The 61103-nt window shown below is 43.8% G+C and overlaps 2 protein-coding genes and 1 non-coding gene across 3 annotated transcripts; 2 read left to right on the top strand and 1 right to left on the bottom strand.

Moving 5' to 3' along the window:
* The first annotated feature begins 14608 nt into the window (after positions 1 to 14608).
* On the top strand, positions 14609 to 29589 carry LCA5 (lebercilin LCA5). Its single transcript, XM_040554003.1, has 7 exons — positions 14609 to 15002; positions 17448 to 17977; positions 19461 to 19598; positions 20409 to 20505; positions 21615 to 21760; positions 23562 to 23700; positions 25531 to 29589. Exons 1-7 carry the CDS (start codon positions 14804 to 14806, stop codon positions 26328 to 26330), a joined length of 2049 nt encoding a protein of 682 aa, XP_040409937.1. The 5' UTR covers positions 14609 to 14803; the 3' UTR covers positions 26331 to 29589.
* Positions 27921 to 27993, top strand: TRNAK-CUU. Its single transcript has one exon. It is a non-coding gene; the product is annotated as a tRNA-Lys (tRNA).
* A 3883-nt stretch (positions 29590 to 33472) lies between the features above and the next one.
* Positions 33473 to 34724, bottom strand: LOC121067021. The gene is made up of 2 exons (XM_040550970.1): positions 34358 to 34724; positions 33473 to 34045 (listed from the first exon to the last, which is right to left on the bottom strand). The coding sequence occupies exons 1-2, from the start codon at positions 34580 to 34582 to the stop codon at positions 33473 to 33475; spliced, it is 798 nt and encodes a 265-aa protein (XP_040406904.1). The 5' UTR covers positions 34583 to 34724.
* Between the last annotated feature and the right edge of the window lie 26379 nt (positions 34725 to 61103).

Raw genomic sequence — 61103 nt, 5'->3', positions numbered from 1 at the left:
AACATCAGACTTTTCATAGAAAAAGTTAATGCTGAACCCGTATTTTAATACAATAAATGTAATTGTTTGGGTAGCTACAGGCAGCTTTAGCTAGCAAGTGATGTCAAGCAAACTAATAAAATTGCTGATATGGGATACTAATGAAAGAATTAACGGCTTATGGATTTATTAGTATCAGTTGACATGGTTTCCCAGGAACTCAGACTGTCAAAAAAATTTGATACTGTTTCAATCAGATTAAGCATTAAACTGATAATAATGAAGATTGTTGTTCAAATAGTGCTTTTACCAAACATATGATATAATCTTTAGTTAAAAAAAATCTAAACAAAAATGTTAACATATTTCATTATTGTTTAAAATTGATCAAATACCAGGTCATAATAATATTCTATAACTGAAGTATTTTAATTCCAAGGGCTGCATATTTTGTGAGCTCCTAGAGGGATCTGTTTTAGCATGAATCTTCTCAGTATTTTTACCAGTGACCTTGATGAAAATATAGTATTACTGCACACAAGATTTGCATTATGACACATATTGATAATGTGAAAAATAACAAAGGCAACGTTTTTATTACCCAAACTGATCAGTCATTAGTTGAGATTTTTAAAAAAATGTCCAGTTTTGTTAAAACAAATGTTAACCCAAATACAAGCTTATGCATCTAAGAAAAAAAAAAAAAAATCTAATTTCTAGATATGGGGCTGAGTGCTTAAATGCAGTAAGACATGGAGAAAGAATACCATCAGAAGAAATCCCAACAGGTTAATCAACAGCACTTGGGTGCTGATGCCACAGGGAAATGTCCTAATCAAAACATTGCATACATAAGAATTTCAGCTATGAAGAATCTTATTAGATCCACTGTCTTCAAAGATTGCTTCTCTCCTATGCAAGCACCTCACCCTATCACCCACAAACAAGGCTAACTATGACCCCCAGATTTCTTTTACAAAATATTGTCAGTTGCTGACTAACCTGTATCACTGGAAGGAATCATCATCCAGCAATGTAAATTGTCAGCCCCAGCACCCCTCGCATGTCATATACGTCCTGGTGTCACAGAATACACGGCATGGCTGAGGTAGGAAGGCACCTCAGGACATCAACCCCTCTGCCCAAGCAGGCTCAGCCAGAGCAAGTTGTGCAGGACCACGTCCAGTTAGGTTTTGAGCATCTTCAGGAATGGAGACTCCACAGCTTCCCCAGGCAAACTTCCTGTGTTTGACCGCCTGCGCAGTAAAATGCATTTTCTTAGTTTTAAATGCAACTTCCTGTATTTCAAAGAGTGCCCATTGCTTCTTGTCCTGTCACTGGGTGCTACTGAGAAGAGCCTGGTTCCATTTCTTTTATTTCCTCCATCAGCAAGCTACAGACATGGATGAGATCCCCCTGAGCCTCCTCTTCTCCAGGCTGAGCAGTCCCAGCCCTCAGCCTCTCCTCACAGCAGAGGTGCTCCAGTCCCTTCATTACCTTGGTGGCCCTTCACTGGATTCTATCCAGTCTGTTCGTGTCTCTCTCATACTGGGGGTCCCAGACCTGGCCCCAGCACTCCAATGTGTGTCTCAGCAGTGCTGAGCAGAGGGGGGAGGATCACCTCCCTCAGCCTGCATCCGTCATTCCCCCTCCCACAGCCCTGGATACCATGGCTGCCTTTGCCACAGTGGTGCACTGCTGGCTCATATTAATGCTTGTATATCATGCATGGTATACCCTACCATGAATTTTGTTATACATTATGTTCAGCCAGTAAGTACCTAATTATCATCCTGGTATAGGTATATGACTATCTTTGACACACAGAGGCTAGTCAGGACTGGAAATGACCTTTGAGCTAACATCCAGTTAAAATCTCAAGGTTATCTAGTTTCAGCATCCTGTTTTTGAGATCTACTCTAGCTTGTTTCATCATTATTATTTCACCAAGTAACACTTAGTGTCACCAAGTCAACTAGGACTTAGAGATTGCCCTTACAGTGTTCTGACAACACATCCTCCCATTTCTGGCAAATAGTACTGTAGTGATTTAGCATGTTACCTTTCCCTCTTCCTCAGAACAGCAGCTTCCATCAGCAGTGCACATGAGCCTGACTTGCTCTGACGTACCTCAGATACAGCCCCACACCTCCTTCTCTAGGCTCCCTGGAGAGCAGTAACCAGCAGCAGCTGGGCAGAGCAGACAGCTGGGGGCAGTCACGACTTACAGCTCCGCACCTCTTCTGCTCACTTCGTCTGGGTAAAAGCACTTCCCAGTTAAAAATGTGCACTTTCTTACTTTGAATTAGTTCCAGCTTCTAACCACTAAGTTCCATTACGCCTTTTTACTGCTAGACTGAAAGCCATCTGCCATCAGAAACACCGTAACTCACTATCCAATGACCTCTCAACCTTTCTTTTGTATTGAATCCTCTCGAAGGTGCTGTTCCCTGTAGCGTGGAGTTTTATAGACCCCCAGTGGTTCTTGAAATGTGTTTGTGAAGCCTTTTTAGTTTTTCAACACCTTTCTTCAAGTGCAGACACCTGAAATGTATACATGGCATTTGAGTTCATGGGTACCACCTGTGGCACAGAAAGATGTGATGCCACTTTCCTCTCCAGATGGATATTTCCTGGTAGTAGCCAGGGAATAAACTAAACCAAATCCCCAATGAGCAATACTTTCTTCTTATTATTATTACTTTAACTAAAATGGACTTAAAGCCCTGGTTACAAATTCGCCCTTTCCCCAGCCCTAAAGCTGCTGTAATATCATGACCCTGGAAGGTGCAGGAGAGAAGGAAAGGAAGAGAAACTGCTCTGTGGGACAGGGGAATCCTGCAGCCCTTTTCTTTAGCATCTTTTCTTCAGGAAGCATTCCCCACCACCCCCTCACCATCCTATGATAGCCAGCTCATCACATTTAAGATGGTGCCTCCAGCAGGCAGACAGTTCATGTCGCTGTGTTGGGCTGCTGAAAGGTTCCTTAAGTGGTCAACAGAAAGAGAGAAAGCAAATGAGCCAAAACCTACTTCACATGCTCTGTCTGGACTGGTCTCTCCCCCTTTTTGTTGGTATGGGTTCTCTAGAGGACTAGCCCCCTGAGCCTAACATTAGCCTTCGTAAGCATCCTGCACACAATTCTAAAATGTGTCTGAGCAGGCCCCGGATTTTGCTTTAACTATATGAGATATCCCTTCCCTGTTTGCTCAGCTGCATTCCAGTGTCAGCTCAGGCACTGTCCTTGCTTTTACTTCAACTCCACACTGATTGATCTCATTATTTACTAGGTCTTAAGAGAGGACTGACAATTTCAGTTAGAAAAATGGAAAGGGAAAATACATCCACAAAGCTGTCTTCATCAATCAAAGCATCCTTGAAACACAATATGGAGGCACAATATGAATAACAGAATATTCCTGCTCTTATTACTTCCCCCCCAAAAAACTAAGTTACTCCAAATCCTGAAGAGACAAAAAGAATGTTGGTTTAATGGTATTTAATCCCACTAAAGAGAATTCAACTAAGCTGATGCATACATTGCAAGACACTATTTATTTCAAGCTGTAAAAGCTCAGATTTACCCTAAAGAGGATTTTAACAAATGCAGGTAATTAAGTTAAGGGTGATGCCCCCCAAATTGCTGTCCTAATCCAGTGCTGCCCAGAGTTCCCAAGGCACGTGTTTGCTCAGAAGCAGCTCAGTCTTCGCAGCGATGGGCAGCTTGGGAAGCATCTCACGGATAACTCGCTTCTGTCTGTCTGCACCCCCGTAACAAGCTTGATGTGGGAGGTGCATCCAGAAATCTGAATTTCAACTCCCTTCTCTAACAGTGGGTACAAATCCCCGCCTTTTACTTCCCCAAAGACTGTGGTAGATAATGCCATGGGCTGAGATGTTGGTGCTTCTCCTCCCTCACTGGAAGCATTCCATTTTGCATTAAGAAAATAATACTACTATGATGATATGGTCAGGTGCCTACAAGTGGTGTGAGCTGACAAAAATAATCAGGATGTCTATGTCTTTATATTTGGAGGAGAAAAAAAAAAAAAGATGATGATTCTTAGTCCCAGTAGTATGCCTGTGTAACTGTGACAATACAAATGTTTTCAAAGCAGTCACTTTCAACACTGAGGCCAAATTTATTTTGATACAGCAGCCATTCTCTTTACTGGTAGCAAAGATACATTTGACCTTATTTTTCTGCAACATAATTTATATCACTAAACTCTACAGAGACAGAACAAAATTAATTTGCTATCCTAGCAATAGAAATGAAGTTAAAAGTCAAAAGAGACGGATGTTCAGAAGCAACACACATTGCTTTTGATTAAAGAATGTGTCAAAGTTATTTGGCCACTGAATATTTTTTTTTTGTCAAAGATTAATATGCATATTATGAATACGAAATTTTACGTTGTGCAAAAGCAGCAGAAACAAGTCCACAAATACCACGTTTGTCCTTCAAAAAGAGACTTTCTGCAAAAGCATTACTAGAGCTTACTAAGAACAAATGCAGTGTTTAATACAAAACTACCTGATCCTGAACAACCTGCATGAAATCTTCCTGCCAGTAGCATATGCCTTCTGAAGAAAGATGTCCTTAACTGGAATGTCTCCTTCAAATATTTTTTTCTAATCAAGCATTCAATACTTGTTTCTTCTCCACCTCTCCACAACTTAATGGTGTTTGTTGTTGGTGGTGTTTTTTTTGTTTGTTTGTTTGTTTTGTTACTTAAATTGCTTGTCAAATACTTGCTGCTATCCCATAAGCAAAAATTATTTTGTTTTAATTTGTGACCTATAGCTACAGCACAAACAGTTAACACTTCATACTGTAGAAATGGAGTATCTTATTTTATTATGTGGAAGCGTTCATTCATCAGATTGTAAATTACATTCTCATAATTCACAAACAACCACTTTTGTCTTTCACCTAATATTTCTCAACAAGGCAGTTGTGAGGTGAAAATCAAAGCAGGTATACCAAAACAATAATTTGGACAAATTAGTGAAATCTTTGAAATTAACTAGTGCTGTGAAGTATACAGAAATGTTTCCTTAATTGCACCATATTTTCCCCTTAATATTTCAGTATTTCACGGCCTTGGAAAATTGTATTGTTATAAATAATTCACCATGAACATTGCCAATTGTGCTTCTTTCATACATCCTCAAGTTCAGCTCAGTTCACGGAAGCCCATTCTCGGCTGCCTGTCAGAGCCACAAAAGGGCTGTCAGGAACGCAGCGGTAGCTCCAATGCCATCGTGGGCAGAGAATGCTCAAGAAAACCCCGTCGAAGAGGGTTGCAACCAGTCATAGCAAGAGAACTGACACCAATAGAAACGCTTTAAAAGAATTGTGAAACTAAAGTGTAAAAGGTGAGCGGTCACTTTTCAGCAGATGACTTGGGACCACTTGAGAAAAGAAAGAGTGGAAAGATTTCACATCACTTCAGAGTCCAGGGCATGGGAGACAAGCTTTGAAAGTGATCTCGAGCTTTTCATTTCTCAGGATAGGTGAGCGCACAGTAAGAAAAGCATTTTGACAAGTGCATTAAGAAGTACAAGGAGACCACGATTATTTACAGCATTGAAAGAGACTGCCACTTTAATTTTGAAATATTTTGATGATAGGATTCCAGATAATTGCGAGCAGAGGGAAGTGTGTAGTGACACACAATGTACCTTGCATGCAGGAAAATATTTCAACATATGTTAAAGAACTTCAGCTGGACCCTAACTACATCCATACGCATGCTCTAATAAAGAGATCTTAGTCGAAGTCGACCACCTTCATAGCAGCAGAGAAAGGGAGCAACAGCAGCCTGAACTGGTGCTCTTGGCTACCCAAACTTGAAGAACTGATTTGAGCCAAAATCTCTTAAGTATATGTTCCTGGATTTCGAACAAAGCTCTTCTGTAACAGCGTGGATGCGAGCTAATACATCTGGTGCATATATGTGAGAGAGATGTGTGTAAACGTTTACACATCTGTTTCCAGTGTGCAAGGCAGTATATCATAGCCAATACTGAGGGAAGGAGTCAGAAACTCTGAAGGCTGCAGGAGCCAAAAGGGACCTTCTCTGGCATTTCGTACTCAATCCAATGGTTTTCATTAGCCTTGGATCTTTTGTAGAAATTGGGTGTTTAAGTTTGAATCTCACAGCAAAGATTGACATCGTGCCTAACTCCCAGTTAAGGCAAGCAGCACGTCACTTCAGCTCCCTCATTTATATCATCATGCATTTATTAAGTCCCCACCTCACCACCATGTTACGGTATTCAAAGCACCACCATGAAGATTTTCCCTTTCCAAATTCAAGCACCATCTTTGTTCTCCCTTTTATCTGTCGCATCAGATACAGTCATTATGATAGTTCCCACCCAGTATGCCACAGCCATTTCTACGGTGCAGTGGAAATCAATAGCATTCTTCCATGCATCAGGGATTTCCCATCGATATGTACATGTAACGATTAAATGAGCAAGAGTTCTGCTGATCTGAATAAGCCTGGGGGCTTTACCCCTGTTGGTACCTCTGGGAATATCAAACTGTGTGACACTGTGACCTGATTTAGTTTTTGAAGGTTTCCACCCTTCTGTCAAGAGCAGCCCTCCTCTCACTTAGGCTGTGAGGCGATGCCCGTTGCTTTCAAGCATACGAAAACAGCTTTCTACTTCCCCCTCCAACTCTTGAATGAAATACCCTGGTCCAACAACCTTCCCATCCAAGCAAGCAGTTACAGCATCAGTCTTGCTTTACGGAGACAGAAGAAAACTGCAAAACATTATTTCTTGCTCAGGTGATTCACATAGTTGTCCTGTCCAAGGGAATCTGAAATGTCACACCATTTATCTGTACTGCATCAACTGCTACGTGGAGGACAGTGCCTTAAACACATTATTTGAATGTTTTAGATTAACAGGTTCAAAACTTCCATCGATTAGTCCCTCTGCTGATATTGCACAATATCTGAGTTATCCAGTTCAGCAGCTGATTTAAGCACGTTAACCTTATCCTGGCTGGAGTAGCTGATGGAGAAGTCTGATTAGATTGTTCTGAACAAGAACCCGTACTGAATATATACAATGCCTAAATTCAATTCCTTTATTACTTACATTCAATAACTAATGATTAGTTAGCTGCTAACCAAATGGTTAGTCATGATAATTGGCCTATGAATTAACAACACAACAACAAAAGTCTCTTCCTTATTTCTTAATGTTTCCTATTGTTTTTCAGTTGCTTTCTCTGCTTATAATTTTCTTACTATAATTTTCTTAGCTGGAGTAGGCATGGAGATGGATTATGAATCTCTTTCATCCCATTTGCAGCAGCAACAGCATTTCAGATTCTGGCCTGGCCTGCTGCCAGATACAAGCAATACATTTCCTCCAGTTGCAAGCAATAAAATTATTCTGTCTTTGTTATTCCACATTTCTCTGGATCTTTTTGAAGGACAGCAATGATTCTCCGCCAGCGCTGCTGTGATGAATTATATGCTTTAGCTGTTTAGCACAAGGGTGAGCTATACAAAGCCACAGGAGGCTGAATTTAAAAAATGATCCATGTGAGATTTTATTGTTTTTCAAATCATTTTCATAATAGTAATGCAAATACAGCAAAAATACTAAGAGCAATTAGGGAAACAATAAAAATTAGGAAATTCACAGACTGGTTGTTGTTTTTTGGCATGCCTGTTTTCTGTGATTTTAGAGTCAAAAAATTAAAAGCTCCGTTCAGCTTGGGAGACTCCGTGTCAGCTCTATGCCTCCCAAGTGCTTTGGTGCTTTTGAAAATATGTTTCCATTTCCTCCTCTTCTATGGAGTTTATGCCAACATGTTTACAATTGCATCCTAGCCTATTCATTAAGTTACATTTTCAAGAAACCTAATTATGCATATTCAGAGTTCTTGTACACAATCAATATGAATAAGACAGTTTGGAGGATCTTCTCAATTCTGACTTTCAGAATCATGCTTTTTTTTTTTTTCTTTTTCTATTGAAACGGGTAAAAATTTCTTCTCCTAAAACTTGTATTATGGAGGGATGGTAGTCATTTAATTCCAAGTGCATTGAAGCTGTACTTTGTCACAAATATGATTATATTTTAGTGAATATGTTTGTATGGTTTTGGGGTGGTTTTTGTTTTTTTTTGTTTTCGTTTGGATAGTTGTGGGTTTGTTTTCTTAAAAGGATTATACTTGTTAATAAATCTTATCCCATCTCCTTTTTTTTTTTTTTTTAATTTTCATGTAGTGGTTAACGAGTGCTAATTTTTGAATGTTTTGAACTCCGGAGACAGTGCTGTTTAGTGCAAATATTCAGTCTCCCTCTCCAGAGTATTCCACCTGTGCCTTTCTATGCAAATAGGTTGTAACAACTTTTCTATGAAATGCTCTGTTTTAATTTATTCTACCTGAATTCCTATGCCATTCCATCACCGTCCTATGAGGACATATTCCACTAGGAAGTTAAATGACATGGTAAGTAAGATATTGGTAAGTAATCCTATTAGGTTCTTTTTCCCCTTTCTCTGCCCAGAAAGTAGTCTGCTTGACTACATTCATTATCAAAGATTACCATTAGGAAAAAAAAAAAAAAACAGCAGTATTGTAAAATAGTAACAGTTGATGGTCAGAAGCCTTCTTTGTGCAGTAAAATCCAACAGGGTAGATAAATTAGGTCTGCCCTTGAATTCAAACTTACTTGCTAGGCTTACAGAGCACTTTCACCCTTCTGCCAATATACATGCTTGCTGTGAGCTCCGGGGGTCACATGATCTGATGCCACTTCTTTTTCTTCCTCCTGCTTTAAGGGAGCTTTGCTTTCAAGCTGCATCACACCCATACACCGCACACACGTGTAAATAACCATAACCACATAAAACCTGCCAGACAACCCACTCCAACACTGAAGTGAAAAAACGTTTTATTTCCATTTTTCCTCTTCCCTGACGAGCTGCCCCTTCCCGGCGCAGCCCCGAGCCCCCCTTTCAAACCCCAGACGAGGCCGGCGGAGGCGGCCCGAGGCCTCCCTCGCCCCCCTCTCCCCCGAAGCCGGGCGGCTGCACGGCAGAGCAGGGCAGGGCAGGGCAGCGCAGGGCACAGAGGAGCGGCGTCGCCACCCACCGGCCGCCATCTCCGGCCCCGCTCCCCGCGCCCCGTCCCTCACAAGGGCTGCGCCCCGAAGCCAAAATGGCGGCGCCCCCGTCCCGCGGCCGCCCTACGCCCACCGCCTTCAGCGGCGCCCTCCCGTCCCGCCCCCCGTGCCGCTTCTAAACCAATCAGCACCCGAAGCTTTACCCCCCCTCCAATCGATCTCCAGGAACCTCTAAAATGTCAGCGCGGGCAGCCAATGGCCGAGGGGAAGAGCCCGCCTCCTCCCGCTCCCGGTTGCTGGGGCAGCGGCTGTCAATAGCCCCCGAGCGGCCCCTTTAAGCGTAGCGTGGCAACGGCTCCGCGTCCGCAGGTACCGGCGGCGGGGCCGGGCCTGGGCCTGGGCATGGGGCCGCGGGTGGGCGGTAGGGCCGGGGACCAGGGGCCGGGGGCCGGGGGCCGGGGGCCGGGGCCGGGCAGGGTAGGGTGTCCGGGGCCGCTCTCCTCGGCGGTCGGGTGCGCGGTTCTCCCCGGGAGCGGGGCCGCCATGATCTGATCTTGGTGCGTTGGGCTTCTAAAAGCATGTGTGGAGCTCCTGGTTGTGTTGGTGGGCTTGTCCTGTTCTGTGGTTGTTTTCTATCTATTTATTTATTTACCTATTTATCTATTTATTTATCTATTTATTTTTGGTTTTGTGTAACAGACTAACAACTAACCTATATTTTTTCCCTCCCCCCCCCAAATTATTAAATATACTATGGCAAAACAGGTACCTCGGTGGATTTTCCTCAAGCAAGTTAAACTTCTTTTCTAATCAATCCAGGCTACTTGGTAACAGCTGAAAAGTCAATGAGCCAAAGCATTTCATAGTTAGACAGTCCTCAGGCTAACTGAAGTAAAGCTCGAATATCCCAGTGATTCATCCGCTCTAAAGGCAAACTGTGTTTTTTTATTTTAATAAAATTACATCATAAACCGGTGGAAAACTGAATCTTGCAAGACCCGACAGACTATGGTTTCCTGTTTTGTAGGTAAAAAAATGTGATAATATTACCAATTTACAAAACTGAAAACCATTTGGAGATTCAGGAAATGGTTTTAGAGGTTCCTCAAGGGAGCTTTTATTGGTTCACCTTTCTCAATTTGTTTTCAGTCCTTTGATTTTTCAAAATATTTCCAGAACGCGTCAGAAATTGCTGTTCTTTGCTATCTGTCAAAATGATGCTTAACAAAATATTCTCAAAAGTGGGTAATATCCAGCGCAGAAGTGGATAACTCTAATTCTCCAGTTTTTACATTTTACTTTACAAAATACAATTTGTCTATTTTAAATACTGTTATGAAAAGCAGTCTTCCAAAAGATTATTGCCTTTTCAGTGAGTACTTCTGGGACTATAAAATGACTGATCAGCTTTAAGTTAGTAAGTGAAAACGAGTGTTCTTGTTTTATGTATATAATTAGACATCTTGATAATTGAATTGTAGACACTTACATTTTTGCCTGAATGCAGTCCCACTTGTTTTCATTCACATATGCTTTTTTTCTCCAGAAAAAATCTGTGCATGAAGATTCCTTTCCGTCTTTCAGTATCCTACAGGCAGACAAAAGTAAGGTATATCTTGGCTGCATCCACGCCGTTGGAGTTATTTGCCCCACACAGAAATCACTGCTGCCACACGGGTTAGCCCCACTTAGGTTAACACCTTTAGATGTGGTGCCTCTGCTGCTGGTGTGCCCACCCCAGGAGTCCGGGGCTCCTCTGGATGCCACATGTGCCCCAGTGGCCCAGAGACAGACCAGACTGCTTGAATACCACCAGGTTGTTTTATTCAGCACATTGCTCTCAGCAAAGAGGGGAACACAGATGCAGAGCCAGGAATTGATTGTTAATCTAATTAAAATCTTAATGGTTTAATCAAAGACTTAGTACTAGTCCAGATAATAAATACAGTTCAAGTTATGCACAGTTACAGTGATGCAGTCACAGCCTCCAGTACCAAGCGTGTTTTCTGGTGTTAACTTCAGCCACATCTTGGACCTGAATGGATCTGACTGGCAGGGGGGAGTCTTTACAGCAAGTCACCTCTTCCCATGCCTCCCAGGCTTTGGGATGGTGGATGCTAACAGTTTCTTCTTCCTCACCTTGGGTCCATGTGGGATCATTTTTTATGCTTGTTAACACACTGTACGCATTGCTCTTTCTTTGCTGACTCACGGCTCCATCCGACTTTACTACATGTGGTGTGTTTGTTCTTTGTTCTGTGTGTTACCTGTAAAACTGGTTTTGCCTTTTTCCCAAGATCGCATCCTTCTGATGAGCAGTTACTGACCGCTGGTGAGCTATTACAGCGTGGGGCCCCAGTGTCATCCCGCATTTGTGCTTTCAGGCCCCTGCAATCCTCTCATGGCTGTGCTCCTCTCTGCTCCATTTTTCAAGGGAAATAGATAGTTCACTCCCAGAGCGAGCTACTTGTTGCTATCTGTTAGTTATACATGTAACTATAGGTGCTTGAGCATACGGTTGTACAAAGCTAAGCAAAAAGCAAAAACAAATTAGATATGCCACCTGGCTGTTAGCTAATTTTGCTGCAACTAAATAAACTATAGCAAAGCTCCAGGCATCCAAAATGAGTCCAGACAAAGTCTGACAAGTTGCGTGGCCCATTTTTGTTAGCTGAAAATACAACCTGTGGCTTCTTACAAGCAATGACATCGCCTATATATAGCTTTTGTGGCTATAGCCTACAAACACAATTACAGTTTTCAATGTTTTTTTATTCCAGATGACTGAAATAATGTGAGGTTTGTTACAGCCCTCCAGAGTATTATCTTTATATTTTCAGAAAGATAAAAGATAGAATTAGTTTTATATTAGTTTATATTTTAATGTTAGTTTAAATTTTATTTGATATCTTCTGCATTCCCTGAGATTCTATCTTGTGGAGTCAGAACCGATGCAGCTTTACCTGTGCACCATGTAGAGAGAAGATTGTTCCCAAAACTGCATCTGTGTTTCAGCTTGGGAGCAAGGAGCAAGGTAGCAGAAATTCTGTGCAGATGATTGTGGGACCAGTTAGGCGTGAGTGTTGATCTGCTCGAGGGTAGGAGGGCTCTGCAGAGGGATCTGGATAGGCAGGACTGATGGGACAAGGCCAACTGTATGAGGTTGAACAAGGCCAAGTGATGGGTCCTGCACTTGGGGCACAACAGCTCCATGCAAAACTAGGGGAAAAGTGGCTGGAGAGCTGCCCAGTGGAAAGGGGCCCTTGGGGGGGCTGGTCAATAGCTGGCTGACTGTGAGCCAGCAGTGTGCTCAAGTGGCTAAGATGGCCAACAGCATCCTGGTTTGTGTCAGGAACAGTGTGGCCAGCAGGACTAGGGAGGTGATCGTCCCCCTGTACTCAGCTCTGGTGAGGCCGCACCTTGAGTGCTGTGTTCAGCTTTGGGCCCCTCACTACAAGAAGGACATGGAGGCGCTGGCACATGTCCAGAGAAGGGCTACGAAGCTGGTGAAGGGCCTGGAGCACAAGTCCTGTGAGGAGCGGCTGAGGGAACTGGGATTGTTTAGTCTGGGGAAGAGGAGCTCAGGGGAGACCTTATTGCTCTCTACAGCTACCTGAAAGGAAGGTGTGGGGAGCTGGAGGTCGGCCTCTTCTCGCAGGTAACTAGTGATAGGACTAGAGGGAATGGCCTCAAGTTGCACCAGGGGAGGTTCAGGTTGGAAATGAGGAGAAATTTCTTCAGTGAAGGGGTTGTGTGGCACTGTAACAGGCTGCCCAGGGAAGTGGTTGAGTCACTATCCTTGGAGGTCTTCAAAAAACATGAAGATATGGTGCTTAGTGACATGGTTTAGTGGTGGACTTGTCAGTACTAGGTTAGTGGTTGGACTTGATGATCTTAGAGGTCTTTTCCAACCTGAATGATTCTATGATTCGATAACTTAGGAGTAGAGCTGTTTGGGAGGATGGTTGCACCTTGATAAATTCTAATATTCTTACTTGATCTTAGTCTTGCCCTCATTAATGCATGTGAGGGTCTTTATTGTATTTGGAGGCAAACAAGATAATACGTTTATGGTTAGGTGTATACTTTTGAAATATAGCTCCATTAATTCAGAAGGAAAAAGAATACTCATTGTTGATCATTTGAATGTTCACAATCGCTGAACTCTCCGGCATGTGTTTAGCAATCTCTAGGACAAGTGATCTCAAGCGTAGCTTGTCTTCTTTCTCAGCTTTGTGGTGTAATTTCAGTTCTCATCTTTGATGTAAGTTTTAGGTATCTAATTTATTTGGACTTCATTGAAAATATTTAGGTACTTAACATTATTTTGGAGAGGTACTCCCCAAGTAAAGAAAAACACTCTCTTCCAAATAATTCAGTAACATTTTCCTAGGAGCTTCTTTGTTCAGAAATCTATGGGAATATTTATTCGTCTAATTCCTGCTGTATAGATTATGAGGGCAAATCCATCCTAGTCACTGGAGACAGAGTTGTGTGTGCTAACCATGAACTGGGCCAGAAAGCTTGAATTTGTAATGAAAACTTTCTTGGCAGCTGACATTTCTGTTCTGCTTGGCTATGCAATTCTGCATGTATAGGCGGTGGAACAGAAGGCTAAAAAAGCATGCTAAGTTTATTTTATTGGGAAAGCAAAGTGACCTAGTATAGTGAAATATCTACATCTTGTTTACAGGTATGTCATATGCCCTGTAGTGTAGAAGAGTTTTGATTGAAAGCAGCTCATTTTTTGTGTGTATGTAGTTTACTTAACCATTTAGAAATGGGTTAGGAGTTCATGTCATTCAGCAGGCAGAACTGACGGGCTCTGGTGTGAGTCCTTTTTATTCACCCATTAGAGGCTTCATGTCTCGAAGTTGGAAAGAAGGGACATGACACATGACACAAATATGCACTCCTTCCACCTCTTGAGGGCACGAAGCACTAGATGTAGGATACAAGAGTACTTCCCAAGGCAAAGACCACACTAACACAGGTAGGGTCTCAGTAGTGGTTAGGGTTGGAACATGCTCCAGGCAAATGGGATAACTGATTTTTCAAGCACATTATTTAGCATCATTGGACTGTCAGAAATTGAGATATGGAAAACTTAGTCAAATTCTACAAATACTGTCTCAATTCTAGTCATAGGAATAAATCGTTAATTTATTGGGTAAAAAGTTTTTCAGTATGTTTAAATTAATTTCCTGAGTAGCTTCAGACTTTTACTTGTCTTCCATCTTGTTTTCCAAATTCTTCTTCTCCTCTCTCTAACCTGGCAGTAATTCCTTGTTCTAGATTTAGCTGTGGTACTTTTCTCATTCCTCTTCTGATGATGAAGTGCCTCAAACTACTGAGTATAGTACTAGCTCCGTTCCTAGAGTGGTGTCTGTCCCATTTAATATAAGTAATAAAGCTAATGTAGCAAGGCATGTGGCATAAAGTTATAGAAATTCTGAATAATTTTACAGTTCTTCTACCTTTCTTAAGAGCAAAATCACTCTCACTTTTCTCTCTCTCTCGGTTGTTACAGAAAAATGCATTCTGAATGGTAACTACTGCTTGCTGAACTGAACTACAAAGATCTCATGCTTTGGAGATGAAGATGATAAATACAAAGAAATAATCCAGCTGCTGCTATTGTAATTACTAAAAGGTCTTTTGTGTCAAAATGAACAGTCTTTGAGAAAAATCTGGAGAGCAGCTAATTAAAAAAAAAAATGGGAGAAAGAGTAAGAAGCCCAGATTCTGAACAAGACAGAAAATCAGATGGGGATAGAAATAGTGACTCCTATTATTCGGATGAAGATAATGTATCTCACTCATCTGGCCAGTCACCCACACTAAGCTATCCGTCTACAAGCCAAGAAAAGAGAGATCACAAAACACAAACTTCAGACAGTCTTGTGCACTACCAAGGTAGGTAGATACCAGAAATTGTTCCTTTGTAACTGCTCCAAAGAGTTAATTATGTTTGAAAGTTGAAATAAAAGTGGGAAATTAAGCATTGTAAGAATCTAGAAATAAGGTTCATGTGAATTATACTACAGATGGCAAGTAGACTGTGACTGTTCTGTGAAAAATGAAACTAAGCTGTTCCTGCAAAAGGAAGATTTTAATGGTTTTCAGAATTACTCGTATTTTTTAACAAGCAAGCACAGCTCCTAAACTAGCCTTTTGTTGAATCATGCTGATGTTCTCTTTCAGTCTTTGACAAAAAGACTCAAGGCAAGCCTGTACTATGCAGTCTGTAAGAGACAATTGTTATAATGTCTCTGACAATATACCCTAAAGATCTCCCTGTTGGGGAAGTCTACTTGACTAAGCTTTACACTGCTATAATTGTGTACTTTCAAAACAAGCCAGAAAACAAGTGGCAATATGGCAAGAGAGAGAAAACGTGTTTGGTGAATATTAGGTACATATGGAGTGGAAATTCAAAAGAAAGGGTTTTTATAGGCCTTCCTTGAGAATAAAATATTTCCAATTTGAGATGGGATAGCTCCACTGAGCTCCCTCACACACACACCTCGCATACATAAGCTGCTTTGTTGGTTGTAGGCAAAGTGAACATCCCTACAAAAAGGGAGAGAATGGTTCTACAGGTCCTGGGCTGGGATGCCTCTCTGCCATGTTTTGACAGCTTGTTCTAAATAGTTGTGCACATCTTCTGATGAAACAAGAACATCTTGTCTTTCTCAAGCAAATGCTGTTTCTTTTATAAGTGCTTGATACTGTAGGAACCATGTGGCTAACGGTATGATCTAGAGTGTGCCAAAAGATCTGACCTGAGGTTGCCCAGGGAAAATATCCTTGGTCCTGGTGCAACTGGTGTTTTGCTGAACATCTCTGTTCACAAGTGGCATCTCCTCCATAGCAGTCATGGATTAGGTGTCTGGGACACAAAAACCTCAGTTCCATTGTGCTACTTCATTTGGAGGGGGCAAAGAAATGACTAGTTCTTTGATGTTGCTAAAGCCAAGTATAATTATTACGTGGAGGCATGGTGAAAGCAGTGCTTTTCTGGGAAGACACTATTCCCCAATTTAACTATATGGTCAAAAGTGCAAACTTGGTAATGGAATTTTCTGTTCTGCCCTAAATGTGGGAGAAATTCTTGAAGGGGTTGGAAGTCTAGGCTGTGAGGTTCATGGGAATTTACGTAATTGGTGATAGGAGTGACATCACTCCTGCACTACCTGTGTTAGTTAATCTTCTCACACCTGAGTGTTATAAAAGTGTTCTTCATGTGGAGGGAAAAAAGGTTTTTTCCCTGTTTGTCCAAGCTGTGGAAAAAGTGAGCATAGAACAGAAAATGAATGAGTATATGTGCAAAACGTTCAGAGGAAACTGTAAGATAATATTTTAAAGCTGTTATTTTTGCTGTCAAATACTCTCTGTAGATTAGAAGAAGTACGGTGAGCACCAAAGGGAAGGAAGAATTTGCAGTTGCTCACATCCAGTGTATGGGTTACTGCATTATTGCTGAATACAAGCTTTCAAACCTGTATGATATATAAACTGGTGCTCAGCTTATTTATTCCAAACACTGGTGTCCCTTAATGAATATATACTCGCTGTATATTCAGTTGTTTTAAGATATATTTTAGTGTATTATGTCCTTTATTCACTGAGTGTAGCTTGAGAGGCAAATAAGATAGAAACCTAATGTTTAGCTTTCATCTGTGGGGATGATAATAAAATAGTATCAAATAGAAATGTATGAGTGCTGTGCACTAGTAATCAAATAAGGATACTTTGTGGAAAATAACGTGATACGGAAATAAATTATTCAAGGGACAACTGAATTTTCATGGATTTATAATTTTTCTTTGGAGGCTTTTTGCATTGAGCCTTTAAAATTTCTGTTTTGTCTGTAAGCATGGCAGCTGGATTTGAAAACACTGTTTCATTTGTCTGAGAGAATGACATCTTGCATAATACATAACTAGCTAACACTCAGCTAATTGTTGCCGTTGTAAAAGCATTTGATAATATAGTATGCATAAGAGTACAGTATTTCTATCTTTAATAAACATCATCAAATATTAATGAAACGTCTGTTATTTCTGATACAATTTGCAGATGATTACAATGCTTCTATATTGATGGCTGAAAATATTACCTCTTGCAGGACATAAATCTCCATTTTTTCCATTTTTGCAAACATAAATCTCCATTTTTTACCTATGAAAAGAAGCATAAGCCTCTCACATATATGCTTTCTTTTTTCTGGTTTGAAAGCTGCAGTCTCTGCTAAGTATTGTAAAATTGTTTCAGGCACAGCTTTATTCCAAAAAGGATGTCTGAATCGACAAATTGCATTGTCTTACAATAAATATGCTTTTATTTTTCCTCTCTTAGCCACAAAGAAATTGGGTTCCAAATATGCACCAAGCAAAAGAGGGACACGGTGGGGTTTCCGTTCTCAGAGCCTCACTAGGGATTCTCCTGCGAAGGATATAGATCTCGTTACAAAAAGAGTTCTTTCTGCTAGGCTGCTGAAAATCAATGAGCTCCGAAATGAACTGACTGAACTCCACATCAAACTAGATGAGCTGCAGAAGGAAAACAGGGCGCTGAAGAGGCTTCAGCACAGGCAGGAGAAAGCCTTGAATAAGTTCGAAGATACAGAAAACGAAATCTCTCAGCTCCTTGCTCGACACAACAATGAGATTAGAATACTGAGGGAGCGCCTACGAAAATCTCAAGAGAGAGAACGTGCCACTGAGAGAAGGCTGAAAGATTCAGAAGACGAACTGTACAGAACAAAAACTGTCTTGCAGAAACTGAAAAAGCTGTCTGCAGATAAGCACCTTGCCGAAAGAGATGACCTGGCAAAGAAACTAGCCTATGCAGAGAGCAGACTTGAGGACAGTGAAAAAAGAATTAAGGTGAGATGACCTTTTTTTTCTTTTGTAAGAAATTTTGGTTCAGGTATTTCTTACCAGAAAGAGCTTCATGTTGTTTTTATTTTTTCCACTGTGCTAGAGCAAATAGAAAATTATTCTTTTTTACATGTAAATAACATCAAGTAAATTATTTCCAAGGTAATTATATAGTTATATACCCAGTAGTCAAGCATTGAAATTGCTATTTACAAATTAAGTGTTACTTGTCAGTGCATACACAGTGAGCTTGTGCTTTTAAGTGCTTTTATAGCTAGTAATAATGTTTCAGAAATGCATGCAGCTATAATGTAACTTTACACGGTCTAATTATTCTCCTGAAAGTGAAGCATTTAGTAAAAATTTACTGGGTTTTCAGGGAATCATGTACTAAAATTCTTCTTTAAAAAAAAAAAAAAATCTTAAATCTTGTGAACTGCATTCATATAGTGTTTGATTGTCCCCTATTCTGCACATCTGAGAGCTGAGCTGGAGGAAAGTACAGCGATCTTTTTCATACCAAAATGAGCTTTAGTACACTTTGTAGGTATCCATTTTAAGAATCTTGTGCAATATACTTTAATATTATTCAGCAAAAATATTTACAAATATGTCTTAAAATCTCATCTTATTTAAAAATAATTGTGTTTGCAGTTTTAAACTGCTGGAAGTTGTATGCAATACTATTTTGACATTATATTGGTCATTAAAATGATGTTAAAGTTTGGTGACTATATTAGTACTTAAAGCTAAATTACATCACAGAGATAATAGATACTCGAAATCTAAAGGATTTTAATGGAAACTAAGCTCCCATGAAATAAACCCAAAAATATCAAGATAGAAAATTCTGCTACTCAAATCACCTCACCCTGTAGTGTCACCATCTGGCACCTGTAGTTTTATGATCAGGTATTTCAGCATTTGTGGTAGTGGATAATGTTAAAATGAACCATGCCCTAGAAGTACATTTTTTTTCGTCTATTTTTTTCCTTCTCTCATCATCACAGGCTCACTTAAAACAGGTGAGAGTATCTAAATGCAACAACAGTCACAAATCTATTTTTCGTAGAAAAAGGTTAAAATTATTTCTTGTCTTCTTCCTTCTAATCCTGTACTTTTAGGGAGGTGTCCTGTTTTGAAACCATCAGGTTAAGATTATCTTAGAGTTTCAGAGGTGCAGTCTTTGCCTGTGCCAAGAGCCTTGGGGAATTGATTAGCGTATCCCATGATGTCCTCAAATTGCCCCTCTGTATTCCAGAAAGATGAGCTGCAGCAGCTCTGCAGGTGCTCTGTTTGCCCCCTCAAAACTAGGGCTAGGGTTTATGCGTGTTTAGTGTTACAGTAATGGTGTAGCTGATCTCTGAATCCAAGATGCTGGTTTTCTGTAATATTTTTAAGTACCTTGACCATAAAAAGAAAAAAAAAAAAAGAAAACAAAAAGTATCTCTGTTGATAAAAAAATATTATTTTGTTGTTTTTATTAAAGGATCTGGAAAAAAATCTTGAATTAAGTGGTAGCAGTTTTCAACGAGAGTTACAGTCAAAGAAAAAAAAGGTGCATGAAGCTCAAGAAGAAAACAGAGTTCTCCAAGAAGAGCTTCAACAACTTAGTCAGAAACTGAAGGTAAAGTGTGAAGCAATGCAAGCTGGTATCCGTGTTGTGGCATTTTATCTCTGGAAGTATCTGTAATTGAGTTTGAATAGTTTACCAGTGATTGCACTTTCAGACATGTACTTGATTATATCACATGTGAGCTCTTTTCCTGCTTCAAATGAGAAAGTTCTGTGCTCTGACCCTACAGCCTGTTTATGAGCAGGAATGTCTCCATGTTAATTATTGTTAACACTAGTTCAGAAAAGCAAGATCAAGCACGTAGCCAAGAATTGCCATTAAACCACAAGATCAATTGGAAAACTAGGTATTGAAGACTTGATTTTTAAAATCAGATCTGCGGGCATATGTGGCAATTTATGTTAGTAATGTACTTGCATTACAGTAGGTTTGTGTAAAGATTAATTGGATGTACTTGTGACACCCACATGTGTACCCTGTGACAAGTAATACTGCTATCATTGAAATGTTTAACACGTTACAATACTGAAAATTTATTTGTGTGATCCATAAATACATCACAAGTCTTATTCAAGGTTATGGAAGTACTGGCATTTAGTTGTATTTTTGCTGCAGGGTTGCAACATTTTTTCAGAGTATTTTGCTAATGATTTGGGGGGAGGGGAGGAGCTCTATCTGCTTTTTTTTTTACAGCATAAGAAAGTTAAGAATTTGGTTGTTCTCCTCTAAACATTGAACAAGAACTAATGATGCCCTTACTTTATAATTACAACAAGTATTTTCAATTTAATTTACAGCTTTGGTAATGACTAGTGAATGAAACATTAGTAACTCATTCTGCTACATCTCTTTGACTCACAGGAAAAAGAAAGAGAACTTGAAGCAAAAAATATATATGCTAATCGTATGTTGAAGCTATCACCAAGAAAGGACATGGATATTCTACAAAGAAAGAAAGGTAACATGTAAAGCAACAAAGGCAAAAAGATTAGTACCGTCACTTTTAAGTTAGACTCTGCTAGGTTATCTCATGCATGCCATTCAGTGTTTGACCCCACTGCTGCTTGTCCAGGAAGGCTTACTTTTTTGCACTGTTTTTAACACAGCAGTCATTACAAAGAAGGGCACAGTATGATGTTTTTGTAACTGCAGCAGAACTAGATCCTAGAACTTCATCAAAGTGTTCTTAATTAATTTTCATATTAGAAGTTCCTGGGTGAAGGAGGAGAGGGAGATTGTTTAGTGAATTTTCTAGATTTCATAGATAATGTCTATGTGACAATAAATTACAGAGGCTTTAAAAAAATAAAACCTCACTGATATATTTTGTGGATGTTTTTTATTTATTTTTTCATCAATTCATATTTATTTTCTGTCAGATCAGCTGCAGTACTTTTTTCGTCAGAGTGCATATGTCGCAGAACATAATCTTCTAAAAGCATCAATGCAGTCATTTCTTCTGGTGTGACAAGGCAGCCTGAAGCCTTATGTTACCAGCATAAATATGTGTTTATATATCTGTCTGTACGTGTACTCAGACAATCTTCAATGGATCAGTAGAATCTACTTGTCAGAAGAAGCAGGAATTTCTGGGACTGTTTTAAATATTTATTGTGAGCGGTTTCAGTTTATCTGTTGCTCATTTTAGGATAGGTATTGTACTATCACTCCATTTTAGGTTCAAGCTTTGATAATGTCATTTAACAGAGGTAGGTTTGTGTTTTAAAGATACAAGTTAAAATTAACTTAATGAATTTGTTTCTCTAAATGTACCCTCTGAGACAAGATGATGATTGGGATATTGTATGGAAAATTAAAAAATATATATATTCAGTATACTATAATGATTTTATAAATAGCCTTTTTTTTCCTATTTTTGTTTTGGTTTCAATGTAAGTTTTTACATGCAATTTTTTTAGTTAGCATTTACAGATACTGAAAACAGTTACGTGAAACTTATCAACACTTTCCATTTCCATGGTTGCAGATACTTAAAAATGAGGGATAGATGCATAGTGTGATATTTTCAAGTGAAAATGTGACTTGATTTGTTTGTATTTTCTACAGCCAACAACCAAAATATTAAAAAAGGAGCACAGCTCACAAAAGGAGTACAGACCAGTGGATACTTCTCACCAGTAGAATTTCCTCCAGAATCAGAACTTGTTTGTGGTGACACAATAAATAAGAAAGAAGGGATTCTTCCCAGAATAGTGAGTTCCATAAAAAAAACTCAAGACTTTCTCCAAATAATTCACCTATCAGACTGCATATTTAATGCACAACTTGTATGTTAGAAAAAAATATATATCTAAATATACAGGAAATATAATTTAGAAAACATTCTGATCTTTAAGAGAAGTGTTGCCTTTCCAGAAATACCATGTGCCATTTTTGTGACAGTTCACCATGTTCAATGTCTTACTGATAACCATTAGTTCAGTCTGTTTCTTTTTTTCTACCACTGCCATTTCTTTGAAATTTTTAGGACTTCTTTTTTTTTTTTAAATTTATTTCTAATGCTAATTTGAGCAATCTGTTGTAATGGCGCTGGCTGCCTTCGTCTCTCTTTTTGTTTTGATCTTAGTTATGGTTTCTTTTACTTTCCAAATTTATTTCACAATCCATAAATCTAATGCTTCCTCTTATTGTCAGAGTAATGGCATTTCTTCAGTTGTGTCTCCAGCTTTGTGAATGTGGTTGCGTTTTTTGATGTTACTTTTTTCTGTTTCCTTTTTTTTATTATAAAATAGCACCATTAGAAGCATTTCTGATACTTCTGTGACCTCAGACTAAAATCAAAGAGATTTGTAAGGTAGAATTAGACTGATTTTAGTACAAATTTTATGATTTTTCCTTATGTAAGTCTAGGGCTATTTGTAAGGAATTATGCTCTGATGATTGTCTTGACTGGCTTCCTGATAGAACTGAAGTTTTTTCATGGCTGAAAGCTTGGTTTGTATGTTGTCTCTTCCAGAATCCTTTCTGTAAATATGGATTTAGTTTAATATATGCATTCTTCCAGCACTTCAGTGTGTAAGTTATGTAACGGCACAGTTGGTGTAAGTGGAGCTGGTGGAATGTAAATTAAATTTGGGTAGTCTGTGCCTTCATCAGTTTTCTAAGTCAAGCATTTTAAATATTTGTTTGCCATCTCTTTGTAAAATTTATTTTTATAAAATCATAATGATAGTCGTGTATATGAAGGGAAAATACTTGAAATTGTTTGGACAGCAAGTTCTATTTTCTTTGTTCATTAGGTAGTAACTGTTTCAATTATTTTAGAGCAAAAGAAACTTCTATATACAGTAAAATACACTTTTTAGGGAAATAAGCACAAGCTACAAAGTCAGTATCCACATGTTGGACCAGGCTGGCTTTCACTTTACTTCATTGCCACTGATTTTCTGTTAGTGATTTTTATGCTGACATTAATATATTTTCTGCAGCTTCTTTCACTTTAAATGTATATTTACTTACTAGCTGATTTTTCACCCACGAATGAGCCTTTCTCTTTCTCTGTTTACTTGATACTCCATGACATTAATTCCCACTGTGAAACTGTCCGAATCTGCAACCCACTCACTTCAGTAAAAAGATCAGATTGTGGTAACTAATTGCTTGCTTGTTAAAACAAAAAGGGGATGGGGTCTGGCTTCTATTAAAGTCCTGGAAAAGGCAATTACTGACCTCTAAAGAGAACCACCCTTAACACAGGGACGATTTTAGTTTGTGACATAGGAGCTGCAGTCTTCCTGACATGTAATAAGGAATAGAATTGATTGTTCATTTTGTTTCAGATACATAAAACTATGTTAAAGATGATGAGATTTTAGGACCAAAATCCCTAGGTTGTCAGAGTTGCTTAGGTTTAGATGACTTGCTCATTTTTGTGTTTAGCAGTGAGAATATAATTTCAGATTGAAATAGAAGTTCATATCATATTTTTCTTGTTGTTGTTCATTGCTTTGATTATTTTACCCTATTAGTTTGTTTTGTATCAATTTATTTCAGGAAAAAGATCCTCAAGACCTTGAATGGAAAGAACAAGGAGACCTCCTAAGACAAGACCAAGACAGGGAAAGGGAAGAGAAACTGAAACGTGCTCAGGAAATACAGTCTTTAGAGGAGAGATTTCAGAAACTACATGACGGTAAGAAAATGGGCAGCTGAAAGCTGGAAAATGCAATGTAGAATACTAATGTGGCTGCTAGTTTTTTCTTTGTGTGTGTGTGTGTGTGTGTGAGAGAGAGAGAGGAGTGAAATGATTTTGCAGAGATCACTACCGTGGAAAATTATTTTCAGTTATATTATGCAAAGAGAATCAGAAAGAAATAAAGAATATAGAGTAATTTGTATCCTGTATGCAGATGTGATTAAGTATGCAGCAGCAAAAACTGCTGTCCACTAAGAAATATTAAAATCTGAGAGATTTGGCTTTACAAAACAAGGATGGCATAGAGATAAATCAGCATTTACCCACTGACTTGCTAGATGTTATTAAGGTAGGCAGTAGATTTTTACTATTGTAGGACAAATCTGCTTTCCTTAATTTGACCTGTTTTTTCAGCACAGATCTGCTTCACTTGTATCATTTGAAGTTGTAGTTTCTCTTTTCCGTTGTGGTTATGTGAATCATTTGGTGTGGCTATTTGACAAATGTTAATTTCTCTTGTTACATTTCAATATTGCTTTTTTATTCATTTGGTTTTCAAAGCATGCTAGCGACTTACATGAATAAATCTCTTAATATTTTGAGGTATTTTAGATGGACTGCGTCCTGTCATGTTAAAATATTCTTTCAGTGATTATAGTTAAATAATGGAAGCAGTTACTGTAGATTACAAGGAAGAATTCTAAAAAGGTATAGCTGCTTTCAGAAGTAAATTCTGTGTAAAATCCCCTACCTCCATTAACATTAGTGCATGATTTATACAAGCCAAGAATTTGCTCCGTTATGTCTGTAAGTAAGATGATTCTGACCATGCTTCCCATCTTAATGTATAAGCTGGTAGTTTCCCCATCTTATGTACAGAAAGATAGCTACTGTACTTGGTATAATGATATGCTACTAAAAAAAAAGATATATAAATTGATCCGTTGCAGTTATTTCTGTAAGTTTGATCAGTACAGTTGATACAGTACAGTAGATAACGTGGAACTTTGTGAAAACAAAAATCAGCAGTTTGAATGAAGAGTTCAAAGGGAAATGTCAATGTGTTGAATGAGGCAAGTAGTCATTCAACTTTTGACCTAACGTGTCTATGGCATCTTGACAGAAAAATATTTTGAAGACAGAAATACTAGAAGCTTCCTTTTTCTTTTATTTGCACTTGTTAGTAGCTAATTATTGTTTTGCACTTTTCACATCCCTTCATAACTATGCAAATTGACATTTGGTATTAGCACAGGCATTATCATTGAGGTCATGTGGTGACACACAAGGCACTTGTGTGAAGCTGTCTATATGCAGCAGAAGTAGTATGTTTTAAATCATTCACAACTTGAAGCAAATAATGACTTGCTATGACTATGTTGCCTGATAGCTTCACAGCAATAGTTCCCTTTATGGGGAAAAAAAAAAAGCATATGTCCCAGTGTCAGTGATGCTGACAAAGAAAAATAAAGTACTGTGCAAGTCAGAACTATTAAAATCAGTGATGCTATATGCTATATTCATTTTCATTCAAACACAGGAAATAAGGCAATTGGCAGAAATGAGATTCCTCTGAAGTTCTAAAACATGACTAATGTCCTAATCCCTTTATAAAAATGACAACATGCCTTTATATCTTAGCAGAGAACCTAGTATGAATTTAATTGTAATTTTTGAAGAATTTATTTTTACAGTAGGAAAACCACACTATGCATAGAAGAGCATATTAAAAACTGAATGGCTTTCACTTAGATAATTTTCAAAATATTCTTATGAAGGCACTGTAAGACTAAATAATTCTAAATAATGTTTAAACATTTCCTGCAGAGTGGGAAGAATATGGTAAAATGAAAAAAGAAAGCAGCTTTTTATTGGATAAAGAAGATAAAATGAAGATGGAGACAGAAACACACAAACCTGAAATAGAGAGAGAAAGTACTGAAATGCTGGAAGAGCAACGAAAAAAAGAGTTTCTGCTTGCTAGAATGTATGAAATTGATAGAGAAACCCAAAATGTAATGAACATGAGACTTGCTTATCAGACACCACTCCTAAATACAACAAGAAGATCCGATTCCCTGGAAATAAAAGAGAAAAATGATCAATACGTTGAAATTCCAGGGAAGGTTAGTAATGGCTTTGCCCGAGGAGACAGCCAGGATGATGCCACAAAAGTACAAGGGCAGAAGCAGAAAAATCTAAGGACTGTAGATTTAAGTAAAGAGTTAACATTTGGCAGTTATGTACCTTCCTTTGGAAAAGGATCAGGGCGACCAAGTTGGCTTAATCAAAAAAGTGATTACTTAGATGAAAATATCAAGGAAAACGCAGATTTTACTAGCAAGAAGGAGAAGAAGTCCAATTTAATGGAACAACTCTTTGGAAGTAGTGCCAGTACTGCCTTCCATTCTAAAAGTAAGGACATAACACATTTTGACGTAGACTGGGAGTCTAGTAATACTCTTCTTGTCGATAAAAACAGTAAAGTCAAAGTGAAAGAAGACAGTGATCTTTTCAATGAAGGAAGAAACCTAAACAGACACCGTCTGCAACAAACTGCACTCAAGCCAGGAGTTAAAACCCTTGGTTCTTTAGAAGATGACATTGAAGAAGTAATCTTACAATGAACCTATTTTATATTTTTCATACGTAAATACTGAAAAAATATTTTCACGTGATATTTATTAGATACAGAATTAACACATTTCAGCTAGAGTGTAAATCCTTCTGAAGGAATCATTTGCTCAAAAGGGTATTTGTATGGAGGAAAGATGCACTCTGATAGTACAGCCTCACCTATAGGCAGGAAAGTTCTTGTCAAGGGTAAGATCCAAATACAGCGGTGACTGTTTTGTCAGGAAGGCAGTGAAGTTGTCCTGAGGGACTTTGCTGATAGCTGAGTTAGCTGCTGGCTGGCCACTTCAGCCAGAGAAGATGCTCATGCCCCTTTTTGGGCTCCAGTCCTACGAAGCCTGTTGCCCTGGGGCACCACCAGTCTTGTGCAGGTGTGGCTCAGGGTCCCAGAGGCTCCTTAGCACCGTGCTGGTAGGGATGCTGTGGGAAAGGAAGGACTAGCATAGGCTGACAGCTGTCCTGGTCCTTCTGAACCAAAACTCCTATACACTGTGGGAGGAGCTAAAGTCCCCATAGCACATGTAGGGAAGTGGATGCGGAAGGCGGTGTGGGTTGCTCCTGCCATGGGAAAAGGCAAACCCACTTGTGGGGTTGTCTTCACACAAGGACCATGGTACACCTGGATATGTTTCCAGCCACCCAGTAGTTGCCCAGCTAGCTCAGTCGGTAGAACATGAGACTCTTAATCTCAGGATCATGGGCTTGAGCCCCACATTGGGTGCCAAAAAGGACTGTAATGGTTTTACTTGGGTGGGCAGCCATGTTCCACCTCAGCCGCTTTCTCACTCCCAAAATATGACACAAAGAGCTCAAGGTTTTGAGCTCCCTTTTCCCTTTAATTAAATAATCCTTATCTCAAACCTTGAGCTCTTTGATGTCATATTTTCTCCCCTTCCCTCTTTGAGGCTGTCAGACCTTCTGGTGTTAACTAGCCAAGTGGCTTCTGGTACATTTATGTCCCACTGTTTCCTCGTCCCAGCACCCAATGCTCATAACATAGTCTTTAACAGTTCATTGTACCTCTCAACCTTCCCAGAGGCTTGTGGGTGACAAGGGATGTGATACACCCACTCAATGCCATGCCTCTTGGCCCAGGAGGTGACAAGGTTGTTTCAGAAGTGACTCCCCTCGTCAGGCTCATGAAGGGATGAAAGACACGGACTCCTGATGGCTCTTGAACAGGAGACGTTTATCGCCCTTTTTCATATACTACACATACTACATATACTTTCTCCGTAGCCCCTTGCGCTGTCCACGCGCCTGAATCTGTCATACAATTGGTTAGAGACCCTCAGACACACGCCTCAAGCCAGCCAGCAATTGGCCACTGCCCAAAGCTCATCTCTAACATTGTAGCCAATTTACTTTATCTCCACCTTGCTCAAGTTTTTGTTTCTACCGCTTGTTTCCTCATTATCTCTAATTCAGGGACATGTGAAACAGCGCAAAGCCACCTGCGAATTCCTTTCCCACAGACTCAATTCTCTCTGGTGTACCATGTTCGCCACAGTACTTGCCTTTCCAGGCAAGTGTTTCGGTTGGTGGCATGGTGTACTGGGTATGTTTCCAGCAACCCAGTAGGTGTCTGGCTAGCTCAGTTGGTAGAGTATGAGACTCTTGATTTCAGGGTCGTGGGTTTGAGCCCCACATTGGGTGCCAAAAAGGACTGTGGTGGTTTTACTCGGGTGGGCAGCTGAGTTCCACCTCAGACACTCTCTCAGTCCCCCTCCTCAAAGAGGAAGGGGGAGAAAATATGACATGAAGAGCTCAAGGTTTGAGATAAGGATGATTTAATTAAGGGGAAAAGGGAGAGGAAAAAGAAAAAAAAAAAAAAAGGAAAGGCCGTGCGGAAGCACAGAGAGAGAAATGCAGTTACTCTCTACTTGCTGTCAATGAGCGATGTTCGGCCATGTCCGGGGAAGCAGGGCCTCACCACGTGTACCCGTTGTTCGGGAGGACAGACGCTTCCACAACGAGAGCCCTCGGACTGTTCCAGTGCCATCTGGATCAGTCCACGGCAAACGGTAGGGCTGTGTTTCCACCCCTGGGGCAGTCGATTCCAAGGGTACTGGATGCCCCCTCCAACTGTGGCCTGCATGCTGCTGCCAGAGGGATGGAGAAGAATGCATTAGCAATATCAATTGTGGCGTACCACTAGAGCCTTTGACTCTAGTTCGTATTGAAGTTCTAGCGTGTCTGGCACTGCAGCACTTCATTCAGGCCCTGAGAGTCCACCGTTAGCCTCCACTTGCCATTTGACTTTCGCACTGGCCATATAGGACTATTAAAGGGTGAGTGAGAGTGGTCCGATGTAGTCAATCTGCCAGGCCTCACTGTGTTGAAATCCAAGCCACCTCCCCCTCCTTCTTCACTGACCTTGGTGCCTGCAAGGCTTTTTCTCACTCCGCTCTCTCTCCCAGCTGCTTTTTTGCAGCAGTTTTTTTTTTCCCCTGTCTTAAATCTGCTCTCACAGAGACGCAAACAATATCACTTATTGGCCCGGCTCTGGCCAGCAGCGGGGCCCTTATCTAACATGGGGCAGCTTCTGAATTCTTCTCACAGAAGCCACCCCTATGGCTCCCTGCTACCAAAATCTTGCCACGTAAACCCAGTACACCATCACTCTCTTTTGATTTTTGAGAATTACTTGGCATACCATTATATATCAGTAAATTATACTTCTGACATTGGAGCATTATTATTTATTGCAGAATGAGTTGGCTAAGAAGACAGCAAGATTTTACGTGGCAGCACTGGCATTGGGGAAAGCTACTAGATGTGCATCTCTGGCTAGCCAGTGTGGGAAAGATTTTATTACCTGTAGGCTGTTCACAGTACGCTGCTTTTAGTTTGGAATACTTCTTTTAAGCTTCAGTTATTTTCTTTCTCAGACATCCAAAGAGCCTCTTAGCTGTGTCAGGAAAATGCTTATGTAACATCAGTGTCATGAAATGGATAGAAGGGACTTAGCTAGCACAAAGCCACAGGTAGAAGAGAAACACTCTACCCTACAACCATGTTATCTCAGAACAACCTCAACAGAGACACAACTAACTCAGGAGAAGCTGCTCTCTTTTCTGCATAGGTTTTTTCTAGATGTTACTACCAAACTTATCCAACACTTCTCATATATTCAGGTTATATTTATTATATAATGCCATTTTTTGTAATTTCTGAATTTTCTATGTAAAACTCCAATCATTACTAAGTTTTGTTTTGTTTGACAAAATGGTTTTATTAAAAGAGTTAAGTAAAGCTTGTGCATTTAGATCATCTTTTACACAAAGTTCTGACTTTGTATATGATAGTTTTGTTACTGGAGATGGGGGGAGGGTTGGTAGCGACATTGCTAATCATGTAACTTGCTGCTTGGTGCATGTACGTAAATTGAAAATATAGTCAATGAAGTATAAAGCAGAGGCATTCCAGAAAATAAGCTGAAGGTCATCATTCTTTGTTAGAGTGACAGATTTTTAAATGCCTCTCTGATGTGCTCCGTATGAGCCTGACTCAAAACATACTGAAATACAGAGGATTCTCATGATTTCAAGACTTTTTGAATCAAGATTTCCGTGAAAACAATAGCTTTTCTGAAAAGAAAGGCTGATGTTTACATCATGCAACTTTCTTTGCTCTCCCATTCAGAAAGAAAATTAGTCACAGATCCAGACCCACTGTGTGGGACCATTCTCACTGATTGTCCTGCAGTGAAAAGCAATCCACGTTCACCTGCTTGCTTACAGTCCAAACCTGCTTATGTTGATTATAATATTACAGAATTTAGCTCATTCATTTTACTTACAGAGGGTCAGAATATAAGTGAAATTCTGAGCAGAAGCAGAAAAATTTAATTGTCTGTGTTACTTTTCCACAATGACTTGCTTTGGAGAATACAATGTTCCAAGAGGCAGGAGAAGTCTGCAGGTAAGCAGTGTAGGTGTATGTGAGTGGGTGGTTGTTTGTCTTAACTCTCTTGTCCTAATTGTGGATGAGTACTACCTTTTTAGACGAATGGGCTGTGTTCACGAAGATGTTGCTTGGGCTGTTTGTTTTTCTTTCCTGTGGCTGAGGATCATAAGAAAACAGATCACAGAAAATAAGAAAACAACGATGTAGCCGTTGTGGTTATTAAGGATCATGTAGTGTATGGAGGGTTGATTTTCTTGTTCTTGTTTCATTGCATGACAACCCATTAACATCTGGCAAATTCTAATTATCGTGCTGAACTGATGTGCCCTGCTGTTTCAATTATAAATGTATAGTTTCTACACTGTTTTGTATTATCAGATTCTTCTTAATTTCACAAATGTTCACATTGTGCTACCAGAATTTTCCTGAAGCAAATGTTGTACTGCCTTGCACAAAAAGGTATATCTGCTTTAGGAAGGTGAAAATAAATTTATCTGCTAGGAAGAGTACCTCAGGTATATTTTCAAATTTTCCCTGGCTGCTTTCTGTCTCTACAGGTTATTCTTTTTTCTTGTTATACTTTACAGTTTTAGAATTAATTGTTTGAAATACAATTGCAATTACAAGCATAAAGAAAGATCATAGAGTTTGGAGATGCACTCTTGTTGGGGCAGAGGCCAGAAGGCTGCATTTGTTGGTTCCTTCTAACATCTGCAAGCAGAGTTTCTGATGTTGAGGAGGAACAGGTAGTTTTCTACTGACTGGAAGCAACTTGTGCAAGGGTCTATGGACCTTACGATTGGCCTCATTGATCTGCAGTGGTCCCCTTTACCCCTGGTCTCAGCCACATACCCATGGAGTCTGCGTGTTGCTCTGGTGGAGTGAGTGTTTAAGAGCCCGTGACTGATGGCAGGAGACTCCCCCTTTTGGGATGAAAAGCCAGTCACAAATGTAAGCTGTTTTGATGATGAGTTGGGATGATTTGATGTTTCTGTCCTGCTGTGGACTGTGTTTGTTAGGTGTTCAGAATGTAGGACTGTCACACGTGGTGTGTTTTTCTTTCCTCTGAAACCACAAAAGATGATGGGAGAACTTCCTGCCTTCTAGCATGGAAAGATTACGAAAGTTGGATGATCTGTTTTAATGTGATACGCAGGGAGATGGTTCCTGTTGCAGGCAAACTGGTCTTGCACTTCTGGTCCCCAGGAGAGTGGTCATCAAACAAAATTCTCTGAGGAGCACCTGACAAAGATGGTCAGATGTCAGGACACACCTGACCGAGGAAACAGGAAATTTTAAGAGAAAAGATTTTTTTCTCTTTGCAAAAGTACAGATGAGAAGTTTTTTGGGGGGTGGATCATAGTAGATAATCGGTAATGCAAGAGAAGAGATGTAAGTTGGAGGAGAACTTGGGATGTCCTTCACAACTCTGAAGTGAAGCCTGAAGAAGGCTGCAGTAGTAAGAATAACGAACTGGGAAATGCTAGAAAGGATTTGACCGTTTTTCTCATAGCTGTGGAGTCTTTGCCCTAGCTAAGGAGTAAAAAAAGTGTTTTTTCAGAACCCTCATAAATGCTGTGCTTCTAATGATGCTTTGCTTGTTGCATATATACCTAAGGAGGGGAACTGCAAATCTATAATGCTTCCAAAATGGGGATGCTTGGAGAGGATGTGCTTTGGCTACCTGGTAGCCTCAGGCTCATTGCTGGTCCTGAGGGCAGAAGGTCTAATGCAGCCAGCCCAGAGCCCATTAGCTTTGCCAGGGGGTACGGAAGAATATCTGGTCTGGCATGGTAGGAGTAGGAATTTGATTAGCAAAATGTCTTGAGGCAAGTGGCTACAAGAGCCCCAGCAGGGCTTTCCTGGATACTTGTGCACCAGAGAGTGCTCAGGGTGAGCCTTCCCGATTCAAGAAGATTGTAATAAACTCCGCATAGTGCTCTAAAGCCAAGACTAGAAAGAATCAAGCTGCCAATTGCAGGAAGGGAGGTTTTGTTCCCAGAACTACACGGCTTCACTAAGTGTGACCTGTTCTTCTTCTGACATGACAAATTTCAGCCTGAGAGATGCCCTGGGTGACCTAATCCAGTATACCCTCATTTTAATGAGTGGCAATCACAAAACCTGGGAATCATTGTCCTGATTTTCTGAGGAACATAGTATTGCAGTGCCCACTGATTTCAAAGTAAGATTAATCTTCCAGGGCAGCACATTGTTGTTATCCTGACATAATGGCAGCCTGTATATAGGACCTGCAGGTTGGTACTTTGGAGATCCAGAGCTCTTCTCCTGACTGTGAGTTTTACGGTTTTTCTTTCCAGACATGCCTTTGCCAAAGAAAGATGGTAGAAGACTGCTGAGATGCCTACGAATCACAGAATCACTGAATGTTAGGGATTGGAAGGGACCTTGAAAGATCATCTGGTCCAATCCCCCTGCCGGAGCAGGAACAGCTGGATCAGGTCACACAGGAACGTGTCCAGGCAGGTTTGGAATGTCTCTGGAGAAGGAAACTCCACAGCCCCCCTGGGCAGCCTGTTCCAGTGTTCTGTCACCATCACCATAAAGAAGTTTTGTCTCACGTTTAAGTGGAACCTCCTGTGTTCCAGCATGCACCCAGTGCCCCCTGTCCTAGCGTTCGATGTCACTGAGAAGAGCCTGGCTCCGTCCTCCTGACACCCTCCCTTTACATATTTATAAACATTAAGAAGGTCAGCCCTCAGTCTCCTCTTCTCTAACTAAAGAGACCCAGCTCCCTCAGCCTTTCCTCGAAAGGGAGACGCTCCACTCCCTTAATCATCCTCGTGGCTCTGTGCTGGACTCTCTCAAGCAGTTCCCTGTCCTTCTGGAACTGGGGGGCCCAGAACTGGATGCAATATTGCAGATGTGGTCTCACTAGGGCAGAGTAGAGGGGGAGGAGAACCTCTCTCGACCTACTAACCACAGCCCTGCTAATACACCCCAGGATGCCATTGGCCTTCTTGGCCACAAGGGCACAGTGCTGGCTCATGGTCAGCCGGCTCTCCACCAGGACACCCAGGTCCCTTTCCCCTTTGCTGCTCTCCAGCAGGGCAGTCCCCAACTTATCCTGGTGTCTGGGGTTGTTCTTGCCCCGATGCAGGGCTCTACACTTGCCCTCGTTATATTTCATTAAGTTTCTCCCCACCCGATTCTCCAACCTGTTGAGACAGGCAGCAAAAGTTCAGACAAGTCTGTTAGTTTTAAGTCATTTCATCTCTTTATTGTCAACTTGTTGTGCATTACTGCACAACATATAGACTGTGACGCTTGTGCCTTCATTCTTTAGGTTGGATTCTGTTGTTTTGAACCCTTGCACATCCTCCACCAGAAAAGCAGCTCCTTCCTGGTTCGGACACCTTTGAGAACGGTTTAGGTTCCTGTGGATGTCGTTGACGGCCTTAATTCCGGAAGCCGCACGAGTGCTTTTGCTTTTGGGCGCTCTCAGTGGCTCCCTCATCTGCGGCTCCCTAGGCTTAGGGAGCTTCTCCTCTGAACAGATGTCGCCCTTTTGAACCTTTGCGTTTTCTTGCTCACAGACGCTTTGAACTGGCAGCCCAGCAGCTCCTAGGTGACGCGGCCGTCTTACAGAATGTGCATGGCTCTGGAGGATTGCATTCATGGCTCTGATTCTGGCAAGAGCAGACGGCATGGTGCTTTTGGGCTGGCGCAGTGCTTCCCTCGGCAGTGCCAGTGGAATTGTCTGGTCCGGATAGCCCTCAGCTTTTTGACCCTTGTCTTCAGTTTTCCTCAGGTTGAGAGCTTCTGTGCATCTGAGAAACTGGTGACAGAAAACATAGCCTTTTAGAGACTGAAAGCAGGGAAAGAAGAGGCTGCCTTCATCAGAGAAGAAAAGGAAAAGCAGAAGCGTTGGAGTTCTACTTTCAGTTGTCTTTGTCACATAGTAGAAGTAGTCGCTGAATTACAGGCTGTACTAAATACTACTTTGTGTGCCCCTGATTGCTAAGCTCCATATATTCCTACTACTTTCACAGGTTGCCTTTTTAACTGCAACTACATTGTAAAAATAGAAATTCAAACTATATTTGACTGACCGATGTCTAATCTTACACACTTCTATAAAGGCACAGACCTTGCCATCTTGTACAGATGTTGCAGTCTCTGTGTCTATGGGAACAGCACTGTCCTCTGCTGTCCTTTCCATCTGATGGTCACAAACCTCTGTGGAAGTCTTTGGGACCTCCTCGTCCATAGCTGCATTGATTACTGCAATGGGAAAAAAAAAGTTGAATGAGCAATGAACAACATGAAGAGAAGAAATACATAGGAAGCGGATGGAAGAAGTGTTGAGGGACATGTTATCTATCGCCTGCTGTTTTGCCGTACCTGAATTGCCTGAATGTCAGGGCTCGCAGAGGACTGAGGTCTTTGTGTTAACCGAACGCGTGAATTCTAATACCAGGACTAGACCGCAGAAGCAGTGCCTCTACACCGTGCTCATGGTCTCCCGGCCTGCTCTGCTTGGCTATAAATTGAGCCTTTATCATCCGCAATTTCGGCTATACATGGGCAAGGGTTTGCACGTGTCTTCGGACAACTCTTAAAATGCCCCGCTCTTTCCAGAGCTCAGCCCAAATTTGAAGCTACCTCCTTCTGCCAAACTCCTCTCTGTGTACCAACAGGTAAACCTGTTTCTTAGGTCCCACTGAGACCAATGAACGTGCTTAGCTGAGGAAGGAGGCACTGAACAACTTGGAGCAATGGCCTGTATCTGTATGCTAAGAGCAGTCCCACGTTTGTGCAAAGAAAGACAGTTGCCAAGAACTTGGTCCGTCGTGTTCCTTTGGGAGCCTTTACTCCCAAGCCACTTCTTACCTATTTCATCGATATGCTGGGTCAGCGTAGAAGCCCCATTTGTCTCTGGAGTCACTTGCTCCCCGAGAGAAACCTGTGCACAAAACCTTCACGTTACTGCGGGATTTAGTGCAACATGGAAGAATACTCCATATTTCGGCGGCTGTCTTTGAAACATCACAGAGAAGTATGAATGGGAAGCCCCATTCATTACCACATCCAAACAACCCTGTCTAGGACACTGTTCTAAAACCATTGTTATGCACTGCCAAAGGAGGGCGGCTATGGGCACAACATCGAGATCTTGCTGTACCAAGTAGTGCTGGAGGAAGAGGCAAAGCAAATAAGGATGGGTATCTCGGTATACCTGGCAAACGATATAATTCTTAAATGGTAAAGTTACCTCTGGGGTTTGAAAGGCTTCCAGTGGGGCTTCTTTGGTGGCAGTTGCACTGCACTCAGCTTCCCTGGTGCTGCTTGATAGTGGGAGCTGAGTGGTAGCCGAGGTCTCCTGAAGACAAATACAAAGAATCGCATAATTAACAGCAATCTGGATTTGTGTTTCTGCCTGTGAAGGGCTGTCACAAATCAGTTCTACTTTAAGAGGTGTTAAGCCCAAAAGGTTCCTTTATGGCAGTGTACCTTGATGATTTAGGGGGTTACGAGCACCACAAGGAACCCACGTGACGAGAAGTTTGAAATGTCAAAGTTAGGTGAGGCTCGAGGAGGGCAAGTTGAAAAGAAAATGGGGTGCAAATTTTTCCATGTCTTCCCTGTTTAAGGAGGATCCTAGAGGATCATAGAATCCCTAAGGTTGGAAGAGACCACCAAGATCATCTGGTCCAACCATCACCCTGCCACCAATGTCACCCACTAAACCATGCCCCTAGGCACCATGTCCAAGCTTTCCTTGAACACCCCCAGGGACGGTGAAACCCGGAATAAAGCAAATTATGGGGTTTTTCCCTCAAGCTTTAGCAGGGCAGACCTCATTTGTTAGTATTCAAAATGCCATTGTTACCTCTGCAGCTTTGTGCTGGGGCTGGGAGTGAGCGAAGGTGGTCGTTGAAGGGGTCATCCGCCCGTTCTCAAAGCGGTTCCTCACTGTGGCCAGGCCCCCGGGCACAGTGCAGGACTTGATTTCCTCTGAGGTCTAGAATGATCAAATAAGGCCAGGTGTTTTCCATTTGCAGTAACAACGTACCGCCCATTTCAACAAGAAAGCATAAGCGGTTCTAGGGCGTAAACGAAGCCGTTCATATGTTCTCAACACAGTTCGGTTGGGTCAGGCTTCCTCCAGCTCTTCCTTTTGGGGAGAGCGGAAGCATTGTTGGCAGTGTCAGGAGGAGGGAACTGGAACCTTCTCGGCCCAAAGAACAACTGGAATCTGCTCCGATTACGCAAGGGCAATTAGGAAATCAAGAAGGCAGTGGGCAGGAATTGCGTGGTTTGAAAACACCTGGACTCTGAAGGCGAGCGTGGCTGGTGGCTGCTTCCCCCAGGTGGCTTCTGGGCTACCTGAACACCCCTAGCTGAGCTATTTTATAATGCGGTAATTTCAAATTCTTCAGTTCGAGCAGCAAGAGCTCTAAAGTCACTGTGCTCCTGAATAGGATTTTATTATTTGGCGATAGAGAATAGTTGTGATAAAGATACTGCCTTGTTTTGTCATCATGAGCAATAGGATAAGCGTGTTGCCGATCTCTCGCATGCCTATAGTCCTCCTACGTGAAGTTCAGGCAAAGGTGGACTAAAAGGAAGAGCACGTCCGTGAAGTAACGGGGATTATCCAAAAGACCAAAGGCATCTAGCATGAAAAGTCTCATTTGGTAGAGACAGAGACTGATGGATGACTATGTTTGCTATGTAGGTTTCCTAATTTGGGATTTAAATTTTGATGCACCCTATGATCAACCTGATAGCTTGCTTGTAGAAATAAAGATGGTTACGATCTGTCCCTGGGCAAAGCAAACGTAGAATTAAGAAGATATTGAGACCTTGGTATCTTACATTGGCAAAGCGGTTGCTGTTCTCTGCCTTTGACACCGCAGCCTGATACAGAGCCATTCTGTCTTTCAGGAGACATTCTCCTGGAATTCCATCAGTGTATTGCCGGTGTTGGGAGGGCTCTCTTCTGGAAGTCCTCCTACAGCTTTGCAGCCACCCCCTGCAACCACAAAGAGACGTCATAGCTGGGGAGAGGGAGATGGGTGCATGTGTTTCAAAGCTTGAAAGAAAAGCAGTAAGCAAAACAAACAGCATTGCCAACATTTTACCCACTGTGTCGTCGCACTTTTACTTTAGAGCACATCAACTACGGAGCATTTGATTTGTGGAAACCAGAATGCCACTAATAGAAGTTAACGCAGTGTTACCAAAGCAACGCACTGCTAAATCCAAACTATCTTCACCAAACAAGAAAATGAAGATACCACTTTTTCGTAATTGATGAATGCTGCCCATAGTTTTGATATCATATTTGTAATTTGGGCTGTCTTCATCAAAAGTTATCTTCTCGAAACATAAGACACCATTCTGTTGTGTTTTGTTCAAAAAGTATTTAATGGGCATCAGGCACTGCTCCATAATGCAAAAGACAAAATGGAGGAGGCCGGAAAGCTTGTTTTGCACTGAGAAGAACACCACGTTCTCTCCCTGGGCGGCCTGGGGGCTGCCCTCATGAGGTGAGTGTGCTCGCCCCTTGTCACATCAGAGATGGAGTGCATTGAACTAAAGGGAGAAATCCGATCCAAGTGGTCAGGCTAACCTTCAGTGTTGGTGGTCTGTCCACTGCCTGAGGACATCTTCTCAAAGATTGCTCTCCCCCGTTTCACGCTGGACACTTCCATCAGAGAAATGTCTGTCTGGCTCCCAGGCTGAGTGGCCAGTGCTGGTGGCAGTGAGCTTTTGCCACTTTCTGCTTCCTGTTGGAAGACATGGAGGGGATGTGAGTTAGAAGCTACTGGGAGGAGCCAGGTAGGGTTTCCGGGGGCAGAAAGGATATGAAGAGGCAGCAGATTGGAAGGGGGTGCTGTTCTGGCAGTAGTGTTCTCCAAGTCCTCAGGGAGAGTGCGGGAATCCTTTTCAGCTGCAGAACCTGCGTGCACTCACCTTCCTGCCACCCAGGGTCTCAAAGTGGCTCTGCAGCTCCTTGATAGAGACGGGGAAGGTCTCAGTCCGGCGAGGGCCACCCAGGGTCTCGTCCGCCCTCCCGCTGTCTGCCGCGGCTTCCTCCACGGTGCTGCCTGGGCTGGCTTTCTCTGGTGCCAGGGACCGTGGGGCTGGCAGGCGTTGGAAGGCCAGGCTGGGTGCCAGAGCACTGGCGGACTCCCATCTCTTCATGAGGAGCTTCACAGAGCTCTTCTGCACGGTCAAGTCGGGCAGCTCCATCGCGCCCTGCCAATGCAACGGGTACCTCATGACATAGCTTGTATTTCAGACTGAGCTTCCGCCTGCGTTGTTGGCTTGTGGGGACTTTTCTTTTGCTTTCTTTGTTTTGGGACAAATCTTTAACCAGGGCTTGAGTGGTCTGCAGTATTTCACGGGGCAAGAAGAAGCACAGGAGAAGCGCTAGGTTTCTGCAACCCAAGGGTACTCATGAAGGAAATTCCCCTGGGACATGTGCACTTGTCAGCAAAGAATTTGACTTTAGGCCTCAACTTGACTTTAAGCCACTTTTCCCACCTGCTCATGGCCGCTTAAATCACTACAGAATGCTGAGGGCAATTCATTCTTAAGTCAAATACTTGGTGAAGACTGCACGTCTGACACTGTCAGGGACTTGAATTGTTTCCCAGGCTTCGTAGAACCTTCTTAGCCTTTATGAAAATGCAGGAAGAAAATTGGGGGAATACGAAAACCCAAAGAGGTATGGAGCTGGGCTTCAATGGCCTTTAGCATTTCATACTGCCTTTGCCGACTGTCCTTCCTAACTTTTGCTGGCCACTTCTACAGTTATCATGCTTAAAACATGCCAGACGAAGGCACAAACTAAGGGCTTGGCTGCTTTTTGTTCGATGGCCATGCTGGGCAGGAAGGCAGAGGGATGTGAGAGAGAGAACCAGAAGCTGCTTCAGTTCTTCCCTGTGTCTGGTGACTAATATTCACTGGGCACGATACTAGAGGATCTCTTCTCCACTAAAGACTCCCTGAAAGTGCACGTGAGAGCTAGCTGCACGCTTCTGACACTGTCACTGGAAGAGCTTGCAGTTTTTCTTCTGCAGGTAAGCAGAGCCGCAAGTATCTGAAGCATTTCTTTTTTTTTTTTTCTTTTGCCCCCTCTCGCCCATTTATCACACGAACAGTATCAGGCTTTGCGCTAGACCACCTTCGTCCAAAAAAATGCATGAACTTGTGTATTTGTAACGAGCTAATCTTACCGCTTGGCTCTTCTCAGTTGAATTTTCCTTTTGTGACTCTGCTGCACACATTGCGTGCCTGTTGAAAGGAAGGCAAATGTAAACATTCTCTTATTCCCTGGTCTCATTTGACTAACGAATGTGCAGCTAGATCAACAGTTCACAGTATGCATTGGAGAAAAGCCTCATCCTACCTCGTCCGTCACAATCTCACTTCCAAGAAGTGATGGCCGCAGGAAGAGGCGCCGCCTTTTAAGCTGCGTGTCTTCATGGTGAGCACACAATCAGTCCACAGTGTCCAGGCTACCGTCTCCATGTTGGGCATTCAGAAACCAAGGCAACCAAGCCGGCGTCCTGGCTTTCCTTACCCCAAAAGTCCGAGCAGAGACTCTCCGGGACAGAATCTGTTGCTGGTGCACAACCTCTCCCAGAAAGAACTTGGCGTCCTTAGGGACAAGTTCTTGGGCAGGACCGTTGTGGTAGATAATAAAAGCCCTCAAACACAGAGAGCACTGGTTTTCATTTTTATTCTCCGCTACGCAGCTAACTTCAAATTCTCTCTTAGAGCTAACTGGCAGAATTGTTTGACCAGCTCTAGCATGCCGTGCTTGGTTTTCTTTCATTTAGGCATGTTGGTGGTTTTGGTGTGTGTTTGTTTCTTTTCTGATAGCTAAGAGAAATACCAAAATGTTGGGTAATTTACCCTTGGGGGCGTTCTCTCTTCCTGTAGTATGGAGCAGACTTCTGACTTTCAGGCTACAGCTCCTTGGCCAACCAAACTGTTGAAGGACTCTCTAGCAGGCCAACCCATTTAGTGAGCTAGTCCTTCTCTAGAGGCAGTTATGTATCTTCCTCTGGAAAAGGATCAGGTGGAACTCGGCTGCCCACCTGAGTAAAACCACCACGTCCTTTAGAAGGTGACACTGAAGAAGTAATCTCACAGTGATCCTATTTTATATATTTCATATGTAAATACTGAAAAAATTTGTTCATGTGCTCTTTATTAGCCACAGATTTGACACACTTCAGCTGGAGTGTAAATCTTCTGAAGGAATCATTTGCTCAAAAGGGTATTTGTATGGAGGAAAGATGCACTCTGATAGTACAGCCTCACCTATAGGCAGGAAAGTTCTTGTCAGGGTAAGATCCAAATACAGCGGTGACTGTTTTGTCAGGAAGGCAGTGAAGTTGTCCTGAGGGACTTTGCTGATAGCTGAGTTAGCTGCTGCCTGGCTGCTTCAGCCAGAGAAGATGCTCATGCCCCTTCTTGGGCTCCAGGCCTACGAAGCCTGTTGCCCCGGGGCACCACCAGACTTGTGCAGCTGTGGCTCAGGGTCCCAGAGGCTCCTTAGCACCGTGCCGGTAGAGATGCTGTGGGAAAGGAAGGACTGGCAAAGGCTTACACTCACACACACCCTTCACTCATGCACGCTCACACACCATTTGTGCTCGCTCTCTTGCTGTCCTGTGCACCCGCTCTTTCCAGGAGCTTTCCATTCTAGGTGGCAGTCCGTCCCTAGAGCTTGGAGATGCACTCTTGCAGGGGCAGAGGCCAGAAGGCTGCATTTGTTGGTTCCTTCTAACATCTGCAAGCAGAGTTTCTGATGTTGAGGAGGAACAGGTAGTTTTCTACTGACTGGAAGCAACTTGTGCAAGGGTCTATGGACCTTACGATTGGCCTCATTGATCTGCAGTGGTCCCCTTTACCCCTGGTCTCAGCCACATACCCATGGAGTCTGCGTGTTGCTCTGGTGGAGTGAGTGTTTAAGAGCCCGTGACTGATGGCAGGAGACTCCCCCTTTTGGGATGAAAAGCCAGTCACAAATGTAAGCTGTTTTGATGATGAGTTGGGATGATTTGATGTTTCTGTCCTGCTGTGGACTGTGTTTGTTAGGTGTTCAGAATGTAGGACTGTCACACGTGGTGTGTTTTTCTTTCCTCTGAAACCACAAAAGATGATGGGAGAACTTCCTGCCTTCTAGCATGGAAAGATTACGAAAGTTGGATGATCTGTTTTAATGTGATACGCAGGGAGATGGTTCCTGTTGCAGGCAAACTGGTCTTGCACTTCTGGTCCCCAGGAGAGTGGTCATCAAACAAAATTCTCTGAGGAGCACCTGACAAAGATGGTCAGATGTCAGGACACACCTGACCGAGGAAACAGGAAATTTTAAGAGAAAAGATTTTTTTCTCTTTGCAAAAGTACAGATGAGAAGTTTTTTGGGGGGTGGATCATAGTAGATAATCGGTAATGCAAGAGAAGAGATGTAAGTTGGAGGAGAACTTGGGATGTCCTTCACAACTCTGAAGTGAAGCCTGAAGAAGGCTGCAGTAGTAAGAATAACGAACTGGGAAATGCTAGAAAGGATTTGACCGTTTTTCTCATAGCTGTGGAGTCTTTGCCCTAGCTAAGGAGTAAAAAAAGTGTTTTTTCAGAACCCTCATAAATGCTGTGCTTCTAATGATGCTTTGCTTGTTGCATATATACCTAAGGAGGGGAACTGCAAATCTATAATGCTTCCAAAATGGGGATGCTTGGAGAGGATGTGCTTCGGCTACCTGGTAGCCTCAGGCTCATTGCTGGTCCTGAGGGCAGAAGGTCTAATGCAGCCAGCCCAGAGCCCATTAGCTTTGCCAGGGGGTACGGAAGAATATCTGGTCTGGCATGGTAGGAGTAGGAATTTGATTAGCAAAATGTCTTGAGGCAAGTGGCTACAAGAGCCCAGCAGGGCTTTCCTGGATACTTGTGCACCAGAGAGTGCTCAGGGTGAGCCTTCCCGATTCAAGAAGATTGTAATAACTCCGCATAGTGCTCTAAAGCCAAGACTAGAAAGAATCAAGCTGCCAATTGCAGGAAGGGAGGTTTTGTTCCCAGAACTACACGGCTTCACTAAGCGTGACCTGTTCTTCTTCTGACATGACAAATTTCAGCCTGAGAGATGCCCTGGGTGACCTAATCCAGTATACCCTCATTTTAATGAGTGGCAATCACAAAACCTGGGAATCATTGTCCTGATTTTCTGAGGAACATAGTATTGCAGTGCCCACTGATTTCAAAGTAAGATTAATCTTCCAGGGCAGCACATTGTTGTTATCCTGACATAATGGCAGCCTGTATATAGGACCTGCAGGTTGGTACTTTGGAGATCCAGAGCTCTTCTCCTGACTGTGAGTTTTACGGTTTTTCTTTCCAGACATGCCTTTGCCAAAGAAAGATGGTAGAAGACTGCTGAGATGCCTACGAATCACAGAATCACTGAATGTTAGGGATTGGAAGGGACCTTGAAAGATCATCTGGTCCAATCCCCCTGCCGGAGCAGGAACAGCTGGATCAGGTCACACAGGAACGCGTCCAGGCAGGTTTGGAATGTCTCTGGAGAAGGAAACTCCACAGCCCCCCTGGGCAGCCTGTTCCAGTGTTCTGTCACCATCACCATAAAGAAGTTTTGTCTCACGTTTAAGTGGAACCTCCTGTGTTCCAGCATGCACCCAGTGCCCCCTGTCCTAGCGTTCGATGTCACTGAGAAGAGCCTGGCTCCGTCCTCCTGACACTCTCCCTTTACATATTTATAAACATTAGGAAGGTCAGCCCTCAGTCTCCTCTTCTCTAACTAAAGAGACCCAGCTCCCTCAGCCTTTCCAAAGGGAGACGCTCCACTCCCTTAATCATCCTCGTGGCTCTGTGCTGGACTCTCTCAAGCAGTTCCCTGTCCTTCTGGAACTGGGGGGCCCAGAACTGGATGCAATATTGCAGATGTGGTCTCACTAGGGCAGAGTAGAGGGGGAGGAGAACCTCTCTCGACCTACTAACCACAGCCCTGCTAATACACCCCAGGATGCCATTGGCCTTCTTGGCCACAAGGGCACAGTGCTGGCTCATGGTCAGCCGGCTCTCCACCAGGACACCCAGGTCCCTTTCCCCTTTGCTGCTCTCCAGCAGGGCATCCCCAACTTATCCTGGTGTCTGGGGTTGTTCTTGCCCCGATGCAGGGCTCTACACTTGCCCTCGTTATATTTCATTAAGTTTCTCCCCCCCGATTCTCCAACCTGTTGAGACAGGCAGCAAAAGTTCAGACAAGTCTGTTAGTTTTAAGTCATTTCATCTCTTTATTGTCAACTTGTTGTGCATTACTGCACAACATATAGACTGTGACGCTTGTGCCTTCATTCTTTAGGTTGGATTCTGTTGTTTTGAACCCTTGCACATCCTCCACCAGAAAAGCAGCTCCTTCCTGGTTCGGACACCTTTGAGAACGGTTTAGGTTCCTGTGGATGTCGTTGACGGCCTTAATTCTGGAAGCCGCACGAGTGCTTTTGCTTTTGGGCGCTCTCAGTGGCTCCCTCATCTGCGGCTCCCTAGGCTTAGGGAGCTTCTCCTCTGAACATGTCGCCCTTTTGAACCTTTGCGTTTTCTTGCTCACAGACGCTTTGAACTGGCAGCCCAGCAGCTCCTAGGTGACGCGGCCGTCTTACAGAATGTGCGTGGCTCTGGAGGATTGCATTCATGGCTCTGATTCTGGCAAGAGCAGACGGCATGGTGCTTTTGGGCTGGCGCAGTGCTTCCCTCGGCAGTGCCAGTGGAATTGTCTGGTCCGGATAGCCCTCAGCTTTTTGACCCTTGTCTTCAGTTTTCCTCAGGTTGAGAGCTTCTGTGCATCTGAGAAACTGGTGACAGAAAACATAGCCTTTTAGAGACTGAAAGCAGGGAAAGAAGAGGCTGCCTTCATCAGAGAAGAAAAGGAAAAGCAAAGCGTTGGAGTTCTACTTTCAGTTGTCTTTGTCACATAGTAGAAGTAGTCGCTGAATTACAGGCTGTACTAAATACTACTTTGTGTGCCCCTGATTGCTAAGCTCCATATATTCCTACTGCTTTCACAGGTTGCCTTTTTAACTGCAACTACATTGTAAAAATAGAAATTCAAACTATATTTGACTGACCGATGTCTAATCTTACACACTTCTATAAAGGCACAGACCTTGCCATCTTGTACAGATGTTGCAGTCTCTGTGTCTGTGGGAACAGCACTGTCCTCTGCTGTCCTTTCCATCTGATGGTCACAAACCTCTGTGGAAGTCTTTGGGACCTCCTCGTCCATAGCTGCATTGATTACTGCAATGGGAAAAAAAGTTGAATGAGCAATGAACAACATGAAGAGAAGAAATACATAGGAAGCGGACGGAAGAAGTGTTGAGGGACATGTTATCTATCGCCTGCTGTTTTGCCGTACCTGAATTGCCTGAATGTCAGGGCTCGCAGAGGACTGAGGTCTTTGTTTAACCGAACGCGTGAATTCTAATACCAGGACTAGACCGCAGAAGCAGCGCCTCTACACCGTGCTCATGGTCTCCCGGCCTGCTCTGCTTGGCTATAAATTGAGCCTTTATCATCCGCAATTTCGGCTATACATGGGCAAGGGTTTGCACATGTCTTCGGACAACTCTTAAAATGCCCCGCTCTTTCCAGAGCTCAGCCCAAATTTGAAGCTACCTCCTTCTGCCAAACTCCTCTCTGTGTACCAACAGGTAAACCTGTTTCTTAGGTCCCACTGAGACCAATGAACGTGCTTAGCTGAGGAAGGAGGCACTGAACAACTTGGAGCAATGGCCTGTATCTGTATGCTAAGAGCAGTCCCACATTTGTGCAAAGAAAGACAGTTGCCAAGAACTTGGTCCGTCGTGTTCCTTTGGGAGCCTTTACTCCCAAGCCACTTCTTACCTATTTCATCGATATGCTGGGTCAGCGTAGAAGCCCCATTTGTCTCTGGAGTCACTTGCTCCCCGAGAGAAACCTGTGCACAAAACCTTCACGTTACTGCGGGATTTAGTGCAACATGGAAGAATACTCCATATTTCGGCGGCTGTCTTTGAAACATCACAGAGAAGTATGAATGGGAAGCCCCATTCATTACCACATCCAAACAACCCTGTCTAGGACACTGTTCTAAAACCATTGTTATGCACTGCCAAAGGAGGGCGGCTATGGGCACAACATCGAGATCTTGCTGTACCAAGTAGTGCTGGAGAAGAGGCAAAGCAAATAAGGATGGGTATCTCGGTATACCTGGCGAACGATATAATTCTTAAATGGTAAAGTTACCTCTGGGGTTTGAAAGGCTTCCAGTGGGGCTTCTTTGGTGGCAGTTGCACTGCACTCAGCTTCCCTGGTGCTGCTTGATAGTGGGAGCTGAGTGGTAGCCGAGGTCTCCTGAAGACAAATACAAAGAATCGCATAATTAACAGCGATCTGGATTTGTGTTTCTGCCTGTGAAGGGCTGTCACAAATCAGTTCTACTTTAAGAGGTGTTAAGCCCAAAAGGTTCCTTTATGGCAGTGTACCTTGATGATTTAGGGGGTTACGAGCACCACAAGGAACCCACGTGACGAGAAGTTTGAAATGTCAAAGTTAGGTGAGGCTCGAGGAGGGCAAGTTGAAAAGAAAATGGGGTGCAAATTTTTCCATGTCTTCCCTGTTTAAGGAGGATCCTAGAGGATCATAGAATCCCTAAGGTTGGAAGAGACCACCAAGATCATCTGGTCCAACCATCACCCTGCCACCAATGTCACCCACTAAACCATGCCCCTAGGCACCATGTCCAAGCTTTCCTTGAACACCCCCAGGGACGGTGAAACCCGGAATAAAGCAAATTATGGGGTTTTTCCCTAAAGCTTTTAGCAGGGCAGACCTCATTTGTTAGTATTCAAAATGCCATTGTTACCTCTGCAGCTTTGTGCTGGGGCTGGGAGTGAGCGAAGGTGGTCGTTGAAGGGGTCATCCGCCCGTTCTCAAAGCGGTTCCTCACTGTGGCCAGGCCCCCGGGCACAGTGCAGGACTTGATTTCCTCTGAGGTCTAGAATGATCAAATAAGGCCAGGTGTTTTCCATTTGCAGTAACAACGTACCGCCCATTTCAACAAGAAAGCATAAGCGTTCTAGGGCGTAAACGAAGCCGTTCATATGTTCTCAACACAGTTCGGTTGGGTCAGGCTTCCTCTCTTCCTTTTGGGGAGAGCGGAAGCATTGTTGGCAGTGTCAGGAGGAGGGAACTGGAACCTTCTCGGCCCAAAGAACAACTGGAATCTGCTCCGATTACGCAAGGGCAATTAGGAAATCAAGAAGGCAGTGGGCAGGAATTGCGTGGTTTGAAAACACCTGGACTCTGAAGGCGAGCGTGGCTGGTGGCTGCTTCCCTCAGGTGGCTTCTGGGCTACCTGAACACCCCTAGCTGAGCTATTTTATAATGCGGTAATTTCAAATTCTTCAGTTCGAGCAGCAAGAGCTCTAAAGTCACTGTGCTCCTGAATAGGATTTTATTATTTGGCGATAGAGAATAGTTGTGATAAAGATACTGCCTTGTTTTGTCATCATGAGCAAATAGGATAAGCGTGTTGCCGATCTCTCGCATGCCTATAGTCCTCCTACGTGAAGTTCAGGCAAAGGTGGACTAAAAGGAAGAGCACGTCCGTGAAGTAACGGGGATTATCCAAAAGACCAAAGGCATCTAGCATGAAAAGTCTCATTTGGTAGAGACAGAGACTGATGGATGACTATGTTTGCTATGTAGGTTTCCTAATTTGGGATTTAAATTTTGATGCACCCTATGATCAACCTGATAGCTTGCTTGTAGAAATAAAGATGGTTACGATCTGTCCCTGGGCAAAGCAAACGTGAATATATTAGACCTTGGTATCTTACATTGGCAAAGCGGTTGCTGTTCTCTGCCTTTGACACCGCAGCCTGATACAGAGCCATTCTGTCTTTCAAGGAGACATTCTCCTGGAATTCCATCAGTGTATTGCCGGTGTTGGGAGGGCTCTCTTCTGGAAGTCCTCCTACAGCTTTGCAGCCACCCCCTGCAACCACAAAGAGACGTCATAGCTGGGGAGAGGGAGATGGGTGCATGTGTTTCAAAGCTTGAAAGAAAAGCAGTAAGCAAAACAAACAGCATTGCCAACATTTTACCCACTGTGTCGTCGCACTTTTACTTTAGAGCACATCAACTACGGAGCATTTGATTTGTGGAAACCAGAATGCCACTAATAGAAGTTAACGCAGTGTTACCAAAGCAACGCACTGCTAAATCCAAACTATCTTCACCAAACAAGAAAATGAAGATACCACTTTTCGTAATTGATGAATGCTGCCCATAGTTTTGATATATATTTGTAATTTGGGCTGTCTTCATCAAAAGTTATCTTCTCGAAACATAAGACACCATTCTGTTGTGTTTTGTTCAAAAAGTATTTAATGGGCATCAGGCACTGCTCCATAATGCAAAAGACAAAATGGAGGAGGCCGGAAAGCTTGTTTTGCACTGAGAAGAACACCACGTTCTCTCCCTGGGCGGCCTGGGGGCTGCCCTCATGAGGTGAGTGTGCTCGCCCCTTGTCACATCAGAGATGGAGTGCATTGAACTAAAGGGAGAAATCCGATCCAAGTGGTCAGGCTAACCTTCAGTGTTGGTGGTCTGTCCACTGCCTGAGGACATCTTCTCAAAGATTGCTCTCCCCCTTTCACGCTGGACACTTCCATCAGAGAAATGTCTGTCTGGCTCCCAGGCTGAGTGGCCAGTGCTGGTGGCAGTGAGCTTTTGCCACTTTCTGCTTCCTGTTGGAAGACATGGAGGGGATGTGAGTTAGAAGCTACTGGGAGGAGCCAGGTAGGGTTTTCCGGGGGCAGAAAGGATATGAAGAGGCAGCAGATTGGAAGGGGGTGCTGTTCTGGCAGTAGTGTTCTCCAAGTCCTCAGGGAGAGTGCGGGAATCCTTTTCAGCTGCAGAACCTGCGTGCACTCACCTTCCTGCCACCCAGGGTCTCAAAGTGGCTCTGCAGCTCCTTGATAGAGACGGGGAAGGTCTCAGTCCGGCGAGGGCCACCCAGGGTCTCGTCCGCCCTCCCGCTGTCTGCCGCGGCTTCCTCCACGGTGCTGCCTGGGCTGGCTTTCTCTGGTGCCAGGGACCGTGGGGCTGGCAGGCGTTGGAAGGCCAGGCTGGGTGCCAGAGCACTGGCGGACTCCCATCTCTTCATGAGGAGCTTCACAGAGCTCTTCTGCACGGTCAAGTCGGGCAGCTCCATCGCGCCCTGCCAATGCAACGGGTACCTCATGACATAGCTTGTATTTCAGACTGAGCTTCCGCCTGCGTTGTTGGCTTGTGGGGACTTTTCTTTTGCTTTCTTTGTTTTGGGACAAATCTTTAACCAGGGCTTGAGTGGTCTGCAGTATTTCACGGGGCAAGAAGAAGCACAGGAGAAGCGCTAGGTTTCTGCAACCCAAGGGTACTCATGAAGGAAATTCCCCTGGGACATGTGCACTTGTCAGCAAAGAATTTGACTTTAGGCCTCAACTTGACTTTAAGCCACTTTTCCCACCTGCTCATGGCCGCTTAAATCACTACAGAATGCTGAGGGCAATTCATTCTTAAGTCAAATACTTGGTGAAGACTGCACGTCTGACACTGTCAGGGACTTGAATTGTTTCCCAGGCTTCGTAGAACCTTCTTAGCCTTTATGAAAATGCAGGAAGAAAATTGGGGGAATACGAAAACCCAAAGAGGTATGGAGCTGGGCTTCAATGGCCTTTAGCATTTCATACTGCCTTTGCCGACTGTCCTTCCTAACTTTTGCTGGCCACTTCTACAGTTATCATGCTTAAAACATGCCAGAGGAAGGCACAAACTAAGGGCTTGGCTGCTTTTTGTTCGATGGCCATGCTGGGCAGGAAGGCAGAGGGATGTGAGAGAGAGAACCAGAAGCTGCTTCAGTTCTTCCCTGTGTCTGGTGACTAATATTCACTGGGCACGATACTAGAGGATCTCTTCTCCACTAAAGACTCCCTGAAAGTGCACGTGAGAGCTAGCTGCACGCTTCTGACACTGTCACTGGAAGAGCTTGCAGTTTTTCTTCTGCAGGTAAGCAGAGCCGCAAGTATCTGAAGCATTTCTTTTTTTTTTTTTCTTTTGCCCCCTCTCGCCCATTTATCACACGAACAGTATCAGGCTTTGCGCTAGACCACCTTCGTCCAAAAAAAGCATGAACTTGTGTATTTGTAACGAGCTAATCTTACCGCTTGGCTCTTCTCAGTTGAATTTTCCTTTTGTGACTCTGCTGCACACATTGCGTGCCTGTTGAAAGGAAGGCAAATGTAAACATTCTCTTATTCCCTGGTCTCATTTGACTAACGAATGTGCAGCTAGATCAACAGTTCACAGTATGCATTGGAGAAAAGCCATCCTACCTCGTCCGTCACAATCTCACTTCCAAGAAGTGATGGCCGCAGGAAGAGGCGCCGCCTTTTAAGCTGCGTGTCTTCATGGTGAGCACACAATCAGTCCACAGTGTCCAGGCTACCGTCTCCATGTGTGGGCATTCAGAAACCAAGGCAACCAAGCCGGCGTCCTGGCTTTCCTTACCCCAAAATTCCGAGCAGAGACTCTCCGGGACAGAATCTGTTGCTGGTGCACAACCTCTCCCAGAAAGAACTTGGCGTCCTTAGGGACAAGTTCTTGGGCAGACCGTTGTGGTAGATAATAAAAGCCCTCAAACACAGAGAGCACTGGTTTTTCATTTTTATTCTCCGCTACGCAGCTAACTTCAAATTCTCTCTTAGAGCTAACTGGCAGAATTGTTTGACCAGCTCTAGCATGCCGTGCTTGGTTTTCTTTCATTTAGGCATGTTGGTGGTTTTGGTGTGTGTTTGTTTCTTTTCTGATAGCTAAGAGAAATACCAAAATGTTGGGTAATTTACCCTTGGGGGCGTTCTCTCTTCCTGTAGTATGGAGCAGACTTCTGACTTTCAGGCTACAGCTCCTTGGCCAACCAAACTGTTGAAGGACTCTCTAGCAGGCCAACCCATTTAGTGAGCTAGTCCTTCTCTAGAGGCAGTTATGTATCTTCCTCTGGAAAAGGATCAGGTGGAACTCGGCTGCCCACCTGAGTAAAACCACCACGTCTTTAGAAGGTGACACTGAAGAAGTAATCTCACAGTGATCCTATTTTATATATTTCATATGTAAATACTGAAAAAATTTGTTCATGTGCTCTTTATTAGCCACAGATTTGACACACTTCAGCTGGAGTGTAAATCTTCTGAAGGAATCATTTGCTCAAAAGGGTATTTGTATGGAGGAAAGATGCACTCTGATAGTACAGCCTCACCTATAGGCAGGAAAGTTCTTGTCAAGGGTAAGATCCAAATACAGCGGTGACTGTTTTGTCAGGAAGGCAGTGAAGTTGTCCTGAGGGACTTTGCTGATAGCTGAGTTAGCTGCTGCCTGGCTGCTTCAGCCAGAGAAGATGCTCATGCCCCTTCTTGGGCTCCAGGCCTACGAAGCCTGTTGCCCCGGGGCACCACCAGACTTGTGCAGGTGTGGCTCAGGGTCCCAGAGGCTCCTTAGCACCGTGCCGGTAGAGATGCTGTGGGAAAGGAAGGACTGGCAAAGGCTTACACTCACACACACCCTTCACTCATGCACGCTCACACACCATTTGTGCTCGCTCTCTTGCTGTCCTGTGCACCCGCTCTTTCCAGGAGCTTTCCATTCTAGGTGGCAGTCCGTCCCTAGAGCTTGGAGATGCACTCTTGCAGGGGCAGAGGCCAGAAGGCTGCATTTGTTGGTTCCTTCTAACATCTGCAAGCAGAGTTTCTGATGTTGAGGAGGAACAGGTAGTTTTCTACTGACTGGAAGCAACTTGTGCAAGGGTCTATGGACCTTACGATTGGCCTCATTGATCTGCAGTGGTCCCCTTTACCCCTGGTCTCAGCCACATACCCATGGAGTCTGCGTGTTGCTCTGGTGGAGTGAGTGTTTAAGAGCCCGTGACTGATGGCAGGAGACTCCCCCTTTTGGGATGAAAAGCCAGTCACAAATGTAAGCTGTTTTGATGATGAGTTGGGATGATTTGATGTTTCTGTCCTGCTGTGGACTGTGTTTGTTAGGTGTTCAGAATGTAGGACTGTCACACGTGGTGTGTTTTTCTTTCCTCTGAAACCACAAAAGATGATGGGAGAACTTCCTGCCTTCTAGCATGGAAAGATTACGAAAGTTGGATGATCTGTTTTAATGTGATACGCAGGGAGATGGTTCCTGTTGCAGGCAAACTGGTCTTGCACTTCTGGTCCCCAGGAGAGTGGTCATCAAACAAAATTCTCTGAGGAGCACCTGACAAAGATGGTCAGATGTCAGGACACACCTGACCGAGGAAACAGGAAATTTTAAGAGAAAAGATTTTTTTCTCTTTGCAAAAGTACAGATGAGAAGTTTTTTGGGGGGTGGATCATAGTAGATAATCGGTAATGCAAGAGAAGAGATGTAAGTTGGAGGAGAACTTGGGATGTCCTTCACAACTCTGAAGTGAAGCCTGAAGAAGGCTGCAGTAGTAAGAATAACGAACTGGGAAATGCTAGAAAGGATTTGACCGTTTTTCTCATAGCTGTGGAGTCTTTGCCCTAGCTAAGGAGTAAAAAAAGTGTTTTTTTCAGAACCCTGCATAAATGCTGTGCTTCTAATGATGCTTTGCTTGTTGCATATATACCTAAGGAGGGGAACTGCAAATCTATAATGCTTCCAAAATGGGGATGCTTGGAGAGGATGTGCTTCGGCTACCTGGTAGCCTCAGGCTCATTGCTGGTCCTGAGGGCAGAAGGTCTAATGCAGCCAGCCCAGAGCCCATTAGCTTTGCCAGGGGGTACGGAAGAATATCTGGTCTGGCATGGTAGGAGTAGGAATTTGATTAGCAAAATGTCTTGAGGCAAGTGGCTACAAGAGCCCCAGCAGGGCTTTCCTGGATACTTGTGCACCAGAGAGTGCTCAGGGTGAGCCTTCCCGATTCAAGAAGATTGTAATAAACTCCGCATAGTGCTCTAAAGCCAAGACTAGAAAGAATCAAGCTGCCAATTGCAGGAAGGGAGGTTTTGTTCCCAGAACTACACGGCTTCACTAAGCGTGACCTGTTCTTCTTCTGACATGACAAATTTCAGCCTGAGAGATGCCCTGGGTGACCTAATCCAGTATACCCTCATTTTAATGAGTGGCAATCACAAAACCTGGGAATCATTGTCCTGATTTTCTGAGGAACATAGTATTGCAGTGCCCACTGATTTCAAAGTAAGATTAATCTTCCAGGGCAGCACATTGTTGTTATCCTGACATAATGGCAGCCTGTATATAGGACCTGCAGGTTGGTACTTTGGAGATCCAGAGCTCTTCTCCTGACTGTGAGTTTTACGGTTTTTTCTTTCCAGACATGCCTTGCCAAAGAAAGATGGTAGAAGACTGCTGAGATGCCTACGAATCACAGAATCACTGAATGTTAGGGATTGGAAGGGACCTTGAAAGATCATCTGGTCCAATCCCCCTGCCGGAGCAGGAACAGCTGGATCAGGTCACACAGGAACGCGTCCAGGCAGGTTTGGAATGTCTCTGGAGAAGGAAACTCCACAGCCCCCCTGGGCAGCCTGTTCCAGTGTTCTGTCACCATCACCATAAAGAAGTTTTGTCTCACGTTTAAGTGGAACCTCCTGTGTTCCAGCATGCACCCAGTGCCCCCTGTCCTAGCGTTCGATGTCACTGAGAAGAGCCTGGCTCCGTCCTCCTGACACTCTCCCTTTACATATTTATAAACATTAGGAAGGTCAGCCCTCAGTCTCCTCTTCTCTAACTAAAGAGACCCAGCTCCCTCAGCCTTTCCTCGAAAGGGAGACGCTCCACTCCCTTAATCATCCTCGTGGCTCTGTGCTGGACTCTCTCAAGCAGTTCCCTGTCCTTCTGGAACTGGGGGGCCCAGAACTGGATGCAATATTGCAGATGTGGTCTCACTAGGGCAGAGTAGAGGGGGAGGAGAACCTCTCTCGACCTACTAACCACAGCCCTGCTAATACACCCCAGGATGCCATTGGCCTTCTGGCCACAAGGGCACAGTGCTGGCTCATGGTCAGCCGGCTCTCCACCAGGACACCCAGGTCCCTTTCCCCTTTGCTGCTCTCCAGCAGGGCAGTCCCCAACTTATCCTGGTGTCTGGGTTGTTCTTGCCCCGATGCAGGGCTCTACACTTGCCCTCGTTATATTTCATTAAGTTTCTCCCCACCCGATTCTCCAACCTGTTGAGACAGGCAGCAAAAGTTCAGACAAGTCTGTTAGTTTTAAGTCATTTCATCTCTTTATTGTCAACTTGTTGTGCATTACTGCACAACATATAGACTGTGACGCTTGTGCCTTCATTCTTTAGGTTGGATTCTGTTGTTTTGAACCCTTGCACATCCTCCACCAGAAAAGCAGCTCCTTCCTGGTTCGGACACCTTTGAGAACGGTTTAGGTTCCTGTGGATGTCGTTGACGGCCTTAATTCTGGAAGCCGCACGAGTGCTTTTGCTTTTGGGCGCTCTCAGTGGCTCCCTCATCTGCGGCTCCCTAGGCTTAGGGAGCTTCTCCTCTGAACAGATGTCGCCCTTTTGAACCTTTGCGTTTTCTTGCTCACAGACGCTTTGAACTGGCAGCCCAGCAGCTCCTAGGTGACGCGGCCGTCTTACAGAATGTGCGTGGCTCTGGAGGATTGCATTCATGGCTCTGATTCTGGCAAGAGCAGACGGCATGGTGCTTTTGGGCTGGCGCAGTGCTTCCCTCGGCAGTGCCAGTGGAATTGTCTGGTCCGGATAGCCCTCAGCTTTTTGACCCTTGTCTTCAGTTTTCCTCAGGTTGAGAGCTTCTGTGCATCTGAGAAACTGGTGACAGAAAACATAGCCTTTTAGAGACTGAAAGCAGGGAAAGAAGAGGCTGCCTTCATCAGAGAAGAAAAGGAAAAGCAGAAGCGTTGGAGTTCTACTTTCAGTTGTCTTTGTCACATAGTAGAAGTAGTCGCTGAATTACAGGCTGTACTAAATACTACTTTGTGTGCCCCTGATTGCTAAGCTCCATATATTCCTACTGCTTTCACAGGTTGCCTTTTTAACTGCAACTACATTGTAAAAATAGAAATTCAAACTATATTTGACTGACCGATGTCTAATCTTACACACTTCTATAAAGGCACAGACCTTGCCATCTTGTACAGATGTTGCAGTCTCTGTGTCTGTGGGAACAGCACTGTCCTCTGCTGTCCTTTCCATCTGATGGTCACAAACCTCTGTGGAAGTCTTTGGGACCTCCTCGTCCATAGCTGCATTGATTACTGCAATGGGAAAAAAAAGTTGAATGAGCAATGAACAACATGAAGAGAAGAAATACATAGGAAGCGGACGGAAGAAGTGTTGAGGGACATGTTATCTATCGCCTGCTGTTTTGCCGTACCTGAATTGCCTGAATGTCAGGGCTCGCAGAGGACTGAGGTCTTTGTGTTAACCGAACGCGTGAATTCTAATACCAGGACTAGACCGCAGAAGCAGCGCCTCTACACCGTGCTCATGGTCTCCCGGCCTGCTCTGCTTGGCTATAAATTGAGCCTTTATCATCCGCAATTTCGGCTATACATGGGCAAGGGTTTGCACATGTCTTCGGACAACTCTTAAAATGCCCCGCTCTTTCCAGAGCTCAGCCCAAATTTGAAGCTACCTCCTTCTGCCAAACTCCTCTCTGTGTACCAACAGGTAAACCTGTTTCTTAGGTCCCACTGAGACCAATGAACGTGCTTAGCTGAGGAAGGAGGCACTGAACAACTTGGAGCAATGGCCTGTATCTGTATGCTAAGAGCAGTCCCACATTTGTGCAAAGAAAGACAGTTGCCAAGAACTTGGTCCGTCGTGTTCCTTTGGGAGCCTTTACTCCCAAGCCACTTCTTACCTATTTCATCGATATGCTGGGTCAGCGTAGAAGCCCCATTTGTCTCTGGAGTCACTTGCTCCCCGAGAGAAACCTGTGCACAAAACCTTCACGTTACTGCGGGATTTAGTGCAACATGGAAGAATACTCCATATTTCGGCGGCTGTCTTTGAAACATCACAGAGAAGTATGAATGGGAAGCCCCATTCATTACCACATCCAAACAACCCTGTCTAGGACACTGTTCTAAAACCATTGTTATGCACTGCCAAAGGAGGGCGGCTATGGGCACAACATCGAGATCTTGCTGTACCAAGTAGTGCTGGAGGAAGAGGCAAAGCAAATAAGGATGGGTATCTCGGTATACCTGGCGAACGATATAATTCTTAAATGGTAAAGTTACCTCTGGGGTTTGAAAGGCTTCCAGTGGGGCTTCTTTGGTGGCAGTTGCACTGCACTCAGCTTCCCTGGTGCTGCTTGATAGTGGGAGCTGAGTGGTAGCCGAGGTCTCCTGAAGACAAATACAAAGAATCGCATAATTAACAGCGATCTGGATTTGTGTTTCTGCCTGTGAAGGGCTGTCACAAATCAGTTCTACTTTAAGAGGTGTTAAGCCCAAAAGGTTCCTTTATGGCAGTGTACCTTGATGATTTAGGGGGTTACGAGCACCACAAGGAACCCACGTGACGAGAAGTTTGAAATGTCAAAGTTAGGTGAGGCTCGAGGAGGGCAAGTTGAAAAGAAAATGGGGTGCAAATTTTTCCATGTCTTCCCTGTTTAAGGAGGATCCTAGAGGATCATAGAATCCCTAAGGTTGGAAGAGACCACCAAGATCATCTGGTCCAACCATCACCCTGCCACCAATGTCACCCACTAAACCATGCCCCTAGGCACCATGTCCAAGCTTTCCTTGAACACCCCCAGGGACGGTGAAACCCGGAATAAAGCAAATTATGGGGTTTTTCCCTAAAGCTTTTAGCAGGGCAGACCTCATTTGTTAGTATTCAAAATGCCATTGTTACCTCTGCAGCTTTGTGCTGGGGCTGGGAGTGAGCGAAGGTGGTCGTTGAAGGGGTCATCCGCCCGTTCTCAAAGCGGTTCCTCACTGTGGCCAGGCCCCCGGGCACAGTGCAGGACTTGATTTCCTCTGAGGTCTAGAATGATCAAATAAGGCCAGGTGTTTTCCATTTGCAGTAACAACGTACCGCCCATTTCAACAAGAAAGCATAAGCGGTTCTAGGGCGTAAACGAAGCCGTTCATATGTTCTCAACACAGTTCGGTTGGGTCAGGCTTCCTCCAGCTCTTCCTTTTGGGGAGAGCGGAAGCATTGTTGGCAGTGTCAGGAGGAGGGAACTGGAACCTTCTCGGCCCAAAGAACAACTGGAATCTGCTCCGATTACGCAAGGGCAATTAGGAAATCAAGAAGGCAGTGGGCAGGAATTGCGTGGTTTGAAAACACCTGGACTCTGAAGGCGAGCGTGGCTGGTGGCTGCTTCCCTCAGGTGGCTTCTGGGCTACCTGAACACCCCTAGCTGAGCTATTTTATAATGCGGTAATTTCAAATTCTTCAGTTCGAGCAGCAAGAGCTCTAAAGTCACTGTGCTCCTGAATAGGATTTTATTATTTGGCGATAGAGAATAGTTGTGATAAAGATACTGCCTTGTTTTGTCATCATGAGCAAATAGGATAAGCGTGTTGCCGATCTCTCGCATGCCTATAGTCCTCCTACGTGAAGTTCAGGCAAAGGTGGACTAAAAGGAAGAGCACGTCCGTGAAGTAACGGGGATTATCCAAAAGACCAAAGGCATCTAGCATGAAAAGTCTCATTTGGTAGAGACAGAGACTGATGGATGACTATGTTTGCTATGTAGGTTTCCTAATTTGGGATTTAAATTTTGATGCACCCTATGATCAACCTGATAGCTTGCTTGTAGAAATAAAGATGGTTACGATCTGTCCCTGGGCAAAGCAAACGTAGAATTAAGAAGATATTGAGACCTTGGTATCTTACATTGGCAAAGCGGTTGCTGTTCTCTGCCTTTGACACCGCAGCCTGATACAGAGCCATTCTGTCTTTCAAGGAGACATTCTCCTGGAATTCCATCAGTGTATTGCCGGTGTTGGGAGGGCTCTCTTCTGGAAGTCCTCCTACAGCTTTGCAGCCACCCCCTGCAACCACAAAGAGACGTCATAGCTGGGGAGAGGGAGATGGGTGCATGTGTTTCAAAGCTTGAAAGAAAAGCAGTAAGCAAAACAAACAGCATTGCCAACATTTTACCCACTGTGTCGTCGCACTTTTACTTTAGAGCACATCAACTACGGAGCATTTGATTTGTGGAAACCAGAATGCCACTAATAGAAGTTAACGCAGTGTTACCAAAGCAACGCACTGCTAAATCCAAACTATCTTCACCAAACAAGAAAATGAAGATACCACTTTTCGTAATTGATGAATGCTGCCCATAGTTTTGATATCATATTTGTAATTTGGGCTGTCTTCATCAAAAGTTATCTTCTCGAAACATAAGACACCATTCTGTTGTGTTTTGTTCAAAAAGTATTTAATGGGCATCAGGCACTGCTCCATAATGCAAAAGACAAAATGGAGGAGGCCGGAAAGCTTGTTTTGCACTGAGAAGAACACCACGTTCTCTCCCTGGGCGGCCTGGGGGCTGCCCTCATGAGGTGAGTGTGCTCGCCCCTTGTCACATCAGAGATGGAGTGCATTGAACTAAAGGGAGAAATCCGATCCAAGTGGTCAGGCTAACCTTCAGTGTTGGTGGTCTGTCCACTGCCTGAGGACATCTTCTCAAAGATTGCTCTCCCCCGTTTCACGCTGGACACTTCCATCAGAGAAATGTCTGTCTGGCTCCCAGGCTGAGTGGCCAGTGCTGGTGGCAGTGAGCTTTTGCCACTTTCTGCTTCCTGTTGGAAGACATGGAGGGGATGTGAGTTAGAAGCTACTGGGAGGAGCCAGGTAGGGTTTTCCGGGGGCAGAAAGGATATGAAGAGGCAGCAGATTGGAAGGGGGTGCTGTTCTGGCAGTAGTGTTCTCCAAGTCCTCAGGGAGAGTGCGGGAATCCTTTTCAGCTGCAGAACCTGCGTGCACTCACCTTCCTGCCACCCAGGGTCTCAAAGTGGCTCTGCAGCTCCTTGATAGAGACGGGGAAGGTCTCAGTCCGGCGAGGGCCACCCAGGGTCTCGTCCGCCCTCCCGCTGTCTGCCGCGGCTTCCTCCACGGTGCTGCCTGGGCTGGCTTTCTCTGGTGCCAGGGACCGTGGGGCTGGCAGGCGTTGGAAGGCCAGGCTGGGTGCCAGAGCACTGGCGGACTCCCATCTCTTCATGAGGAGCTTCACAGAGCTCTTCTGCACGGTCAAGTCGGGCAGCTCCATCGCGCCCTGCCAATGCAACGGGTACCTCATGACATAGCTTGTATTTCAGACTGAGCTTCCGCCTGCGTTGTTGGCTTGTGGGGACTTTTCTTTTGCTTTCTTTGTTTTGGGACAAATCTTTAACCAGGGCTTGAGTGGTCTGCAGTATTTCACGGGGCAAGAAGAAGCACAGGAGAAGCGCTAGGTTTCTGCAACCCAAGGGTACTCATGAAGGAAATTCCCCTGGGACATGTGCACTTGTCAGCAAAGAATTTGACTTTAGGCCTCAACTTGACTTTAAGCCACTTTTCCCACCTGCTCATGGCCGCTTAAATCACTACAGAATGCTGAGGGCAATTCATTCTTAAGTCAAATACTTGGTGAAGACTGCACGTCTGACACTGTCAGGGACTTGAATTGTTTCCCAGGCTTCGTAGAACCTTCTTAGCCTTTATGAAAATGCAGGAAGAAAATTGGGGGAATACGAAAACCCAAAGAGGTATGGAGCTGGGCTTCAATGGCCTTTAGCATTTCATACTGCCATTGCCGACTGTCCTTCCTAACTTTTGCTGGCCACTTCTACAGTTATCATGCTTAAAACATGCCAGAGGAAGGCACAAACTAAGGGCTTGGCTGCTTTTTGTTCGATGGCCATGCTGGGCAGGAAGGCAGAGGGATGTGAGAGAGAGAACCAGAAGCTGCTTCAGTTCTTCCCTGTGTCTGGTGACTAATATTCACTGGGCACGATACTAGAGGATCTCTTCTCCACTAAAGACTCCCTGAAAGTGCACGTGAGAGCTAGCTGCACGCTTCTGACACTGTCACTGGAAGAGCTTGCAGTTTTTCTTCTGCAGGTAAGCAGAGCCGCAAGTATCTGAAGCATTTCTTTTTTTTTTTTTTCTTTTGCCCCCTCTCGCCCATTTATCACACGAACAGTATCAGGCTTTGCGCTAGACCACCTTCGTCCAAAAAAAATGCATGAACTTGTGTATTTGTAACGAGCTAATCTTACCGCTTGGCTCTTCTCAGTTGAATTTTCCTTTTGTGACTCTGCTGCACACATTGCGTGCCTGTTGAAAGGAAGGCAAATGTAAACATTCTCTTATTCCCTGGTCTCATTTGACTAACGAATGTGCAGCTAGATCAACAGTTCACAGTATGCATTGGAGAAAAGCCTCATCCTACCTCGTCCGTCACAATCTCACTTCCAAGAAGTGATGGCCGCAGGAAGAGGCGCCGCCTTTTAAGCTGCGTGTCTTCATGGTGAGCACACAATCAGTCCACAGTGTCCAGGCTACCGTCTCCATGTGTGGGCATTCAGAAACCAAGGCAACCAAGCCGGCGTCCTGGCTTTCCTTACCCCAAAATTCCGAGCAGAGACTCTCCGGGACAGAATCTGTTGCTGGTGCACAACCTCTCCCAGAAAGAACTTGGCGTCCTTAGGGACAAGTTCTTGGGCAGACCGTTGTGGTAGATAATAAAAGCCCTCAAACACAGAGAGCACTGGTTTTTCATTTTTATTCTCCGCTACGCAGCTAACTTCAAATTCTCTCTTAGAGCTAACTGGCAGAATTGTTTGACCAGCTCTAGCATGCCGTGCTTGGTTTTCTTTCATTTAGGCATGTTGGTGGTTTTGGTGTGTGTTTGTTTCTTTTCTGATAGCTAAGAGAAATACCAAAATGTTGGGTAATTTACCCTTGGGGGCGTTCTCTCTTCCTGTAGTATGGAGCAGACTTCTGACTTTCAGGCTACAGCTCCTTGGCCAACCAAACTGTTGAAGGACTCTCTAGCAGGCCAACCCATTTAGTGAGCTAGTCCTTCTCTAGAGGCAGTTATGTATCTTCCTCTGGAAAAGGATCAGGTGGAACTCGGCTGCCCACCTGAGTAAAACCACCACGTCTTTAGAAGGTGACACTGAAGAAGTAATCTCACAGTGATCCTATTTTATATATTTCATATGTAAATACTGAAAAAATTTGTTCATGTGCTCTTTATTAGCCACAGATTTGACACACTTCAGCTGGAGTGTAAATCTTCTGAAGGAATCATTTGCTCAAAAGGGTATTTGTATGGAGGAAAGATGCACTCTGATAGTACAGCCTCACCTATAGGCAGGAAAGTTCTTGTCAAGGGTAAGATCCAAATACAGCGGTGACTGTTTTGTCAGGAAGGCAGTGAAGTTGTCCTGAGGGACTTTGCTGATAGCTGAGTTAGCTGCTGCCTGGCTGCTTCAGCCAGAGAAGATGCTCATGCCCCTTCTTGGGCTCCAGGCCTACGAAGCCTGTTGCCCCGGGGCACCACCAGACTTGTGCAGGTGTGGCTCAGGGTCCCAGAGGCTCCTTAGCACCGTGCCGGTAGAGATGCTGTGGGAAAGGAAGGACTGGCAAAGGCTTACACTCACACACACCCTTCACTCATGCACGCTCACACACCATTTGTGCTCGCTCTCTTGCTGTCCTGTGCACCCGCTCTTTCCAGGAGCTTTCCATTCTAGGTGGCAGTCCGTCCCTAGAGCTTGGAGATGCACTCTTGCAGGGGCAGAGGCCAGAA

This window comes from Cygnus olor, chromosome 3 (assembly GCF_009769625.2).
Source record: "Cygnus olor isolate bCygOlo1 chromosome 3, bCygOlo1.pri.v2, whole genome shotgun sequence".
NCBI classification, from domain to species: domain Eukaryota; kingdom Metazoa; phylum Chordata; class Aves; order Anseriformes; family Anatidae; genus Cygnus; species Cygnus olor.
This window is presented reverse-complemented; position numbering and strand designations above follow the sequence as displayed.

Bases quoted from the DNA above. Each gene is read 5' to 3' on its own strand.
- LCA5 (XM_040554003.1), top strand. From the start codon at position 14,804: ATGGGAGAAAGAGTAAGAAGCCCAGATTCTGAACAAGACAGAAAATCA. The intron at 17,978-19,460 runs GTGAGATGACCT...TTTTTATTAAAG, and splicing joins ACAGTGAAAAAAGAATTAAG to GATCTGGAAAAAAATCTTGA. The intron at 23,701-25,530 runs GTAAGAAAATGG...CATTTCCTGCAG, and splicing joins ATTTCAGAAACTACATGACG to AGTGGGAAGAATATGGTAAA.
- LOC121067021 (XM_040550970.1), bottom strand. From the start codon at position 34,582: ATGTCCCTCAACACTTCTTCCATCCGCTTCCTATGTATTTCTTCTCTT. The intron at 34,046-34,357 runs GTCTGTGCCTTT...TTCTGTCACCAG, and splicing joins CATCTGTACAAGATGGCAAG to TTTCTCAGATGCACAGAAGC.